Genomic DNA, 71,743 nt, shown 5'->3' on the forward strand with positions numbered 1-71,743 from the left:
ACACGGGGGGACCTGGTGAATGACCTGCAGAGAGCTGGGACCAAAGTAACAAAGGTCACCATCAGTAACACACTACAACGGCAGGGAATCAAATCCCGCAGTGCCAGACGTGTTCCGCTGCTGAAGCCAGTGCATGTCCAGGCCCGTCTGAAGTTTGCCAGAGAGCACATGGATGATACAGCAGAGGATTGGGAGAATGTCATGTGGTCAGATGAAACCAAAGTAGAACTTTTTGGTATAAACTCAACTCGTCGTGTTTGGAGGAAGAAGAATACTGAGTTGCATCCCAAGAACACCATACCTACTGTGAAGCATGGGGGTGGAAACATCATGCTATGGGGCTGTTTTTCTGCCAAGGGGACAGGACGACTGATCTGTGTTAAGGACAGAATGAATGGGGCCATGTATCGTGAGATTTTGAGCCAAAACCTCCTTCCATCAGTGAGAACTTTGAAGATGAAACGAGGCTGGGTCTTCCAACATGACAATGATCCAAAACACACCGCCCGGGCAACAAAGGAGTGGCTCCGTAAGAAGCATTTGAAAGTCCTGGAGTGGCCTAGCCAGTCTCCAGACCTCAACCCCATAGAAAATCTGTGGCGGGAGTTGAAAGTCCGTGTTGCTCGGCGACAGCCCCAAAACATCACTGCTCTCGAGAAGATCTGCATGGAGGAATGGGCCAAAATACCAGCTACTGTGTGTGCAAACCTGGTAAAGACCTATAGTAAACGTTTGACCTCTGTTATTGCCAACAAAGGTTATGTTACAAAGTATTGAGTTGTACTTTTGTTATTGACCAAATACTTATTTTCCACCCTGATTTACGAATAAATTCTTTACAAATCCTACCATGTGGATTCATAGATTTTTTTTTCACATTCTGTCTCTCACAGTTGAAGTGTACCTCTGGTGCAAATTACTGACCTCTGTCATCATTTTAGGTGGGGGAACTTGCACACTCGGTGGCTGACTAAATACTTTTTTGCCCCACTGTAAAGCAAGATATATGCAAAGATATGTGGCAAAGAAAATTGATAAATAACTCTTATATTGTATCTGTTACATCAGCTGTCCCCAACCCCCGGGCCTCGGACCGGTACCGGTCCGTGAGTCGTTTGGTACCGGGCCGCGAGAGTTGAGGCTCAGGTGTGAAATGTATGGTTTTCAGGGTTTTTATCGGTTTTCAGCGTTATTTTGTTACCGTTTTTATCGTTAACTCGGTTTTCCTGGGTCTTTTCACGTGTGTTATGAATAAATCTTCTTTTTTTTCGGTACCGGTACTAGTTTTATTTTGTTGTATTTATCCGCGACACCTTAAAGGCCGGTCCGTGAAAATATTGTCGGGCATAAACCGGTCCGTGGCGCAAAAAAGGTTGGAGACCGCTATGTTACATCACAACAATGTTACAATTTGTAACACTGAGCAGGTCAAAGCTGGACAAGTTTTTTGATCTGAAGAAATGAAGGCATGTTGTGTGTGTTTATTCATAGGTTGTGCCCTGTTTTGATAGCTGTGGTCACACCACAGATAAAGTTTATTTGTTCATTTCTGTCTGCATGATTTTGGCAGCAGCAGACAAAATTGAACTTGTCGTTTTGTCCCAGAAATTTGATTCTGTTCATTAGTGTTTTCAGTGGGACAAACATTTTGTCACTCATCAATGACTGAAACTAGCAGCACTGACGAACAATGGGCTGGGAGGCCAGTTTCTTGACCATTAATGTGCAAACTGTCATGAATTCTGAATCAGGAGCTCGAGCTTGCACTCTGCTGCATGGGCTCCTACACCCTCTCCTCTTGGAGTTCTCAGTTGCCATGGATTGAGTATGCACATAACTGTCTCACCTCCTGAGCTACAGGTCTTTCTCCTTATCAGGTTTCCCTGGGATGCCAACCACTGTTGTTCCCAGAAGTGGCCATTTCTTCAGTTCTATGTGGCTAGAACTGAAGAAAACTTGGAACCTGACCAGAGTCTGTCCTACCGCTGAAAGACCTCAGCTCCTTGCTATGTGCAAGGTGAGAATGTGTGGTTGTCCTCTAGAGCTATTCCTCTGAAATGCCTGTCTAGAAAGTTAGCTTTACTCTACTTTACTCCTTTTGGAACTATATGATTAACTCTGTGCTCCTTTTTTAAAGTGCTCACTCTTCCTGTGACAACTGCTTCCTGCTCTGGCTTTCCCCGTGACCGTGTTGTTACAAATTCTTGTTGTCACTAAAACTTTTGAACTCCTAGTTGCTTTCCTCGAGTCTGCTTTTGAGTCCAGCTTTTTGTTACAGCCATAAGAGGCTCAAGTACTGACAGTGTGCGTTAATAAAAAACAAAACAAAAAAGAAATTGTTAGGCTCTCCACATGAGCTCTTAGACTAATGTCAGTCTGTGGCTGTTCTAGATATTTGTAGAACAATTACCAAAATAAGTAGCCACAACATGCTCCAAATCATAACCTCAGCCCACCCACTACTTCCCTCAAAATTTCCAGGTATATGTTCCTCTTGTTCTTACTCTCATCTTCAAAGCTTACAGAATCAGAGGAAAGGTAAGAAAAACCTTTTGTAATAATGAACATCTTAAGCACAGTCAGTTCTTTGTGAACTTATGATACTGGTTAGTTAGTTTCATCATCAGTAAGCTGCTGTGAGTTAGTTGAAGGAAAACTGTACTTTCCTCAAGACAAACATGATCTAGATGTGTGATAATTATCATTGCTGTCAGCACAGTGAGGATAAAGGAAGCTACAGTTTAGCCTTTTAAACTCATTTTAGCGACTATTCTTTCATACACTAATCTGCATTAGCTTACAGTTCGATAAATGTTAGCTGATGGGTTTTATGTGTAACATGTAATGCACTACAACTGAAAATACCCTTTACATGATAGAATCTTAGACACAGTAGCCAATGAAACTTTGCTTTGTTTGCACTATAAATGAATTCAGATAGCAGCTTGCAACGTGAGAATGAGTCAAGACATAAACTGCGTGCCAAATTTAGGATTTGTTAGAAACACCAAGCCTCTCCTGTCCCTGTTTAGTATGCTTGATTGAACCTGAAGTTAGCTAAACTCTCATAACTGTAAAGGAACTAAAAATGCATTTTACAATTGGACTAGCATTTATGTAGCAATTTTCAAGTCTTGTGCACAGTGCTCACCATGTTTTAAATCACATCTTTATTTAGCTCATATTCACATCTACAGCTACAGCATTTTCAGTATACAGCTAATTTATAATCATCATTTAACCTAATATGCATGTCTTTGGAGAAAAAGGGGTGGTAGTGTAAATAGAGTTTAGGCCCATATGTTGCAGTCAACAAGTCTGGGAAGGTTTATTTGGACAGACAAGACTAAAGTGGAGATGTTTACTCGTTGTGCACAACATCATGTTGGTTGAAAAATTGAACCTAGCGTTTAAGCCCAAACACCTCATACCTGCTGTCAAACACAGGGGTGGAAGTTTAACGATGGGGCTTGCTTTGCAGTCACAGGACAGCTAAATCCTAACTCAAACTTATTGAATTATATTTTTGTCATAACAAATCTGCAAGCAAAAACACAATCCGAGCAAATAATTTTACTTCATGGGCGCAATTAAATTCCTCATGCATAGAACTCGGCAGCTGCACACACAAAGAAGCCAAGATTCGTGCACGAGTGTCTGCTTTGGACGCCCTGCTGAAGTTTGATATGGCAAGGCAATAGTGCCGTAACTTGGCACTTACACTACCTACCTACCTGGTTGAAGAAATTATATAAAAATTGCAGTTTAATGAGTCAGAACAATGTAAAAAATTGCGGGGATCTCAACAGAACGCTGTATTTTACACCAGTGAATGGTGTTTAAAAGCCTGTTTTCAGCAAGATGTTTCAAAACGGTTCGGATGGGGCAACAAAAGGCCGGAAAAACAAGTGGTGCTAAAAAGAAATAGCTCGAGGGACATTTTAAAAGTAATTGGATTACTTGGCAACAGGTCAGTAACATGATTAGGTATTTAAAGAGCAACTTAGAGAAACAGAGTTGCTCTGAAGGAAAGGTGGGCAATTTGTTTGCTCAGCAAAAACGTCCATTAACAAATTGTGTAACAATTTCAGAATAATGTTCTTCACTGTAAAGCTGTGAAGACTTGAAATATTTCATCATCTAGAGTCATCAAAATCTATATCATCAAAACGTTCAGAGACTCTGGAGAAATCTCTCTGTGGAAACAACGAGGCTGAAAGTCATGATGTTGGTGATCTTTAAGCCCTCAGAGGAAACTGCATTAAAAACAGACATGATTCTGTCATGGAAATCAGTGCATTTCCTCTATCAATTGGGGCAAAAGATCTGAATCACTCTTTATAGAAGTACGTGGTGCAGTGGGTTGCCAGAAATATCAGTGATGGATGGCAGTTTGTTCAATCACTTCCTGCTGCCAATCACAGAGCTAGCTTTCCTGAGCAGTTTTTCCAGTGTTTGTGTTGCCAGCTCCAATCTGGCTCCCCAAGAAGACCACAGCAAAGTGCACCGCACTCACCTCAACTGACAGAACATCTCCAATATTCTGGTGAACTCACAAGCTTCCATGCTTGCTCATCCACTTCTTGTATGCAGGTCTGCTAGTTATGTGACGTACAATGCTGTGATGTCACACCCTCTTGTGCTATGTTCCAAATTCATGTAAGACTTCCAGAGTGCTCTGATGACATTGAGAAGGACATCTTCAATTTACAAGGAAAGCAATTATTTTCTGTTCTTGAGATTACTTATTTACATCATAGTTCAGAAAAAGTCACCACATGACCTGTTTAAATTCCACCTCTTTTATTTAGTTGACATGTGGGCGCCCTCCAGAGGCCAATACATATATTATTCATACCGGTCTGATTCAAAAAGGCATTTCTGGTTCAGGTTGTTGCATGTTGAAATATTCTTGAGACGCTGTTAATAATATTGTTAAAATTGAATGCTATTATACAGTAACAGTACTTTAAAAAGAGTAGAACTGTATTTAGATAAAGTTAAGGTCTCCACTTGTGCAGACCGACCACACCAATTCATCCTAGATTCCCTTTGTTGCACAGTGATTATCTATTCTGTAGGAATCTTTAGCACAATCTTTACTTATGTACTAAGGCCACCATGCATTTTAATGAATTTAGAATATTATAAAGCTAACAAAAGACAGAAAGCTTTTTCTGGAAAAAGTAGAGAGCTCAACTTTTATGAATAATAAAGTTGTGCTCTATTTAAAATGATGCCACTTGATAATAGCCTTGAAATTTAATAACAGTGTGTCAAGAATATAATTTTTGCTCCTCCCACAGGCACATGTAAAGCACGCATATGCAGTTTGGAATCAGACCAGCATGAGTCGTGCATTTCTTGGCCTCTGGAGGGCATCGACATGTCAACTAAACAAGAGGGGAATTTAAAAAGTGGTCATGTGCTGGTTTGCACGTTTTCTCTCTCCTGTGGGTTGTGAGTGCAGATAGGAAACCAGTGTTTTTCTACCAGTGTTTTTCTACATGTACAGCACTTCTGTCTCTTTGCAACATATCTGCCTGCCCCCGTGTTCCTGTATTTTAAATGATGTCACACTTCCTTCGGATGTATTTAAGATTTGAACCAAAACACAAAGATGAAAGCAAATTTGAATTTTCTTTTAGAAAACATGGATGCTGTCCTCTCTGCTGAAGACCATCCAGCTTGTTTTAAGCATTAAGTTCAAATCCTGCTTTTCTGATGGTCTGAGGGTGCATTAGTGCCTACGGCACTGGCAACTGGCTCATCTGTAGAGCTGCATCGGTGGTGAAACGTATACACCGATTAACTTTATCTGCTTCAAGTAAAGAGTCGGAGGGAGTGCAGGTCATGTAGACTGTGCGTCAGATATATTCAATTAGCCAAAAAAGCCCAGAGATAAAGTTTTGTGATCTGCAGATCCAGGACTGGAGACCAGAGTGATGGATCTACAGCAGGCATAACTGAAGTTAATCCAGTGGTTAGCTGCACAGAGATAACCGCAAAGCATTAAAAACATAGCAATTACTAGCACACAGCAGCTACAAGTATGTATGTGTGTAACATACTTATAAGAGCCTTTGGTTTACATAGCATGACATCAACAACCACATCAGACACTAGTTCAGACAACTGAGCTCCTTACCAAGGACAGCCTGCCACATCCTTCTCTCCTGTTCACTCCACAGTCTGTCTGTTCAGAGGACCTGAAATATTATATGGATGAAATCTTACAGTCGAAGCTGAACACAGAGTGAGTGGAGCTCTGCAGCCAGATGTGTACAGCTGTTTCCTTTAGTGAAGCACATTCACCAACAACAACATGAACACATTCTATATGAGTTCACATTTTTTAAAATTATGTTTACTCAATAGGCTAATAAACAATTTGATCTTTTTCTTAGGGAAGATGTGGGTTTCTCATTATGTTTTTTGTTTTTTTAAAAATCAGTAAAAAATGTTATACTGTACAGCAGATTAATGTGACGGCAATGCAGAGGCTTCAGAACATGCCTTAGAATCCTCTGATTTAAAATATTTCTTCAACATTAAATGAATCCAGTAACAGTTGTCAGTATTCATTACCAATATTTATTAACATTACTTAATTGCCTGTTGATAATTAATTCATCAAACTTTATTTTTCAAGTTGTAAACAAATACATTTTTAAACAGCGTTTCTGTGGCTACCACAGTGTATCTCAGTTCTATGCAGTAACCTGAAGTGTCCCCGCGAAAGCGTAAAACTGTAGTAACGCGTGCAAAGCAGACACTCGCTCGTGCACAATGGCTTCTTTGTTCTTCTTTGTTGGTGCAATTGGTATGAGAAAAATGTCATTCTATACAAACTATCGTGCAACAGGACAATGACTGTAACAGAAAAGAGCTTGACCTAAATGCTGTGGTGAGACCTCTGTATAAATAGACACCTACAAACCTCAATGAAAAGGTGGGCAAAAATTCATGCACAATAAGATATGAGAGTCAAAGTTGTTCAAAAAACAGTGATGGTATGTGCTTAATTTTTCACACAGTGCTTCTGCATTTTTGACGTAGTTATCACTACACAGGGGCAAATATTAATATGTGAAGTGTTTTTGGCCTTCTGATATTGGATTTGCTTAATGTTAAGACCCGAGGCCTGACCTACGAACCAGAATTTGGGCCAACTGAGGAAACTTGAGGTATTATCTGCAGTCTGAATATTGTAAAAGTTATTCACTTCATACTAGGGGAACCACTGGAGACCTAACTTGCTCTGGAGCAGATTATAGTGTAAAATAGAGATCAACAGGTTTGCTTTGAGGCTTCAAATAAGATAGATTTTATTAACATCTATATAAATTTGGCACAAATGCTAAGGAAATTTGTATTGTGTTGATTCTTTTTTGTAACAATGCTTCTTGGTAATAAATATTAAGCGATTGGTAGGCCTGTTTGTTTCCCCTTAAATGGCGCTGCATTTGTAAGGTTGTGAGTAGAGATTGTTGAGATCCAATTGTAATAATGCATAATGATAATACTACTAATAATAATGATAAGACATTTTTATTCATGCTGTCGCTTTGAAATGCTGTGGCACAAAAACTGTTTTGTATTCTAAAGAACAAAACTTCCTGACACAGTAAGATTCTTTTTCTTTTCTTTGGGGGTCCTGTTCTAATTCGTATCACCGCTGGGATTCCTGCCTGCTATGATGGGTCACCGTAATCTAATTGCCAAATAGCATAACTTTATATCATAAAGTCCTGTTCAGTGGCTTCCAATCATCTGTCGTTAATGAAATGGAAGCAGGTTTCCAACTTGGAGAGGTACTAGGGCTCACTCCACATAATGCTGAAACTTGCATCTAGAAGGTCAACAGCAGAGTCGATAGCAGGATGAGCTATTTGGCAGTGGCAGAGACGATTTGGCAGGGTTTTAATGGACCAACCAACATAGTCAACTCTGCTGCTTAACCCACTCTGCTAGACAGATTAAATAAAAAAATTAAAAAAAAGTAGAAAGTAAATAAAAAAATTAATGCAATAATTTGCAAAAATGGAAGGATCACATTTCAAAAAAGGTGGGACAAGGGCAACAAACTGTTGTTTTTAAAGTTTTGTCTGCGTCTGTAGTTTTGGAAACATGAGTGTGAAGTTGGACCATTGGACCACACGTACAATACACGGACGTGGTGACAGCACTTCTTTATTTTACATTCGGTTTTACTGTTTTACAATGGGACACAGACACTCCCGCTCCGCTGTCACGTCCGCTCTCCTCCCCTCCGACTGTCACTGTGAACATAAAGAGGCACAATCACATTCACATCCCCTGTTCACCCCGCCCCTGCGCCGCCCCGGGAGCTCGCAGCATCACCCTTCCTCTGCAGCCGGCCAGAGACCACACCCAAGGCACACAGATATTTTTTGCTCAACAAATTACAATTGTGATGGACCGAGTTGAAAAACAGGAGGAGCCCCGGAATTATTAGAAAAATATAGTTTCCATTTATTTAACCCCCAAAAATTATATTTACAAGACTAATAACTGTTGAGCTCATAAAAGAGGTCAAAGAAACAAAACTGAACTCAGGCACCGACTGCAACCTTAACAAACCAAATGACTGCCCAAACATACATAATTGACCTAAACATGAAATGACATACAAGGGTATATATAATGGCTGATCAGACCATTGTGACACATGAGGGGTAACAAACAAAACACAATCATAAATCACAAACGATGCAGTACAATCTGGTTTGTTAATAAACTAAACACTAAAGAAGAAAATCAAAAACCCCATTAAACCCTAAACTCAAATATTTAATTAAATACAAATACTTTGTTTTTAAAGTAAAGAAAACACACATTCCCCCCTTCAGCAGGAAGTGGTGGTGTGGTCCAATTATCTTCCTTTGTATTTAATGGTTTCAAACCCTGGTTACCATTTTTTGTCCAGCAACGCCCAGGGATGATGGCAGGTAAGAAATAAAAAGACAAAAGTTAGTCAGAAAGCAAAGAAATTAAGTAGTATGAATACATAAGTAAACTAAATGTGCGCGCTTACAAATAGAACAAATGTATCCAAACCAATCAATGAAGTTATTGGCAACTAAAATGTATTACTATGTTCAAAATGAAGAATGAAAATACAAAAGTTACCGACTTTAGAGTGTGGCCACGGGTTTGGCCATCACAACAATATTCCAGTGATGTTAATAATAACATTTTTGGTTTGGCAACATTTTTTACATCAGACATCTTGTAGCCTGATGTAAAAATCCTAGATCCTTGTTACAGCCCAGAGGACCTGGCAAACATGTTAGCCCCTGTGTTACTGAAATACATCAACCTTTTAGGGATGCTATAGACACATGTAAAGTCTGCTGAAGAAATAAACAACGATGAGACAGCTGGAAGCTAGCTAAAACTTTTCATGTTTCCATATATTTTTTGGATACAAGTTAGTTAAATGCAATTCAATCTAGGTGTCAAGGCTGTCTGCAGGCAGGCAGGATAAAGGACCCAATATGCAGATTCGTGGAGGCGGAATCCAAAGTCCACTGCTTTATTGCAGGCCAAGTCACAAAACGGAACAAAACTTAAACTGAACCATGAACGCTGAGAACAGAAACACACAGGCCAATCTGAGGGTACGACACAACACTGACACAAAGAAACATGGGGCTTAAATACACTGAGGAAGTCATCAAGGAATTAGAGACAGGAGGGGAATACAGCTGGGAGGAATGAGACCTAATGAGAAAGGGGGAGGGACGCTAGGTAACGCTGACATAAGACATAACCCTTCAAAATAAAACAGGAAACAATTCACAAAGACGCAGACTAAGAAACACGGACTTTACACAGAGGGAGCACACGGGCAAAGGCTAAGCACAGAACTAAACCTTAAACCAGAATAAAGTGAAACATAGATTTATAATAATAATCAACAAAGCACAACAAGAGAATCAGAAAACAATCCATAATGCAAAATTAAACGAAAACATAAGAACTCAGAATCCTGGGTCAGAATGACCCAGAACCGTGACACTAGGATTTTCTTGTCGTCCATCCAAGCATCCATCCATCGCCTTCTGTTTGTCTGGGGTCAGGTCATCAGGGCAGCAGCCTAATGGAGGATGCCCAGATCTTTCTCTCCCCACCCACCTTCTTCAGCTGATCCGGGGGAACACCAAGACGTTCCCCTGGATCAAGGTGAATGCAGTTTATAAACTGAGTTCATGAGTTTTAAAAGATATACTCATAATTTTAGTGTCAAAGGTTTTTGCAGTGATTTACACTAATAAGGAAATGTAAAAATATCCACACTATGGACAGTAATATCTCAAACCAGCTGTTATCTTTTTCATATTTGATTTCTCCGTACACAGAAGCAACAACCACTATAACCCTTCAATGCGTCTCCATTTCTACCCTCTTTCCTCCAGAAATGGCCGTCTACCAGCAGCCCACCCAGGTAGTGACGGTCACCACCACTAATCTAAACCATGGGACTTGGAGCACTGGCCTCTGTGATTGCTTCAGTGATATGGGCACTTGTAAGTTAATCTAGCAAACTCTATAAACAGTAGTGGTTTTTGCATTAACACTCTCCACAGACTTTTATTCAGAGAGTCTTGAGTATCTGAGGATCTAAAGTTGGGGCTGAAGTCAGCATATAAAACACAGGATGCACAAGCCAGTAATGAAAGGACAACTTATTCAAAGTGAAGTAAACGTGTTTCTGCATATTCTTCTTCTTCCGTCAAGGTTGCTGTGCCCTTTGGTGTTTTCCCTGCATGCAGTGTGATACAGCCAACAAGCACGGCTGTTGTTGCTGCCTCCCAGTCCTGGATGTATGCTGCGTGGTGTCGTCTTTGCTCCGCAAGTCCATCAGAGAGCGCTATGGGATCTATGTAAGGCTGGGAGTGGGGGAGGGTCAAGGTTATTATTGTTAGCTAAAAACTAAACTGAGGAGAGATAACCTATAACAAAGGCCGTGTGAGGTGTTGAGGAACCAGGACACCCTGATAAGAAGTGGGCTCCTGGAACAAGACAGCATAAATGGGTCCTCGCTTACTCGCTAACGGAGATTTGCCACATTAATGCGGTTTTAACTCGCTAACGCTGACAGGACTAATATATATATTAGTCCTGTCAGCGTTAGCGAGTTAATGCGGATTGCCCCGTGCAAGGCGCATTAGCATTAACGTGTTAGCGCCTTGACCCTCCCTCTTAACTATTCAATTATAATTAAAATTTAAATCATCTGCGTACTTAGTTTTCATGAATAGTTGGATGGGCCATTGCTATGAATTGTGCGATTGTGCTTCATTCTTGTCTCTCACTCTTCTCCTCTTCCTCTTCTCCATCCTGCAGGGCTCGTGCTGTGATGACTGGTGTAAAGCATTTTGCTGTTACATGTGTTTCTGGTGCCAGATGCATCGCGAGGTGAAGATCAGAACGGCCTGTAGCTCACCATCTCAATGATGGTCACCACTCAAGTTGTCAGAGGACAGTATGTAACCATTTTGGCGGTTTGTTGGGTGAATATGACAAAGTTATTTGGTATAATTTTAAGATGACACAATAAATATGAAAAGTTGATTTCTGCTTCTACACTATTAGGCACAAACAAAGAATTTAGCCTGACACACAAGCTGCTTTTTCATCGCCACTTTAAGAATTTCTAAGTTCCTGTGCTCGTGTGGTTCAGTGCAATATGTAGAATCAAGATTTTTTTAGCTTTGGCAGCATGTTGGGTATAAAATATAATTGAGAACGTTTGTTTACTCTGGCCAGAAAAATCTGTGTAATTTCACATGCTCACAGTTATTGTAATCTTTCTGAACTTTTGCTGAAATAAAAAAATATTCATCTTTTTTGCTCAGGTTTCTGTCTTGATGTCAAGTCTGAATATTTGAGTCCTTGCCTCTGTGTTAATTAGCATCCCCTCATGTCTCCTCACTCTCAGCTCTCTAATATTTCTAGTATGTTTTTTTTCTAGTATAGGTTTTGGTTAGTTTTTTCGGATCCCCTTTACATTCTTGCATTTTTCATTTGCTCATCGTCCAAATAAATGGTTCATTTTCAGTTTAACCTCACCTTCCAATGAGTGTGCATTTTGGATCATGAACACTCACCTCTTCAAGTTTTGACAACTCACCCTTGACTTCTAAGTTGGATTCAGCTTATTGTAATTTTATTTATCACATATCATAGTGACAGATCATCATAATTGCTTTATATTGTAAAGAAAAGACCCAAGATTGTGTTCAGCTGTGCGTTTCAGTCAGGTAAAGACAATACTGTTCTCCACCAAGATACCCGATCTAGCACCACTCTGCTTAACAAGCTCATCATTAGATTTTAATCACATGTAAACTTCTCACAAAGCACAAAGAAAAAGCTTCCAACTAAACCCACAAAACCTCTGAAAGTTCAGGGAAACCCACGAACCCATGAAAGCAGTTATAGCTGTGCTCACAACCACACAAAGTTATCAGGTCATGGGGGTGTATTTGTTACACATTTAAATCCCTAAAAACCGACAGTTAGGGGATGCAACATGTTTATAACAGCAGCAACAAAATGGATCTCCTAGGGTAGTGATACAGAAACTGTCATTTTTTTAAAAAAATAATGAAAAAATAAATAAATGCAAATGGCCTCATGTCCCAAACATGTTTTATGAGGAATACCTGGAAGGTGAATATATTACAACTTTTCATTTTAAAGATTTTGAAGAAAAACAACATGTGGGGTCATTTTTGACCCCACTAAGGGTTAAACACATAATGTATGATTGGATAAACCTTTAGTAACCAGAAGAAGCATTCAAATAATATATTTTACAAGTCAAGTGTGGACTTACGGTCCTTTGTTTTCTTAGCAGTTGTAAAGTGATCTAGAAGAAAAGGGGAGGTGTCACACCGGTTCCTGTATTGTGTAGCATGCTGGGATATTACAATAAAAGTGTATCAAATGAGTGTAAAATGTCGCTGTCTTGTCAAACTGGGTTGATTTTCAGCAGATCACACAGGAATAAGAAACAAACAATCAAACAGTTACAGAGCCAAAAATAACCATGATCGTGGTGGGCATGCACCGTCATAAAAGCACCACTGAAACGGCCCATTATCAGGAAGAGGACGGCGACTGGAGAAAGAGGAACTGCAAGACTGCCGGCGTTTGGAACGAAGCAGGAGTCTCTAATTGCCGCGGCAAGTGGTTATCGGTATCGCGCGTAGCTGAGCGGCGGCGGCGGCGGCGGCGACAACAACAACGACGACGGCGGTGGCGACGGCTTGTTAAGGATCTCCGGCGGTAATACACAGGAGCTGTGAGCGCACCATTTCCGCACCCAGCGTCCGTTGGCATCGAGCTACAGAGCTGCGCGAAGCGTTCGTTCGTCACGAGCATTTAACTGATTTCAGTTAAATACAAAGCTCTTGTGTGAGCGGCTTTAGACCGACCCGAGCAGCTGATCGCACCGGGCGTCACATCATAACGTGCTACGAAACTCATCGTCAGTGTGAGCGCGCGGCTCTGACCACAGCTGGGTTGCTGTAAGGCCATCGCTCCGGGAAGCACCAGCGGAGACCTGCGTACCGCGACCAATAACCAAATACCTGATATCATCATCACTTGGCTCGGTGCTCTGAGAGAAACATGCCAAACTCAACTTTACAGCTGCGTCGATTCGGTGAAAGCAGTAGCCGTGCGCTCTTTCCACTTTCACGGGCTTTCACCTCATTCTTCGGCCTGAGCCGCAGAGTTGTCTTTACCTGTGGACACATTCTCGGCTCGGTAATGCGCGGTATTACGCTCCATTCTCTCACTCTGACCATTCAGCACGGTAATCATGTGATAACCGTCGACATCCAAAGAGACGCAAACACGGGAAATCACACCTTTGCTCTCAGGGCCTGACAGGTGAACGCAAATGACCCAAATATGCTTCAGCGGGAAATCTGCATCGTAACCAAACGCTGTATAACCGGACGTGCACCTCGCCAGCAATCAAACTACTTGGGATGATGCAGTCGGCGATTATCGTCATTGACCAGTTCAGCACCATCGATTCCTCCAGTGCTCCAACTCAAATTAAACGGAAGAAGAAAATGACTCTGTACCGCTGTTTTATGTGTGCTTACATAATAAAGAATTTACTTCATTTTCCCAGTTTCAGTCGTTTTGTTTTTTTTGTCGTCTCCACTTTTCACCTGTTGAAACTTTGTCCTGGTTTTTCAATAGCCGTGAAATGACATCCCATAATGCAAGGGCGTAGATTTGGTTTTGGTATTGTTGGGGGCGGATGATTCCACCACCAAACACCTGCCCTGTTTCTTTTTTTCCTTTTCGTTTTTGCTTCTTGATAAAAAAAATTTTAAAAAAAGGAGAAATATACTTGCCTACATGCTATTCTACATGCTTTTAAACCATTTAAAATTACAATTCATAGTTTTATATGTGGATTATATAATGTTAAGTTACTATTAAACAAATGACTAAGTATTTTATACTTTAGTTTACTTCAACCATATTCCATATAAATCAGATATCATACAAAAATAAAAATAGCTTCAAATACAGTCATGACAATAAAAGAATATGACTTTAAGGACTTAACAACATTACTTCATTTATACAATAACATCTCTGATACATTAGCACTAAGGGAACACTGAATGACCTGGTGGTTTTTGTCCATAAAACTACTCATCTAAGATTACAACAAAGTAAAAGATCTCTCAGCAAAATTATGTTAATTAAATTAACATTTTAGGCACTATTGCCCCGATCAAGTCAGTGAGCTGGGATGTTTTACTCTAAACATGAACTACTGTTACAGCAACAGACATGGACTACTGGTGTCCCACACAACAACTCGATGTCCACTATGTGAAGGAGCCAAACACATGCCTTCTCCTCTCATTAACTGAGATGAACTGCTGGCATATTTGTTTTACATGTATACTGTCCAGTCTCTCCTGGTGGACATGGTAACGCGTTATTCATGGTTACATACAATTTTAGACTGATGTGGGCCAAAGCCTAAAACGATGTGCCGGGAGGTTGCTGTTCTTCCCGGCTCAGATATTTGAAGTTTGCACAGCTACATTCTCGCCTGAAAAAATTTTAAAAGTATATTTTGCAACCCAGGAAGAGAGGGACACTGAAATTCGGGATTGTCCAAGAAAAAACGGGAGGGTTGGCATGTATTACCTTGCATAGCCTGTAACGTTATTATGATAGACACATTTTATGAGTGAACTTGACTTTAAGTCACTTACAGGTTTCTTTGAAAAATACTTTATTATATCCAGGTTCTTTTTGCTGCCATCCTCCTCTCCTCCTAGCAGGTCTTCACAATACAGGATTGCCGCTGCTAAAACTAGAGCTCCCCGAAAGGCACAGCCAATCACATTGGCCATATTTGTCACATGATATAGGACTCCAGTACGCAATTTAACTCTTTCTGCACTGCTGGGTGAATGAGACGTTGACAGATCGCTTTTTTAAAAATTATTTCTATCGGTTTGGTTTTTCTTTACTCGAAGAGATCAAATTATTGGTGATGACAATTCAATAATCGCTGGATATTGGTGGGGACATGTCCCTTCCGTCCATGCCAAATCTACTCCCTTGCCATAATGACTGTCTAATGTGCTTCCACACTAAACAGCTAAAGTAAGGGGGGGGTAAGGGCAGCTTGAAAAACCAGGACCTCATTTCTCTAATCAAATAACTACTTTCATTAGCTGTATTCAGTCTCGAAGCCATGGATTAATCCTCATCAGAAGATCTGAGTGTGAGTTGCTGTGTTTTAGCCTTCAGTGTATAAACTCTCTATGCTACTTTATGCATGTACAGTCTGTACTTCAGACTCAGCACAACAGCGACATCTAGTGGTTTGATACACTTACAGCAGCCCGTTAACTCCACTGGATGAATGATCATTGTCCATTCATGCATTAACTGGAGGTAACTGGAGCTTTCTGCACGTCCAGACTTTGTTTTCGACAAACCCTTTATATTTATTTCCCTTCATAATAGACTATGTGCACGTTAGCATATGCTACTTCCGGTGCGGAAACTCCTGTGGGGAGCTTTGTTTCCGGTGTCCTATTCGCGCCCTGTTTACGGTCCAAAACAAGTTAAGCAAATGAATGAATCAAGCGGCGATTTACATTTCTATAGATGTCTTGGGCATTTACCCAATATGTCTGTAAATGATGTTCATCGACTTGTCGATATTTTTTCCCCGTGCCTCAGAGCAAAAGAGAAAAGGGATTCAAATGTTATAGTTCTCAGTATCTGTAAACAGTGGTCCCTCGTTTATCGCGGGTGTTATCTTCTAAAAATAACCAGCGATAGGTGAAATCAAGTAGCCAATTTTATTTTTTGACAGTGCAAAACGTTTCGTGGACATCATGGACATACAGTACTGCACTTCAGAGTCACACTGCTGGCGATCGATGCAGCGATTCTGTACTGTAAAGGAGAGACGTCACGGGGGAGATCGTCTGCAGTGATCAGGACGCAGGACACAGTGTGATGTAAAAAAAAAAAAGCATGCGAACTTGCACTAAAAAATCTGCGAACCAGCGAGGTGACAGGTGAACCATGTTATAGCGAGGGACCACTGTAATTTTGAAGGTAAGTCACAACATATCCTTCTTAAATACTAATGTATAGAAACCGTTACCAGCAATCATTCATTTTTTGTGTGGCTTTTTTTCATGGTTTGTTAACACATATCGACATAACGGGGAAACATCTGGTTTGACTATTCTTCACCTGTAGTTTGAATGCTGAGCATTTGCCTGTTTAGATCATAAGACCAGTCAGTATACAGAGATGTGCTTCTGAATGTGGACGATGTGTCTTCTGCTGCAGTGATGCAGTTCTGCTTGTGTTGAGTGATGTAAACAACTGATCGATCTAAACTCTTTAAACGTCAAAATTGATCATTAGATTTTTTGTGACACAACAGCGGTGAGTGTTCCCACCTTCTGCTCTTTGTAACTTAACGCGATCTTTCCGTTTTCGAGTTTTGGACATGATTTTGGAGTATATCTTCGCAGTAGCGATTGACCGCAAAGTAAAGCTACCAGAAATGTACAACCCCACATCCTGTCTCAAACCAGGAAGTTAACATTTTCTCGTGCACAGGGTCTATTTTACAGTATTCAGAGCTGTGTCAACATCAGGAGACTGCAGAGATGCGTCATATGCAGAGATCGGCAGTAACGCATTAAAAGTAACGTGTAACTGCGATCTGTTTACAGTTTACAGCCAATCGTGGCTCAAGAGTTGACAGTTCGTCTTGTAATCAGAAGGTTGCCGGTTCGAGCCTTGGCTCGGACAGTCTTGGTCGTCGTGTCTTTGGGCAAGACACTTCACCCGTTGCCTACTGGTGGTGGTCAGAGGGCCTGGTGGCGCCAGTGTTCGGCAACCTCGCCTCGGTCAGTGCGCCCCAGGGCAGCTGTGGAAGCTTGCCATCACCAGTGTGTGAATGGGTGAATGAATGTAGTGTAAAACGCTTTGGGGTCCTTAGGGACTATGTAAAGCGCTATACAAATACAGGCCATTTACCATTTTTCAAGTAATGACTAAAGTAGGAAATTACTATTGCAAGAAAGTAATTTGATTACTGTTACCGTCCCATAAGGACGCTGCATTACTGCGTTACTAAACCGTGATTTCGTTTGTGAGAGTGTCTCATGACAATGGCGTACGAGTGCGATGTCAGTGGTAGCAATGTTTAGATCATATGGGCTGTGTCCCAATTAAGAGACCGCACACTTGAAGTACGCATTTTGAGTGCGATTATGTCACTGCCACGCGACGACGGCTGTCCCAATTCGAAGTGTACTTCAAATGCATACTCCAAATGCGCCGTCGGTTTCCCCAAATATCAAGCGTGGTCCAGTGCACGCTTCGTGGTCCCATATATCTCACAATTCATAGCGCGGCGCAGGGTGTGGATAATTTTTCCGCAAAATACAGCAGAAGGGAGCGACTGAAGAGTGAACTGTCGAAAGTAAGTACTGAATATGATGTCACTTATTTATGTGCGAATGTTTAATAATGAGGAACATTAAAACATTACTGTTGGCCACCAGCCGGCAAAGTTATGTGACATTAGTGATGTTTATACTTTCAGCGTTAACTTGGTTTTAAAGCCTTTACTTCAATATGTATATATATATATAGTCGACCTTAATCTTACAGAGAATGTGATGACTTTGTGGATAATTTAAGTCAGTCATATATCCACAAACACAACAGGCTGAAAGTCAGTGATGCTGCTCGGTTTGCAGTCCTGAATATCACGGCACAAGCAGGATCCACTGCACTGTTAATGTTAGCTATGTTATATTGCTGCCTCTGTTCGGTGGTGTCGAGCCAAACAGACTTTAACGTGTGTTTGAACGAGCTGACGGTTCACTCGTTAAGCTGAAAGAAAGATGCTTTAATCACAGGAGTCACACATGTGTCCACTGTACCATCTGGGAACTCTTCTTGTGTAACACTCGTAATAACACAAACACTAAATCCTCCTGTTTGTAGCAGTGTGTACACCTGAGACTGTCATCTGTCTGTCCTGCACTCTCTGTTTCTTTCTCTCTGATTGTGTAATAAAAGTATGAACATGTATTTATAAGTTACACTTGTGTTTGAATCCTGCAGCTTATCACACATTTGATTTCTATGTGTGACAACTGCAAGTGTCCAGAGTGAGGACAGACTGAGGGACCCACTGCTGCACATCATCTGTGAGGCTTTGCAGCCCTGATGATCCACCAGGACACCAGTGTGTGAGGAAGAGGAGGAGGAAGAGCCAGCAGCAGCTGACAGATGGAGAGAATAGACAGACTGTTCCCTGTTTGTGAAGGACTGCTAGAAAAGTTTAAAATAACTAATTGTCTGTCCTGAATCAGTCTTATTAATAATAATAATAGATTGGATTTATATAGCGCTTTACAATGCCACTATTCATTCACTCTCACACACTGGTGGAGGCAGCTACAGTTGTAGCCACAGCTGCCCTGGGGCAGACTGACAGAAGCGAGGCTGCCATATTGCACCATCGGCCCCTCTGGCCAACACCAGTAGGCAATAGGGTAAAGTGTCTTGCCCAAGGACACAACGACCAGGACAGAGGACAGCCCAGGGATCGAACCGGCAACCTTCCGGTTACAGATACGCTTCCCAACCCCCTGAGCCACGGTATCAGGTAATGTTCAAATAATTTTATCATTCCAGTGTTTTCAGTGTGGGAGAAAGTACTCAGGGCCTTCAAGTTACACACTATGAAAGGCAGCAACAAGTTTAATATTCAGAAACCTAAAGTATGTATCAGCAGCAGAATGGACCTAAAAATTAGTAGCACTGCTGTGTTCGTTGCATGATATTGCTGTAATTGTTTATATGCTTTATATATTCTGAGGTAAGTTGATCTATAGTGTTACATCATATTCTATAAGGATGTTATGTGTTTGTATACTTTCTGCCCAGTTTGACCCATTTAGCAGAAGTCAGCCTGTTTAAGGTGCTGATATCTATTCTGTATGACTTAAAGCAGTTATCAATCAACCAATCTTTATTTATAAAGCACTTTTCATACAGAATTGTATCAAGATTGGAACATGTTGTTGGTCTCAAAGGTACGGTTTTATCTTGGTTTAAATCCTATCTCTCAGAGAGGTCGTTCTCTGTTGCTATGGGGCAACACTCCTCGGCTTCTGCCCCTATTTATTGTGGTGTGCCTCAAGGGTCCGTGCTCGGTCCTGCTCTTTTCTCTTTGTACATGTTGCCGTTGGGATTAATTTTTAGAAAACATAACATCTCCTTTCACTGTTATGCCGATTGTTGGGGGAAAACTCTGTAAAAGACCCAGGAGAAATAAAGACACAATGAGACAAAGTTACTTTCTTTATCAAACGTGTACACGGGTGAGCTGCTAAGAACAACTCACACCATGCACAGTGGCTTGGTAATTTTTATAGGAAAGACAGTGAGAACAGGATAAGAAAATACAAAACAAATAAAATAAACAACTCCATATGTGGCGCTAGTCTCGTCAGCAGAGAGCTGGGAGAAGGCTGTGAGAGATAAAACAATCTAAAACAATATGTCCCAGAAACAAGATGTCTTTGCTGGGAAAGTCTAAAAAGATCATTCTAAACTAATCTAACCATAGGCAAAGGGCAGACAAAAGGCATCTTTGTACATTTAAAAGAAGGTAAAGAAACATAGAATCATTTTTCCTGTAACATTCCCTCCTGTTTTAACTTATTTTAAATGTATACAACAATTGTCTATGAAGGTTATTTATTAAGTATCTTAGGCAATTTTTTTAATTTCCAAAATTTTCAAAATGTCAGCATAGCAGAAATGGCAGTCATTTGGTCTAAAGAATAAAACAAAAGAAAATAATAAAAAGAAAAACATAGTAAATGAAAATCATAGTAAATGAAATAACAAGTGGAATAAACAAGAAAAAATAATAAAACTAAAACTACAAAAAATAAAAGGATGAAAACTAAAATGAAAACTTTGTATTTAAAAAAAATGATGAAAACCTAATATGTAAAATGAAAACTTCAAAAAATACAAGGATGAAAACCTTATATTTAAAATGATGCAAACCTTAAATTGAAAACTTTATATGTAAAATAATGAAAACTTCATATTTAAAATGAAAACTTTATGTTTAAAACTGAGAACTTCAAAAAAAAAATAGATAAATAAAAGGATGAAAACCTGCATAACCTACTAATGTTTTAATCAGTGCGTGATCACTTGACAAGTCATTTTTAATCACCACGTCATTTATTAGCAGTTAGTACAAGTTCTCCTCTAACAGAATTGCAACGGGATGTTGTTCTTCTTGAGGCACGGCAACATAAGCAGTCATTGTAGTTGTTATCATCTTTGAAATCATTACTCTTAGGCATGGCAACACACACAACACTAATATGAGCAGTGCTATCATGATGAGACCTAGAAGAAAAAATGGCTTTGCTACAGCAGCCAGCCATGAACCGCTGAACAGCCAGTCAAGCCAGCCTTGTGCTGTAGCTGCTCCAGGTGTGTGGTCAGTGACATATTTTTGCAGAGCGGTCAAATTCTGCAAAGCTTCATAAATGTCTCCTCCAGTTTCGTATCCATCAGGGATAAAAGTGCAACATGTTTCCCCGATCAGCTTGCAAACTCCTCCTTGTGATGCTGTTAGCAGGTCTAGTGTCAGTCTGTTCTGCAGCACCATCGTTCTGATGGCCTGCTGTTCTCCTGCTAAGGCGGTTCCCAGGGTCTTAGTCAAGTTGATGTGTCGTAGCAGAGCATATCGGTTGATTTCCACATGATCCCGCACCTCGGCAACTCCAATGCCGGGGATCAAGCTCTGTAAGAATTTCACTCCTCCTCCCCAGATGCGAAACTCTCCCGGCACTCCAGTGTCCACAGTAATGCCGAAAGAATTGGGGGAGGCAATGTCCACTTCACGTCTCTGCCGGCTGCTTGGATGATGTGCAACACTTTGCATGAAGAAAACGTGATCTGATAATTCCACCAGGGCGCACAGACCTCCCCAACCTTCAGGGAGTGACAGATAAGCCTTGTTGCCACATAGGAAGTACCAGTCAGCCAAAACTCTGGTTCCTCTGCTGCTGGGTGCCGTCCGTGCACATCCTGTCGGGTACTGAGTCTTTGTTTGTAGTGGCATTCGGTAGCTGTAGTCGGAGCGACAGTTTAGGCCCATCAGCGTCGTGTTACTGGCACAGGTGGCGTTGATTGAACAGGCCATACACTTCCTCTCGTTCCTTGGTGGGCAGAAAGTGTATATGGACTTACATAGGTGAGTAGGCAGCTCCCCCACTGCCCGCGAGCCATTGTTCATCACACATACTGGCAGTTGTGATGCGTTCAGTTTGTTCAGTAGAATTACATCAGGCAGCGGGTCTGAGACTTGGGGCCAGGTCAGTAGGTATGTCTGTCCGGAACAGTTCACATTTGTGAGTGATGATGACCTCCAGGTTGCTTTCGCTGGGATGCTGTAGTTGGCTTTGGACCAAAGAGTACCGTAGCCTGGATGTGTTGCCAGGCCCAACAGGCACCAACTGCGATCTTCAGGTATGCTGTACGGCCACAGGCCAGACGTCTGTGAGGATAGGGGCATATGGGTACATGCATAGCAGTCAGTTTTGTTATTCAAGTGAGCTGTAGTGTTCATAAACTGCCACCAGAAGTTAGTGGCGTAGCCATGGGGAAACTTGGTGTACTTTCCTTTGTCATACAGTGTCTGCCTTTTCTCCACATAGCGTGACTTGTTGTCCCTCACGGAAGCAAAGGTGAGGAGCCCGGCCATGGTCAGGGCCGCTGCAGTTGATAAGAGCCACCACCTCATGACGACGGAACACACCCTCCTGTCGCGAGTAGACCCCCCGGCCAGGAAAGCTGACCCCTCCACCGGGCGAGATCACAACAAGCGGGCAAGCCTGCCGTCAGCTGTGTTTAGATGGCTTCACTGACTCGCCTGCAGTGACTCTGATGGATCCAGGATGGTCGTTCCGCAATTTTGCAAGCGGTCGGTGTAGTGAGGAGGACTTGGTATGGCCCCTCCCACCTGGGTGTGCTCCAGTTTTTCCTTTGGAGCACCTTGATCAGAACCCAGTCACCGGGCTTTAGTCTGCAAGACACTGGAGAAACATCATCAGGTTGTTGATTATGTACAATGATCTCTTTGTTTTCTAACAGCTTAGACATCCATTCTGCTAATGTGTTTTCTCTGATTGCTTTGTCTATTGGTTGACTGGTGATCGGCAGTGGGAACGGCCTGCCATGAATGATTTCAAATGGAGTTAGTTTATGGGAGCCTTGTGTTAAGCGCATCCACATCTTCACTAAACCCAAACATTCAGGCCACGGCCTTCCTGTTTCTGCCATGCATTTCCTGAGCCTTTGTTTTATAGTGCCGTTAGTTCTCTCTACAAGGCCTGCGCTCTGAGGGTGATAAGCACAGTGGTGTTTTATGCTGAAACCGAGTGCTTCAGAGACCTTAGTGATGACATCATTTACAAAATGAGTGCCGTTGTCTGACCGTATCAAAGCTGGGATGCCATATGTGGGTATGAAGTGATTGCACAGGCACTTTGCTACTGAAATTGCATCTGCCTTTTTCACTGGATAGATTTCCGGCCACTTTGAGAACACGTCTATAACCACTAGGGCGTATTTTGACCCTTGACATTCGCTTAGTTCAATAAAATCCATATGAATTGTGTGAAAAGGATGAGGCGGAGTTGGAAAACGGCCTCTTTGTGGTCGCAGGTTACCCTGAGCATTATATTTTTGACACGTCATGCACGTTCTGACAAATTGTTTTGCTGAAGTTTCAAAATTTACAGTGTAAAATTTACAGTGTAGAAATGAGAGTATTGTGTAGAATTTACAGTGTAGAAATGAGAGTTGACAATACTGGTCAGTCCCCCCGTTGACAAATGCGTACAGCCATGAGTCACTAATGCCGCCATTTTGTGGAGGAATTTTGGCAACACTGGCTTGCCATAACACATCATTAAGTCGTTTGTCAGAACTGCACCGTGTTTTAGCCATTTTGCCTGCTCTGCTGTGCTTGCTGCTTTTTGTTCATTTTTCAACACATCCAGTGGAATCTGATGTGTGTTTACTGCCATCAATGTGATGTTTGCCTGTTGTGCCGCCTATTTTGCTGCTCTGTCAGCAAAATTGTTGCCTGTAGTAATGAAAGAGTCAGTAGGCGTTGTAAGAGGTTGGCATGCTGGTTTGCCAGTTGGTGTAATCATTCCTCTGGTTTTCCAGATTTTTTGCAAAATGATGCACAGCAGAGAAAACATACTGGCTGTCTATATAAATGGTTATTTGTTTATCTTTGTGTATTTCACATGCGCAACAATCTCGTGGGAAGTGACCTTCCTCTCCACGGTTCTAGCAGGCGTTGTCTCTATGTTATCTGCTGTTTCTGCGTGGCTGTCTGCGGCCTTGGTGTTTGTGACTTTGCTCGCCTCTCTGTTCCTGATAGCCACCTGCGAATTAGTGTTTTAGTCTGTTGTCAACAGTCAGCCTTATTTTTAAGTTACAGAATGCTTCTCCCTTTTTTTGGTTTTTGTTTTTTTTGTTTGGGAGAATAGATGCAACTCTACATTTTCACTTAAGGCAGTTTTAGATAATTTCTAGTTCTTCAAACAATGCATGGATCTCACACATTTCAGACTTTCAAGTTAGGGTTGTTTCCCATTTATACAAATATATATATTTAACTTTGCATTGCTCACAGCTCATAGCTCACAGCTCTAAACCTAGGCATTTTTCAATCATATGCCTAATCACTATGTGTCACTGTGATTCTCAAGTATGGTCACAAGTTCGTTTAAATTCGTTTCCAAAACCAACAAAATAATCAAACAAAAACAAAAAACATAAACGTGTCAGGACACAAAAGAAAAAGAGAAAAAAAATGCTGCCACCCGAACAAGGCAGAAGTCTGCATATGTTGGCTTTTAATAGCATGCAGCTTGTAACATGGTAGACTAATGTGCCTGTGTTAATTCAGCTCCATATTATTGTGTGAAGTTTCACTGGGTTGGGAGTGGTTTTGTGTGTGTCACATTTTTGGTGAGCCAATGGCTGGAATGGGGTTGGACTAATTAGAGGCAGGTGTACTTGATTGCACTGATACACTGGTCTACTTATAGCCCACACTACAAACACTGCTGTTTTGTTTTGTCTCTCTGTGCAGGTATGTAATGTGATGAAATCAGATATGATTGGGATGGATGGGTTTTGCGCTATGAATTTTATATTAAGTGTGTCGTTTTGTCTCTCTGTGCAGTCCAGGGCCTATTATATGCCACAGCCTAAAGGCAGCAGAGTTGCAGAGGCTTGAGTGACCACTGACTATATGCTTGCAGGGTGGTGGGTCTCCAAGGACAACTTCTAACCCTGTTAAAGGCAACATGTGGGGTGCAACTTGGCCGTGTGTCATAGCTGTCTCTGGCCTTGGGACTGTGTGTTTTTATACAATTCTTAAGTGGGACACTGGACTGTTTTATCTTTTATCTCTTGATATATTTTTCGTCAATAAATTATCTTTTAGAATTTTATTGACTGACATCTTTTTGCCCATGACTGAGACGGTTGGTCAGACCTACAGTCTTTCTTTGGGTGTGTTACAGCAGCTTCTGCTCTAAAAGAAACAAATAAATAAAAAGAAAAGAAAATGTGGAACATGTTCATCAGCTTAGCAGTGTCTACATATTTAATTCAGCTTCTCAATCCTGTAGTTTTAGCTGTTGTCTACAGGGTTTTGCTTATTGGTTGTTATTATAGGTGTGCTCTATATCTCAGCAATGTGTCATTCTAGAATGATAAGTTTCAAGCTGGTCAAGTGCCTCTATGCACTTCATTAGTTTAGTTATTCTCCGTATTGTCTTCATCTCACATGTCATTACACTGAGTTTCAGCAAACCTTAAGCTTGATGCAGACTACTGCTTAACAATTATTCACCTCACATCATAACCGATTAAGGTGCCTCTTCATATTAATATTATGTCATTGTTAATATTATACCCTTTGTCTTATATAACAACAATAGCATATTATAATATTTTATCAGTGTGTACCACTATACTACTCCTGAGCCAATTTGTTAGTTAGATCATCTTATTCGGCAAACAGATAATTTAGAATTCATCCAATCTGCGGTCACATTTGTTCTCTCTGTTGCATGGCGGACCAGGCAGTTCTATTATAATATATTATTTATATTTTATTTTGTATCCATCAAGGGCTTCAGATGACCTGCAGAATCATCCTTTTCCCAGGGTGGAGACAGTTACCTTTTCACACACTGTCCTTGGCTGAACAATGACACAGCCTTAATATACCTTATTAAAATATTTTCGTGTGAATTATTTGCTTTATATTCATTTTATACATGCTGGGCATGGTCATCATGTCAACTGTGTTTCATTGTTAATATCACTTTACAGGTTGTTATCCTTGCTATTATTAATTTCAAGTACTCTAAAGATAATTTCTACTGTAACTTTCCCTTTGTTCATCTTTATTTCGTACTTTTTATATTTATATCTACTCAGTGGGGTCTGTTTTCAACCCTTTTAAACTACAAACTACTGTGATCTCTAGTTTTCACTTAATAAGGGATTATTAAGTTCTTCCTGATATGGGTGGTGCTGCAGATGCGGCTGCAGGAGTGAGTGATGGTTTACTAAAAGGATTGTGGGAACTGCACAGTGTCTCGTCTTCTGGTTTTACTAAACTGGCAGTTGAGTTCTGTTCTTCTGACTGTTTATATTTTGTTTTCTTAAATCTCTGTTTACAGACACTGTTTTTGTCCGGCGTCTGGACTTTTCTTTTCTCACCACTGCTCGTCAGCAGGAGTGAGTTTTAATTTCACTTGCTTGATTACCCATCTTATTTATGTATTTACTTATTTTTGTTTAAGTAATATATACACAATACAGCTGCTATCACCTTCGCTGGTATTAGAGACGAGAGTGGTTGCTCACACGCCCTTCTACTTTCGGACTATTTCCAAAAGCGGTGTGAACTTTACGAGACGGAACTCGACCGTTCTCTCAACTCACCAGCACGTCAGTGAATAGCAGTAAAAGAAAAACACAGTAGGAGCAGCTCAGTCTCTTATTGGACCGTGAAAATTCAGCTTGCTCCATTAATTAAAACAATACACACACACACACATTCACATTCACAGCTTCGACGCGTGCGACCGGAACCCTTATAATAAGGGGAGCTCCCAGAGCTACTTACTCCCTAGACCCAGTCTAGACCCAGCTGGGGGAGCTACCCAGAGCTCCAAAGCTACCAGTCGACGAGCTCCCAGAGCTACCAGTCGACGAGCTACGCTACCAGTCGACGAGCTTCCAAAGCTACCAGTCGACGAGCTACTTCCGCTATTTTAAATTCCCTGAATTCAAAATGCGCTTTTACGCAAGATTGTGTCAGTGTGTCTGTATCTACCTGGTCAGTGTCGCCGGGTCTGGTCCACCTCGATCGGGCCCCACCACCGTGGGTCGCTTTCTAAGAACGTTGGCCAAGACTCGAATTTAACGCTCTTGGTCTTTTATCACACACCTAGTATGTGAGCTGTCGACAGGCGAGCAACGTGGACTGGTCACGGAGATGGGACACGATGGAGGCGCTCCGGCTCCGAAGGACCAAGAAATGTTGGGGGAAAACTCTGTAAAAGACCCAGGAGAAATAAAGACACAATGAGACAAAGTTACTTTCTTTATCAAACGTGTACACGGGTGAGCTGCTAAGAACAACTCACACCATGCACAGTGGCTTGGTAATTTTTATAGGAAAGACAGTGAGAACAGAATAAGAAAATACAAAACAAATAAAATAAACAACTCCATATGTGGCGCTAGTCTCGTCAGCAGAGAGCTGGGAGAAGGCTGTGAGAGATAAAACAATCTAAAACAATATGTCCCAGAAACAAGATGTCTTTGCTGGGAAAGTCTAAAAAGATCATTCTAAACTAATCTAACCATAGGCAAAGGGCAGACAAAAGGCATCTTTGTACATTTAAAAGAAGGTAAAGAAACATAGAATCATTTTTCCTGTAACACCGATGATATCCAGATTTATTTACCTTTGAAATCCGATGTGACTGCTTCTTTGCAACCTCTGTTCAACTGTTTGCATGAAGTAAAAATTTGGTTATCACATAATTTTCTTACATTGAACGAGAATAAGACCGAAATCATAGTCTTTGGTAGTCACACTCCGCTAGACCAGTTAGCTGACGCCCTAGGCCCTCTCGCTAGCCATCTTTCGTCCACTGTAAGAAACCTCGGAGTGTTCCTGGATGGCTCTTTTAAACTCGAGAAACAGGTGTCCACTGTGGTAAAAAACAGCTTTTACCAGTTGCGTCAGATTTCTAAAGCAAAGCCGTTCCTTCCTTTAAAAGATCTTGAAAAGCTTATCCACGCATTTATTACATCCAGATTGGACTACTGTAACTCCCTCTACTCGGGCCTCCAACACTCCTCTCTTTGCCGGCTCCAGTTAATTCAAAATGCAGCTGCGCGTCTTTTAACAGGTACGAGAATTCATGAACACATAACTCCAATTTTAGCCAAATTACATTGGCTCCCTGTTAAATATCGTATAGATTTTAAAATTCTTTTGTTCACTTTTAATATTTTGAATAATTTAGCGCCCAGTTATCTTTCTGATTTACTCCATTCATACAATCCCAACAGGGCACTTAGATCATCCAACCATAGGCTCCTAGCACAACCTAGGACTCGAATGAAGTCGAGAGGCGACCGGGCCTTTGCATCCGTGGCACCCAGACTCTGGAATAACCTCCCCGTTCATATTCGCACTGCCGAGTCTATCCAGTCTTTTAAATTACGTCTTAAAACTTATTTTTTTACTTTGGCCTTTGATTCTGTCTAGTTGGCTGTTTTAGCTTGTTGTGTTGTTACCTATTGTTTGTTGTCCTCTTCTATTGTTTGTTTTAACTGTCTCATGTTTTTATTGACTGTGAAGCACTATGGTCAACACTGTTGTTTTAATATGTGCTATATAAATAAATTTTGATTTGATTTGATTTGATTTGAAATGTAGCACAAAGTGCTTTACATGGTTAAAAGCACCTCACCCCGCCCTCCAACTCACTCCCCACACTCTCATTAACATAAACGGGTGAGTGGGCGTTAAGGTGTCTGGGAAGGGATCTCAAAACGCCCACTCACATCCTGAGCCATCTGATCTCAGGAATTCGCATGATAAGGTGGGGCCAGGTTTCACAATGAACTCACCCGAAACTCTGGCTGATTGGGACCCACACCCAGTTTCACACCTTGGCTCAGGCGATTAGAGGATCATCAGGGGTCCTTTTGTCCCTCTGTGGGGGGTCACTCCCACTGGGTTTATATCTGGGACTCTCCACCATTTGACCTTAGAACTGAAGAAGCTTCTCGGATGAGAGGTGAAACGTCTTCAAGCAACTTAAAGAAGTCCAGACGCTTTTCTTTCCAAGCTCCTTTGACTACGATGACCTGGATGACTGAGAACCTTCACAGACAAATATAAAATAAAATCAATAAATATTAGGTAAAACCTAATTTAATAATATAAATAGAATAACAGGATAAATAAGCATAAAATAAATAAACATTAGGTGAAAGCTAAATTAAAAAGGTGGGTCTTGAGCCTGTTCTTAAAAACATGTACGTTCTCTGCGGCCCTGAGCTCCTCCGGCAGGCTGGAGGACCATACCACTGAAAAGCTGCCTCTCCGTGAGTATGTGTCCTGACTTTATGAACAATCAAAAGGCCAGTACCAGAGGACCTCAGGGCCCGTACGGTTCATATGGTAAAAGCAGATCTGAGAGATAAGAAGGCCCAAGACCATTAAGACATTTAAAAACCAATAAAAGAACTTTAAAATCGATCCTGAAACACACGGGGAGCCAGTGCAGCGATTCTAAAACCAGTGTAATGTGGGCCCGCCCTCTGGTCTTCGTCAGCACACGAGCTGCAGAGTTTTGTAAAAGTTGTAAAGGTGAATTATTATTTTTGGGGAGACCAGAGAGCAGGGCATTGCAGTAATCAATGCGACTGGTAATAAAAGCATGCATCAGCATCTCCGTGTTGGCCCGAGAGAGAATAGGGCGGACTCTGGCTATATTTTTTTAGATGATAAAATCCAATTTTGGTTACATGTTTAATATGTGGGATAAAACCAAGCTCAGAGTCAAAAATAACACCCAGATTTTTCACTTGTAGCAAAGGACATAGTGAAAATGCCTCTAATTTAGACAAGAGTTTCTCTCTCTGAGCCTCAGGACCGACGATTAAAACTTCAGTTTTGTCCTGGTTAAGCTGTAAAAAGTTTTCTACCATCCAAGATCTTATATCTAAAATACAGTTAAAAAGGGCATCCATTGGTCTGGTGTCATCAGGAGACACGGAGATGTACAGCTGCGTGTCATCAGCGTAACTGTGGAAGTTCACTCCATGCCTCCTGATGACACCACCAAGAGGGAGCATATACAAATTAAAAAGTACAGGGCCTAGAACCTACCCTTGAGGCACACCACATGTCATTTTATGGATCTTAGAGGAGCATGTGTCCATACTCACCATAAAAGATCTGTCAGAGAGACAGGAAGTGAACCAGTTGTGTACAGCACCAGAGAGGCCCACCATGTGTTTCAGTCGGTTTAAAAGAATAGCGTGGTCTACTGTATCAAAGGCTGCGCTTAGATCCAGTAGCACCAGGACTGAGAGCTTTTGGGCGTCCCAGTTACATCTAAGATCATTTAAAACCTTTAGGAGAGCCGTCTCTGTGCTGTGGTTCACCCTAAATCCAGACTGGAATATCTCCAGGATCTGTCTATCATTGAGAAAATCAGTAATCTGAGTAAAAACAAGTTTTTCTAAGATTTTACTTAAAAATGGTAAGTTGGATACAGGTCTGTAGTTATTAAAATCATTACAATCCAAATTGCTCTTCTTCAGAAGGGGCCTCACCACCGCCGTTTTAAAGGCAGCAGGGAAGACACCCAACTGAAGAGAGCAATTCATCATGTATAAAAGCTCAGCTTCAAAAAATCCATAAACTGTTTTAAAGAGTGAAGAAGGGATTGGATCTAAAAGACATGTGGTGGGTCTCACTGTGGAGAAAACTTTCTGAAGGTTCTCAGCATTAACCAGGACAAAGCTGTCCAGTGTCTCCTCAGGTACAATCGAGCCCTCAGATGTGTTTAAAATCATATCGCGATTAGATAAAATATCAGATCTGATGGTGCTGATCTTTCCCCTGAAGTGGTCTGCAAACTGCTCACAGAGCGAGTCTGTGGGGGTTCTTTTGGAGCTGTTAAAATCAGGGTTAAATAAATGATCTATGGTGGAAAAGAGGACCTTGGGATTATTTTTGTTATTACTGATTATTTTGGCGAAGTATGAATTTCTTGAGTTCCTTAATGTATTATTGTACATTTTAAGTTGCTCGCAAAATATTTGATGGTTGATTGCATTTTTATTTTTCCTCCATCTCCTTTCTGCTGCCCTGCAATTCCTTTTGAGTTTTTTGACTTCTTCGTTTCTCCAGGGTGATGCATGTTTTACGTTAATCTTTTTGGTGGTGAGTGGAGCAACGGAGTCAAGGCTTTTCTTCAGTTTGCTGTTAAAATGATTAAAAATCAAATCGCAGGGTGCAGGTAAAATCACAGGGGGGCATTCGACTAAAACCCTGGTAAAATTTGCAGCCACTTCAGAGGTTAGATAGCGCCTCCTCACAGTTCGCACCGAGGTCTCCTGCTGAATAAAACCGGTGATGTTAAAAAACACACAGTAGTGGTCAGAGACAGCCAAGTCAACAACAGAGGACACGCTGGTGGACAGCCCATGGGTGATGACCAGGTCCAGAGTGTGTCCTCTGTTGTGAGTCGGCTGCGTGACGTGCTGGGTAAAATCCAAACAGTGAAGAATGTTTAAGAATTATTTTGTTGCAGGGTCAGAAGGATTATCTATGTGCAGGTTAAAATCACCGGTTAAAATTATCATGTTATATTTTGAATGTATGTTTGTTAAAAATTCTGAGAATTCCTTGATAAAAGCAGCGCTGTCTTTAGGTGGTCTATAAATTGTGACAGATAAAACTGGAGGGCTGCTGAAAACAATAGTGTGGAATTCGAAAGTGGTAAATTGGTCAAATAAAATGTGTTTGGTGGTGAGTGTGTTGTTGGTTAAAGATGCAGTCCCACCTCTCTTACCACTTCTAATAGAAAAAGAGAAAGTAAAATTTGGTGGGGAGGCCTCAGTGAGAACAACTGGTGCATCCGAGCCCAGCCATGTTTCAGTTAAAAATAAACAGTCAAGTTTATTATCTAAAATTAAATCATTAATAATAAAATACTTGTTCGACAGAGAGCGTACATTTAAAAGTGCCATACTGATCGAGACCGGTGGACAGTAGAGTTCAATGGATGTTGACATTTTTGAAGGGGCCGGAGGTTATTAATGTTTTTGGAGTTACTGGATTTAATAATAATTCTGTCGCTCTCTGTTTGTGATTATGACGGGTTTTGTGTTGACTGTGGGAGAGAGAGGTCCGAGTCCAGAGTTTTGTGTATTACTGTTAAAAGTGGAGCAAATATAGGAGCTGGGACCAGGGGGACATCAGTCAGTGGGACATCAGTCAGTAACTGACATCAGTCAGTTATGACATGGTCTGATTTTCTCACCCAATAAAGGAATATTTAATATATCAGTCTACTCTTCATTCTATCAGAAACAGTTTTCACAGCTCGTACATTTTCTTTTTACACATATATGTAAGCATTGAGCCAAATGTAATGTAATGCCAACATATTAAACGAACAATATTTGTCTCTTATGTATAATACATCTGTATATACACTGTCAAAGGTACTTGTCTTTGAGTGAAGATTTTAGGTGATAGGAAATATAAATAACTGCAACTTGAATCTTTGACCCAGAGTTCAAGCTGCTGTAATATATCCTGTAATATATATACAGGTCCTTCTCAAAAAATTTGCATATTGTGATAAAGTTTATTATTTTCTGTAATGTACTGATAAACAGTAGACTTTCATATATTTTAGATTCATTACACACAACTGAAGTAGCTCAAGCCTTTCATTGTTTTAATATTGATGATTTTGGCATACAGCTCATGAAAACCCAAAATTCCTATCTCAAAAAATTAGCATATCATGAAAAGGTTCTCTAAACGAGCTATTAACCTAATCATCTGAATCAACGAATTAACTCTAAACACCTGCAAAAGATTCCTGAGGCTTTTAAAAACTCCCAGCCTGGTTCATTACTCAAAACCGCAATCATGGGTAAGACTGCCGACCTGACTGCTGTCCAGAAGGCCATCATTGACACCCTCAAGCAAGAGGGAGACACAGAAAGAAATTTCTGAACAAATAGGCTGTTCCCAGAGTGCTGTATCAAGGCACCTCAGTGGGAAGTCTGTGGGAAGGAAAAAGTGTGGCAGAAAACGCTGCACGACGAGAAGAGGTGACCGGACACTGAGGAAGATTGTGGACAAGGACCGATTCCAGACCTTGGGGAACCTGCAGAAGCAGTGGACTGAGTCTTGAGTAGAAACATCCAGAGCCACCGTGTACAGGCGTGTGCAGGAAATGGGCTACAGGTGCCGCATTCCCCAGGTCAAGCCACTTTTGAACCAAAAACAGCGGCAGAAGTGGCTGACCTGGGCTACAGAGAAGCAGCACTGGACTGTTTCTCAGTGGTCCAAAGTACTTTAGCCCGGGTCATTTTTTCAGAACCCTGGGGTCTTTTGGAGTGTAACTTGTTTCATAGTTAGATGCCTGACTGACAACTGTATAAAACAAAAACTGCATATGTGATATATATTTTTTCCTATATGAAGTCATTCTTTTTTTGAACAAAACTCAAAATAGAGCCTATTAATCTTTCAGTCATTTCTACCCTCACTTGATTTCCTTTCGCTGCTCAGCTCTCACACAGTGGCTCAGCTATGCTCCAATCCATCCATATTGTGGCCAATCACATGCGAGGATATGGGATAATATCATTATGTGAAAAACAGAGAACGTGAGAGACGCGAAAGTCAAGTGGAGCGTGCGGCTGTCCTCTCAGTGAGTGAGACAGTAGACAGCGGTGAGGAGGGCTGTGCGAAAGCAAAAACACATAAATATGCCTGACACCCGTAAACGAAGCAGCATCTGGCTGCAGTTTAAAGACTTTTTTGTCTCGGCCTAGGTCTCATCTCGACTTGGTCTTGGTCTTGTCTTGGTCACGGTTGACTACAAGTCATAGGAAAATAATAATAGAAAATAGAATAAAATAGAAAAATAAATAAACAACGTTCCCATACTTGTGCTTGGAGTAAATGGGTTGCGCTAAGTATATCAAACCACTAGATGTCGCTGTGGAGCCGAGTCTGAAGCACAAAGCCAACAGAAATTTACTGCACAGTGCAGTCTATTATCTGAAGACTGAAACATTCACGTCCTGCTTCTGCTGAACTAGAAACTAACTTTTAGATTTTGCCAGGATTCCTCATTAGACAAAGAGTTAAAACGTAGACATTTACTTATTTATTAATCTGTCAGCACCCTGTTCAGATCATGTATTGCCTGCCTCTTCATGCAGGCATTAAACCCCTGAAAATGACAGGCTTTACTTGATCTATGTAGGGACACATTCAACACACTCATTGCGTTACTTTACGCCTGGCACTCCACCTTCTTCCTCATACGCTCTGAGTGGAAACTTTAACATCATTGAGAATAAACAAGACAGTATAGAGACCGTGTGAGACAAGCGTCAAAGTAAAGACTGAAATAGGAATATCAACAAAGTGCTTTATTAAAACTGTAAAACAAAAAAGGTTTCTCCTCCCACTCAATCAATGTTATGGTGCTGTGGTTCTTTGCATTCACCAAGCTCAAAAGTGATTGTTCCTGCTTCTCTGTTTGGAGGCTGACGCAGAACAAGCTCAACCAAATCCTCAGAGTCGCAGAATGACAGGTTATAATGCACGTGACCTAACAGAGAATTGTTCCACAGGTACAGAAAATGTGGGAGAAGAAATCTGTGGAAATTGCACTTTTTTTTGCTCCTTAAGACATCTCAGACTGCTCATCGTCTGCTGTCTGAATGGATCGCTCATTAAATGATGAAAACAATTTAACAAGAAAAATACTTCCCTGCTGTTTGCTTCAATTTTAGGGGCAAGACTTGCGCCTGAAGACCGGCTGTGGCCCAGGTGAGCACTTTTGATGTGGTTGTGATGTCGTGCTTGTGCGTCTTTACACTTGCACTTTAATGTTTGTCTGAAAGTAATGCACTCTTGGCAATTTATTCTCTCTGTCAACAGCTGACTATTATTTTTTATATCAGCTGTGTCCTAACAAAGACCTCACAGTTTTCAGTCTTGCTGTTGTAATGTGCATAGACTTTAGTGTGTGCTTCCGATTTTATGTTTGGGAAATTAGATAAATGGTTACCTAACAAACATAAACATCAATCTTCCCAAACACATGTTTTCTATTCAAAAAAGAAGGAAAATGTAGTATTGTGTATAGTATACTTGTAGCTAAGATGGGGAAAGAACATGGAGTTATTCTTTCATCATGTGATCTAACATCTATTTACTTCTACTTATCAAGTTCCGTGGGGTAGGACGGCTCTCCAGGGTGGGATTGATCCTGGACAGGATGCCTGTCCACTGCAGGGCAAACACAAAGAGACAGACCTAGTTAAAACTGCCAAGCAACTTAACCTTCACACCTCTTTGTGCTGTGGGAGGAAGCTATGGCGAACATTCAAACTCCACATAGGAGGCCCCCGGGAGTTTGAACGCGGACTTTCTTTTTGTGAGGCAGCAGTGCTAACCACTGCACCACCATGCTGCCCTGACGCATTAAATCTAATATCCTTTGTGAATTGCTATAACACCTCTAAAACTTCAAGGTTTAATAATACCACCAACTGAACTAACCCACAGTTGTTTGGCCCACAGCCACCATTTCCAAAAAAGTGCTTAGTCTAAACCAGAGAAAGACTTTTGCCACTGCAGATACGCGTTTTTATGAGCTGACACTTTATCAGCATATGTGATACACGTTTATAACACTTCTAAATGCGTTACTAAAACAAACTGACCCCAAAGAAATTTTGAAAAAATATTGTGAAAAACGTGTTCTACTTTATCCAAAAGGTCCTTCCTTTCAACGCTGAAAACAGAAATTAGGTCAAAATACATATATGTATTTAAAAAAGGTGTTTCGTTGGTCTGATATAGAGAGTAGATCAAGCTAAACTCTGGCTCAACTTACTTCAAACTAGTGTGGCAACTTTCCTTCAACTACTTTCATCTGATATTCAGGTGTTTTTTTTTAAAAAGTACAACATATAAACACTACGCTGATAGGAAGTAACATGCAACTGTAAGAATGTATAAAATGTCAGTTGCGTGCTCTCATGAGCTTATTTCACGCACACAGGAAGTTATGCTCGGGTCTCTACAGTCTCCTTTTGTGCACAGTTAAAAGAAAGAGGAAGTTTTGTGTCACCAGCTGAGTGCGTTCACATGCTGCACACCGCGACACTCAGCCGGCGCGCAGAGAGGACTTGTTTTTTGGCTATGGATGTCTACCAGGAGGCTGTGCAATATCTGGAGTCACAGAACATACCAGGTGAGAGTAGATTTAACCTGAATGTTGCAGCCGTTTTCTTGTTTTGTTTGCTGGGAGGGGGAAGAAAAAACAATTAAAAAAAAGCTCTGCTATTAATACTTTTTCAAAGACAGAAAGACAAAAACAGAAGTAGATGTGAGAGATTGTGAGCTTTTCTCCCTCTGACTGAACAGTGTCTGCTGCAGTGGCAGAAGAAGCTGATGTCTTGGAAGAGGACGTTTTCCCAGAGGAGGCAGTGTCCTGTTTTCTCTCCCCGCTGAACACTGAGAGCGTGGACTTCCCTGACACCCCTGTGAGTTCACGACTCCAGTGTTTTGTATCACTGCACACTCTTTGTACCTTCTTGAGTTTGTCTTCTAGACTGCATTTAGTTTTGCAATACTTGTATTTTCATGATGAAAATGGAGAAGGATCAATGGCCTAGTGGGAAGTACGTATAAAAACCTTTCAGCACTATAATTCTCACATTTTATACGTGAGTAAATTTGAAAGCAACCAACACAGAACAGAAAGTAGACGGAGTGAAGCAGAGCCAAGTTTTCAAGTTTTGCTACATAGAGCTTTCTGGCTATTATGTTGGTTAAAAACACACAACTGCAGGTAGCACCCAGAAAGACAAACAAGGAGAAATCTAACTTTGTGTTTCAAAATCTAGAACAAAGGTACCTTAAAGAGTTTTAGTGTGGTTCCCATGTTTATCTGACTTATGTTTGAGGGGCAGTTACATCTCAGGAAGCTCTCGCATCATATACACAAAAACATAAAACAAATTAAAAACATTGTACAAACCTGTGAAACTCCAACAACCCGTCTGAGATTCATGAGAAAAGGGCTGCAGCTCAATTTGCTCTTCATTGCTTGCTTTAGCGACGGGACTCCTTTAACAGGAACGTCCAACGTTCCGATTCACCCTGTAAGTCCTGCGGTGATGATAACTGTGGCCTCTTTTTCAGAGGTTGGCATCACAAATTTTGTAAAAACTCTTTGACAATAACCTTGAGTCTGAGGGGGCGCTGTGATGTATTCTCATGCTCTGCACACCTGTGATCCAGACAACATGCAGCAAGGAGGAAATGCTGGAGAGGAGGCTCACGGTGCTGAAAGGCATCCTGGAGAGCGAGGAGGTTTACCTCAGAGAGCTGGACACCCTGTTGATGGTAAGATCAACACACACAGACACAAGCGCAAATTTACATTTCTCAGTTCTTATATTTAGCTCTCTGTTCTTGTTATTCATAGACAGATTGTCATCACTTGTTCGCTGGACTGAATATTATTTTACAGCAATAAAAACTATTAGACTATTAGTGTTTCACTTCTGCTTTGTTGTTCAACTGTTACCACACTTACTATAGTGATTTAAGCCTGTTCTTTGTTAGTTAACATTACCTTTTTTTAGCATGTTACACAGGATCATGTCCGGCAATCACATGCAACAAAGTCTTGATTATTCAGCTTCCTTCTTTAGTGGTAGATAGATTGTTCTCCTTTGTGGATTAGGCTTCCCTTTTTCTTTTCATAAAACTATTGAAACCACTCCCATGTATAAAGTAAACATGTAGCACAAGGTGCGAGAAGTTACCTTAGCCTTACGTGGCTCTGAACAAGGGGATCGTTTTGCTGAAAGAATGCAGACAGTTTTTAACGCTCATCGGTGTCTCGTTGCTTGTTTTCTTTTGTAAACTAAAGGACAGGTGTGCTCAGAAGTTTACATACACTCATCATAAATGTGAATGTCATGGTAATCTTGGGCTGGTATTCCAGTAGCACTGATAGCAAAACAGCCTCAGGGCATGATACTACCACCACCATGCTTGACAGTTAGTGCAGTGTTTTAAGGTTTCAATTCATCTTTATTCCTCCAAAAACTCTTCTTGTTATTGTGGCCAAATGGTCTGACCACAAAACTTTTCACCAGAAGGCATTTGGCTTGCGCATCTGGACTACTGCAAATTTTAATTGAGCTTAAAGGATTCAGTTTTGGAGCAAGGTCTTCTTTCTTGGTCGACACCTTCTCAGTCCACGTTGATGTAAAACTCACTTCACTGTGGACAGTAACATGTTCTCACTCCCAACGTGTAGCATATTATGCTATGTGACAAATCGTCGGTATGTTACGCTTTTGGCCACCCAACACGATCCTATGTTATGCGTTTGGAAAAAGGAGGAAACATGAGAACTGTTTGGACTCAGTCTGCATATGTTGCTTTGGAAGACACTACCTAACACCATTAAGATTGTGGTCAAGGTTAGGGATAAGGTTAGGATTAAGATTAAGGTTTGGGTTAGGGCTGGAATACACGGCTGGAATGTCTGTTACCGCCGGGAGCGTCATTCTATTGGATTTCATCCACAACTCGCCGCGTCCTATGGGAACGCTGAAGGTTACCTTTCGCGTTCCCATTGGACGCCTTGGGACGTGACAAATCATTGGTATGTTACGCGTCGGTAATGACACTGGGCTGGTTCCAGTAGTCTCCAGTTTATTGTAGGCTTGAGCTTTGGTGGGTTGTTGCTGAGCATCCTAACCAATTTCCTCTTGTCTGACTGTTTGGATCTTCTTCCATTTCTTGAGAAAGAGGAGACGCATCCAAGTAACTTGCACTTACGATCTTAGAATCTGCAGTCGTGCAGAAATGTCTCAGAGAGACCTTCCCAGCTTGTGCAAATCTGCAGTTCTCCTTCTCAGAGTTTCACTGAGTTCCTTGGACTTTCCCATTGCTCTGAGTGTGTTGGTCAACCAAGTGCCAATAAGTGCTATCAAACAAAATTAAGTCAGGAAATGATGGCGCAATAATGAGTGCCTGAATCTATTTTTCCTTCTCTTTTTAGTGCTATTAATAACAACAGCTACACGCATTTCCCCATTCTTACAGTTTCCGACTCATTTAACAAAAGACAAGAAAAAAGATGTGAGAAAGTAAATGAAATTGTGTGGTTGATCCTTTAGCATGACTGCTGTGTTTTGTGGCGTTGTGAGCTCACCACTGTACTCTTATCACTGAGTGACTAAATGTAACATTTTTGCTCTTCCGGTTATAGTGGTGGTTTGCATGCATGTGCCAAAGGCAATGCTTTGCGAGATGTATCACATGTGAACTGCACATTTCACACATTCATGTCCTTCTCACTTCACCACAGCCTATTTCTCTTTTCAGCACACCACATTGTTCTTCTTTCTCACCCACACTGGCTGCCATTTAACACAACTTTTATTTTTTTTTAATTTTGCTGTCTAGCCCATGAAGGCTCTGCGGGCTTCAGCTGGGACCTCTCAACCAGTTCTGTCCAGCCAGCAGGTCCAGACCGTTTTCTACCAGGTGCCTGAGCTCAGAGACGTGCACCAAACTTTTTACTCAGGTCTGAAGGCCCGTTTGAGTGCTTATGACCAGATTGAGATCAGCCCTGGTAATGAGACAGAAATGAGATGCAGAGGCTTTGAGCTGGTGGTCGGGGACCTGTTCCAGAAAATGGTGAGTTTTTTGTTTGCATCGTATGTTATGTTTCAGTTGTGGAAATCCACAGAGAGATAAACGACAGTTCCCTAATGGCTCAGTAGTTACTCTCCATTCTCCTTTTTCAGAACCATCAGTTAGCGTAACATGCATGCCGTTAGATTGTTGGAGGAAGTTGTGGGATAATCCGCACATGGACAGGGAGAATTAGGCCTCAGCTAACCAGATGTTTGAAGGAGGAACTTTCTTCCTGTGAGGCGGCAGTTCTAACCACAGTGTGACTGACACTTTTTTTCTGAGCCCACGATGGCTCTCCTTAAATATGTTTTAAGTGACAGCAGGAACTGAGCAATTATTTGCTAAGGCATAGACTCTGTGTTTATGGACTTTACTATGATCACAGGGGAGCTTTTAACCACATATTTTATGAGTTGAGTCAATGAAGATAAGCAACTGAGAACTGGAAGGAGCGTGTTTGGAGACGTGGTCCTGCTCCTGAAATTCCGATACATAATCTCCAATAAAATATGCCTGTTGGCATTTGCTGTGCATTATAAAAATAGCAGTGGTTCAGTGGTTAGGATTGTTGCCTCAGAATTTAAAAACATTCTTGATTGTGTTTGATTATTCTAAACTGGACGCAGGTGTCAACACGTGGCAGCGAGATGATACCAATGCAGGACACAGAGCCATCTGTAGTGTAATAAAAAGTGAGTTATTGGCTGACTCAGCAAAAAACCAAAAGGGAAAGAACAAAATATCACAAAAAAGATTAGAGTCAAGAGGCAGACACAAACTGACTATATACTATACTATACAGATGTACATTGGTGGGTGATTGGAGGAAACAGTCAAACACAGGTGACTACAATGAAAGGTAAAGGTGGTAGTAATGAAAAGAAGAACAGCAGAAAGGAACCTTCAAAATAAAACAGGAAGTAACAATGAGTCAAAGACAACCATTATGACTAACGCGAAACATGGTGACAGAGGCAAGAGAACACAAAAGCAGGGAGAACCAAAAAATGCAACAAAACCAACACATACAGCAGTGACCAAAGGACAACAAGTGCTTTACCAAAACTCGAGAGCATGACATAGGTGCGAATGAAAGGAGGATAAATAACATAATGAATCGAATAGAGTGCTGTAAGGATCTTTGTGGCTTCTACTGTAAAATGCTTTGAGTGCTCATTAAGATACACATTGTGGTGAAGCTACAATACATTTCCAGACACTTTTATCATTTTCTGAAGGCAATATGACTTTTGAAGTCTCATATTGTGATGAGTCAGAGAGACGCGGTGTGACAGATGGCTGAATTCCATTTGGCTGTTTCAGTTTTAGGTTTTCTGTCATTATTTTACTGGAATGGAAATGAGCTTTTGTTTGTTGTATGTAAGACCCAGGTTTTTTCCAGTGACTCTGTTTGTGGGGAAGATATGGCTGATAAAAAGGAAGGATGACATCATTAACAGAAATCTCATTTTCTCAAGTTTAGACATTGGGTTAAAGTTTTTACTCACCAGGCAATTTTAGATGGTGATAAACAGCCTGAACTGCTGCTGATTTATTCAGGCTACTTATCAAGCGTCACACAGCTGTGTGTGCACTGAGGTTAGACTTTGGACCTTTTTCATCCAGTGTATTTTACCTTTGCAGGTGAGCCAGATTGGTCTGTACGGTGGCTTCATTGAAAACTATGTGAAAGCTGTTGAAGTGGTTAGGAAGTGCACCCACTCAGACCCTCGCTTCCGAACTCTAGCAGAGGTACTAAAGATCCTGCACCATCACAGTAACATTTAGCTGAGTCACACTGCATCATTGCTACTGCATCTTCTGCTGCTTTTTCAGAGCATGATGTCTAACAACGGCACAGACAAAGCTCGGACTACGTACACATTTGAAGGTACTTACAATAAAATGTGATTTTTTTTTACAAAATACATACATGTCTGCCAGGGTCTGATAGCTCTGTTTGTGTTTTTAGCTCTTCTTTACAAGCCCTTGGACAGAGTTACAAAGACCACATTAGTGCTGCAGGTAAGACCTGGACGATTTTATTAACATCCTCCTCTTAGTGTTTTTTAAATCGCTCTGGTGTTTGATTGCATTATTTTTAATGACGAGTCCATACATTTTTTTTCCTGGAGCAGGAGCTCTTTCTTGTTTTGTTTTTTCTGATTTGGCAACCTCTGTCATCTTGTAGGATCTCCTGAAGACGACGCCAACAGAGCATAGAGATTACACAGCCTTACAGGAAGCTCTGAGATTGTCTCGCAGCTTCCTGTCTGGTGTCAACGAGAGTTCACAAAGTAAACGGGAGGTCACGTTAAGTCGTGGGATGGTGAGTTTAGTCTCCAACCCGATCCCTTCAAATGAATATGGAGAAAAGTTATATAGGACGTATGCCCTGCTGAATGTATACAGGCACCCATTTTACAACATGTCTGTGTGTGTGTGTACTCTCCCAGAGACGCCAGCTAATGCGTGATGGCTTTGTGGTGGATGTGAGTGAGAGTGAACGCAGCCTGCGTCACCTCTTCCTTTACACCGACCTCCTGCTGTGCACAAGATTTAAACATGCAAATAGAGGGTGAGCTTAGCACGAGAGCGCATTAAGGCTTGTGGGGAATGTGGTCAACCTGCAGCATGCAGTGTGCATCTGCCTTTTCACAGTTAAAAAGGAACCCTCTTAAAACTGTTTAAAGGTGTGGAAAGACTCACAAAATCTCATGACGCCTGTTCATGCTGTGTTTCTCCTAGGAAGCAGGACCAGTACAGATTCTGCTGGTATCTGCCTCTCGCCGGTCTAAGACTTCGTTGGGTTGCAGACAAGGAACGGCCGCCAGAAACCAACGTGCGCTTACACAACATACGAACAAAGATGTACGTCCTGCGTCAGCAGCTACTACAGCAGCTCCGGCAAAATCCGGTGTGTGTTTATGACACAGAGAGTGAGAGAGTAACCAGATGACTTAAATGTAAACATTTCTGGTAGCACTTCATAATACAGCCTGCAACCTACATTTAACAACGGGGTTGTTTTTTCTAGTACCTAAACATACTCATCAGTCTGCACAGTAGAACAAGGGACTAACAACTTTTAGTTTTACAGTAAAGAGGAAACAAACAATTTTAATAACTTTTTAAAGTGACCAGACAATGAGATAATGGTGATACTTAAGTATTTTTAGGTGCTGAAAATGACAGCCTAAATTCAGAAAACATACATTACAAATGTCACTGCATTTCTCTGTATGAAGAAAACATCCAGGAGCCTGGCAGCTCGTAGCCAGAAGAAACTGGAACAAATGGAGCTGATGTTGCTCACACACTTGATTGCTTACAGACTGGAGCTGCACAGCCCCAGTGGCAAGGTATACGAGCACACACACATTCTAATGTAGTTCACTTAAGTCCTAAACAACAGACTAAGATTACACAATGGCCTGTTTTTGTCTTATCACAGAGTCACGCTCTCCTCTTCTCCTCTCTCTATGAACTAGAAGAATGGAGGCAGGCCATACTCAAACTCACCACAGCTAGTGAGTACACAGCTTTTGACCACTCTGGAGTGTAATTACGGCTACTCTGCAAATCTATTTGTAGCTTTTCAAGCACTGTTAAGTATTTGTGGCCAGCTGTATGTCATGAAAGTGATTGAAGTCAATCTCGCCCCGGAGCATATTTTAATTTAGTTTAGTAGCTAAATAATGAACTAAACGTAAGTAATTATTTAGTTTAATTTATTAACATTTGTAATTACTTATTAAAATACCATCTTCTGTTGTGCTGCTAGCAGGCTGTGTGTAAGAGTTGAGTCGACTTAGGAGAGAAGCGAACGTGAGATGTCTCGTGGACAGCATGCGGTTTTTCATAAAATGCCTACTTGTTATGTTTAAGGAAGTTGAGGGTCTTAGAAAATGTTCTGTAGGTCATGTGAGGCAGTGTTGCATCATTTATATGAGCAAAAAAAACTTGTTACTTGTTTCTGGCCACTATAAGCTGGTTATAATACTAGCTAGCTTGGTTGCTATGTATGGGTACGTCGCAGAGCCAGATAACAGCTAATTACCGTTACTACACACTCACTGATGACTTTATTAAGTACAGCTGTTAAAATCTGTGTTTACTCGTATCTCATATCGGATATCTCATCAGAACACCACATGACATTACCTTGCATTTAAGTTTGTAGCCATTGGTCAAGGTCGCCTGCTGAATTTCAAAGTGATCATCAGAATGAGGAAGAAATGTGACATCGAATGTGGTGCGGTTGTTTGTATCAGACGGGCTGCTCTGAGTATTTCAAAAACTGCTGATCTGCTTGGATTTTCCCACAAAACCATCTATAGGGTTTATAGAGAATGGCATGAAAAAGAGAAAATATCCAGTAAGTGGAAGTCCCCTAGTTGATTTCAGAAGTCAGAGGAGAATGGCTGAAGTGCTTTGATCCAACAAGAATGCAACAGTAACTCAAATAACCACTTGTCAAAACCAGAGTGTGCAGAAGAGCATCTCTAAATGCACAACATGGACGTTATAGCAGCAGAAGACCACACCAGGTGCCGCTCCTTTCAGCTAAAGGAAACTGAATCTCATATGCTCACCAAGATTGGATAATAAAATGCTGCCTGGTTTGATGAACATCTGATTCATCAAACCAGGCAGCATTTTATTATCCATTTATTATCACATCAGAATTGGGCAAGAACAACATGAATGCATGGCTAAATTAACAATTCAAGCTGGTAGTGGTAGCATTTTCTTGGTACACTATGGGTCCCTTAGTACGAATTAACATCACTTAAATCCCATAGCTATATTCTTTTAAAATGGGAGTAGTTAGGAGCTGACTCACTTTTGGAGTCAGCCTCAAGTAGTCATTATGAGGAATGGCAGTTTAGGGTTTTGTTTTTGTTTTTTTTTTGGGGGGGGGGGGGGGGGGGGGTGCAGCCTGCCTTTCATATGCTTTATTTTTTTAGCTTTAATTGAGCCGAGCTTCAAGTTTCTCTCACTGGGGTCCAGACTAATGTGTCACTCTTCTGTCAACTGATTGTTATTTGCTTTGTGTCATGTTTGCCAGACATAGAAACTGTCCCTCCAGACTTGCTCACGTTGACCAGTTCGTGTGTGAAATTGAGAATGACCCAGCAGCCACCTCTACATAGCACTAACGCCGGTACACATCTAAGACTCACTTTTTTCTCACCACACAATCACATCTGTGTCTGAAATGCAATACACTGTGTGAGGTTCTCTCTTTGATCTTTACATGAGACCCACAATACCTTTTACCACAGCTTTCCTCGTGTGTGTCCTGTATTACCATTATGCTTTTATTCAGCGTGAATAAATCCAGTGAGATTTGTCTCTGTCTCTTTCCTCAGGACTGAACGAGGAGGCGCTATGTGGGACTTTGAGTGTGGCCATTGATTCTGCCGCTGGCCTACAGCAGCCAGCTTGTATGCTTCTTAGCAATTTTGAAGCATCATGAGAGATTGGGCTATCTTCTGTCTAAGCTAAATAGTTTTGTGGTCATTAATGATGCTCTCTTTCTCACTCAGGTGTGTATGTGTGTGTGGAAGTGGATGGCTTCAAGTTTTACGATCAGCAGACCCAGACACACTCTTCAGTCCTCAGCCTAAACCCTCACTGGGACCAGGTTAGACTCAAGCCTTTTGAAATATGAAATATTACATTTGGCTTTAATATTGAGTTAATTTGTTAAAGTAAAGAAAATAAGAGACATCAGAGCATTTGAGGAAAAGTCCTACTATCTTGTAGATGGGATTTGTCAACCAGTTCAAGGTAGCAATTCTTCATTTCTTCTTCATGTCTAGCCAGTATCCGACATGATGTCAGGTTTGAGCTTAGGGGATTACAAAAGTCTGCACTTCTGGTGTGACAATACCATGCTTTAAACATTATCAGAGGCAGTAAAATCAACACTAAATCCGACTAGTAGGCCGAAGTGAAGGATTTAGAATAAGACATAGATTCTCCACATGCAGCTTAAGGAAGTTAAAGTCTTTTTTCATTGTTAACATCTTTTTTTTACATTTTAAACAGGAGCTGTCTTTCCAGGTGGACGGTGCACAGAACTTGAGGGTGTTATGTGTGAGTCAGTCAAATGGACAGGATGATACTGTTCTGGGAAAAAATACAGTAAAGGTACGGAGAGGCCTAAGAACTTCAGCTTTATCTTTATTAATACCAGTAAGCTGGTTTTCAATATAATATTAAACATATAATCCAAGATCTTTCCCAGCAACACTGAAGAAAAAAATATGTTAAAAATGGGTTTTAACAGTTGCAGTTCCTCTTTAATTTGCAGAGATGATTAATGTCTATTCTGGGTTTGAGCCCACAGAAACTGTGGTTCACGTTGTAACAGGACTTGTCCAGGATATTTAATACCAATTAGTGAAAATGGAGTTTGAGTCAGTGTTGATGGCTAACTTAGCTCGTACTTTTCTAAATGCATGCATTTGCATGTAATCATTGGTTATTATTAATCTCTGGCTTGAAATGAATTGAACTGAATGATTAGCTGAAGTACTTTTACTATTTGGCATCGTGGCCATTTGTCACAAACTGGCTCAAAGTAGAGGACGAGATAACAGTTCCTACAAGAGGTTTATTCAAATAAAACATCTTAAACATAAAATTATTTTAAACATAAAATACCTAAGACACAAACATCAAAGTGGGTGATGACAGGTGGAGTGAAAGCAGAAGGGAAATGCAGGCAAGTGGCTGGGCATCAGCTACAAATTTTAAACTACAGCAACAGTAGTGCACCATTGTTTCCAATGACAGTAGGAGAGACCTGCCCTCCCTAAATGGGCCCCACTCACTCCCATTGTAAGCAATGAAAGCCACTCAGCAGGAAATGAGAAGGAGTTATCCCTCTGTGAGTGAGAAAAAGAAGAAGAGAAAAGAGGAAGAGAAAAAAGAAAAATGAGGAAGCTTTTTTTGTTTTTGGAGCAATCAAATGAATCATAGATAACTAAATGCTTAAATAACATTAAATAACTGTGAGAGAGACACATGAATAATAGAGCATCACGTAATTTGTTTTTTGTGACATCTTCTTACCCTAACCCCACATGGTCACTGCGGATGGCTGGCCCTCCCTGAGCCTGCCACAGCTTTCTTCCTGTTAAAAGGGTTAATGGTTTTTTTTAATAGAACGGTTGTTTTAGGTGTCAGATAATTTATAACATAGTAATGAATGTTCTGTGAATTTTTGCTTGGGTCTCCCACAAAATCTGAAATTGCCACTGAATTTAAGAGACAGAGAGTAAAGTTTTATAGCCTGGAAAGCCTGGTGAGCTACATTACCTGATGGCGCTTCTATGTCAGGCAGTTATCAGTAAGAGTAGGCCAGGATGTCCTTGAGACAACAGTAGGAGGGTAACATAATCTAGGTTAACCAATAGGGCATAGGACATTGTCTAAACTTGACTTTTGGCACACATAGCACGCAGGGACCTATCCCAGCTACCACAGGGCAAGAGGCAGGCTACATAGAGACAGACATATTGTTTTATTTTCTGTCTTATCTTGTGCAACTATTTTTGAAAGGTATTGCATAAATGAAGCTTATTATTATCATTAATTTGGCACGTGCCTTTTTTTTTGCCAATCCAGATATATAGGTTAGGGGTAAAAATGCCCAATGTAATTATTTCACCAGACAGATTTTTTTCTAACTAATGATCCTACCATTTCCTTTATTTTAAAACCCCATGTCAAGTTGAATTTTACTTTTTTCTGTGTTCATCAGTTGGACTCTAAAACTCTGAATAAGCGATGGAAAAAACAGACCCTACAGCTGGGCCAGGTGGAGCTCACCCTCTCTCTCAAGTACTGTCCCCACCCACTGGGACCACCCAGCTCCACAGTTCAACAGCCGCCAATCTTTGGCGTCCCCATTGAAACCGTGGCAAAGTAAGTTCCTGCCTATCACGTCAGTGTGTCAGCTGGCTCCCTCTTGGCCTACCCGAACAGTCTAGACACCTTGAAACTGAAAGCTGTAGCTTGGTTCAGAGTTTTATTTCCCCTGTGTGCCCTTTCGTGGAGCTAGTTTTCAGTTTAATTTGTGGGAAAGTAGATTAAAGGGAAGCAGAAGTGTGGCGGGAGTGGAGATTGAAATGAAATGAAACAGCCTATCAATCAAATGCAACATAACTTACACAATGCTTAAAGTCTCAATCCTCTGTCAGACAGGAGGGAGTGCTGGTTCCTCATGTGGTGCGATGCTGCGTGGAGGAAGTGGAGAGGAGAGGCATGGACGAGGTGGGAATCTACAGGATTTCAGGAACAACCAGTGAAATCAGCACGCTCAAGGCTGCGTTCAACAACAGTAAGAAAAACATAACACAGAAAAATGATCTTTTTGTTGGAAAGTGCAGTGATAAAGAATTGTTGCAATGCAAGGAGCAGATTGGAGTGAGCTGCAGTCATCAGGCTCTTCACTCAGGTCTTCTTTAACATGACCAGAGATGGGCAGTAATGTGTTACTTGTAACGCATTACTATAATCTGATTACTTTTTTCAAGTAACGAGTAAAGTAAGGGATTACTATTGCAAAAACGGTAATTAGATTACCGTTACTTTCCCGTAGGAACGCTGCGTTACTGCGTTACTAAAACTGTGATTTTTTTGCGAGAATGTCTCATGACAGTGACGTAAGCGAGTGCGACATTCGTGACAACAGCTGTGTGCAGATCAACAATGGATCACATATCGATTGTGGGAGAGAGTATGAGCGTGCAGCGTTTAAAGCGTGGAAGCACTGACCTTACTTTGAGTTTGATTCCATAAAAAGTGACAAAAACATTAGTGTCCATCGTGCGTGGGAAGAAAACTTCTTTTACACCGAACCCCCCCCCAAACAAGCTCCGAGTGCGCAACGACGTAATGGGAAATTCACAGAGAAACTCGCGGATTTTTCAACTGACCGCTGCACACCTGCACCAGAGCACACCTCCGCCTGCCCCACTCCTGCTTTACAGGTGAAAATAGAGCAACAGGACCGCTGAGTCTTTGACTTTATTTATTTTCTGCTGTGTTTTACTGGCATCTATTTGAAAGACTGAGTGTAAACAGAAAAAATATTTTATTTCATATGCTGGAATGTGCAGAAAATAGGTTTAAATGTTAAACTAATTTCTTTAAGTCAGAGAATGTTGCATATAATTAAATTTTTGCTTGATGCATAAAGTTAAAAGCTTAAAACTAATAAAACAAGTTTTAAAAAGAGACTTTTCCATTTGATTACATTTTGTATGATGGATTATGCAGAAAAAGTAGAATTGGGCTGAAAGATCTATCGCTTTATCACCTATTCAGGTTGTAAATCATGTTTTTAAAAAGTAACTAAGTAACTAAGTAACTAAATAATTAATTACTTTTGAAAATAAGTAATCAGTAAAGTAACGGGATTACTTTTTTGGGGAAGTAATCAGTAAGTAGTTACTGATTACTTTTTTCAAGTAACTTGACCAACACTGAACATGACCCAGACATTTTCAGCTTCCTCATCCTCTTTCCTAAACATTATTCAGGACAGTCCTTTTGTTAATAGTAAAAGTCAGTGAGAATCAGGAACTGCAGTCAAGGGAAATAACATGCATGTTTGTCTTTGAACTTCCTTGATCCTGGGTTTTATCTTCCCGCCAAATAGTGCCTCATATCAGCATGGTAACAAGTTTTTACAAGTTTTGTTAGGAAAACTGCAGCACGTTATTGAAACATGTGTAAACATACATGGGAGTACAGTATATAAGGGAAAAACAGCATTTATGCAGTTCTAATAAGGTTAAGTCAAAATTTCAACTTTATACTTCAACACAGTCTGAGCTCTCTTGGGCAGTTTGCTTGTCATTTCTGTAAGAAGTCTTCAGGAAAAGTTCTCCAGGTTTCTTTAAGGACATTCAAAGCTCTTCCATGAATGTTGGCTGGATTTAGATGATACTTCAATATTGAGGTCTGGGCTCTGGGGAGGCCAGACCATGACTGATGGTGTTTCATTGTGTGTTTCTATCCAGGAACACTTTAACTGAACTATATTTGGGATGCTTAAAAATGAAATTGAAATACCTCATTCTTTTCTCCTTATTTCTCTTCCTTAAGAATTCCCTTCCTTTTTTAAAGCCACACTGTTCGGATGAGGTTTCAGTGAACAGCAGATTGATAAACTTAAGGGTTCTCAGGTCCTGGGTCTTAGATACACCTTTTTCCTATTTATTAAGGACAGTTGTTGTTGTTGCTGTGAATAGTTTTTTAGGCCTACTTAACAAAATGAAAAGTGATTCCAGACTTTTGCACAGTGCTGTATGTTTGTATTTAGCAATAATGTTTGAGCACTAAACATGCAGTATAACTTAAAAAGATATAATTAAAATGCTAAACTGAAGGCTCAAAGAGGCATCAGTTCATTGGTTGCAGACCAAGAATTTTTAAAAACTCAACTATCACCAAAATAATTCAAATTAATTTCCTTGAAATCGTAACTTTCTTCCAAGAGAAACACTAGTGGTGACATTTGACCTTGACTCTTGAGTTTAGGTGCAACATCTCAGAAACATTTATCTCTTGCTAGTGCTGCACTGTGCCAAAGATAGCTGACTTTAAACCCACATGTTTCTTTTGTCTAGGAAAGAACTGACTGAAAAGTGAACACTGTCATTGTTGCTAGCGACTAAAATGTCTGTTTAGCTAAAAACACCTGATTGCTTTAAAAACGTATGCACACATTCAATATCAGACAGATTAATCAATGAACGGCAGTCTTGGAGGATGAACACTTAATATGCAGGCAAACGTATATTATGGTCTGTTTGTCTTGTTTATCGTAAGAAAAACAAAAACTGACTCAAAATCTTTTACCTGATGATCTACATCTGCAATGCAGCGCATACCCATACATGTTCTTGTGCCTGTGAGGAAGGAAGTGAAGGTTAAAAGAAGATACCTGTAATAAAGATAATTATCATTATCTGTCCCTTTTCTGATCAGATCTCCGTGAAGCGGTGACGAAGCTGAGAAGCGCAGAAGTGAACGCTGTGTCTGGTGTTCTCAAACTTTACTTCAGAGAGCTGCCTGAACCCCTGATACCCACTGAGCTTTTTCAGAGTCTGACAAGAAGTCTAGGTAAGACAACACATCCCCAGTACAGTGGGGCAAAAAAGTATTTAGTCAGCCACCGATTGTCATCATTTTAGGTGGGGGAACTTGCACAGAGGTCAGTAATTTGCACCAGAGGTACACTTCAACTGTGAAAGACAGAATGTGAAAAAAAATCCATGAATCCACATGGTAGGATTTGTAAAGAATTTATTCGTAAATCAGGGTGGAAAATAAGTATTTGGTCAATAACAAAAATACAACTCAATACTTTGTAACATAACCTTTGTTTGCAATAACAGAGGTCAAACGTTTACTATAGGTCTTTACCAGGTTTGCACACACAGTAGCTGGTATTTTGGCCCATTCCTCCATGCAGATCTTCTCGAGAGCAGTGATGTTTTGGGGCTGTCGCCGAGCAACACGGACTTTCAACTCCCGCCACAGATTTTCTATGGGGTTGAGGTCTGGAGACTGGCTAGGCCACTCCAGGACTTTCAAATGCTTCTTACGGAGCCACTCCTTTGTTGCCCGGGCGGTGTGTTTTGGATCATTGTCATGTTGGAAGACCCAGCCTCGTTTCATCTTCAAAGTTCTCACTGATGGAAGGAGGTTTTGGCTCAAAATCTCACGATACATGGCCCCATTCATTCTGTCCTTAACACGGATCAGTCGTCCTGTCCCCTTGGCAGAAAAACAGCCCCATAGCATGATGTTTCCACCCCCATGCTTCACAGTAGGTATGGTGTTCTTGGGATGCAACTCAGTATTCTTCTTCCTCCAAACACGACGAGTTGAGTTTATACCAAAAAGTTCTACTTTGGTTTCATCTGACCACATGACATTCTCCCAATCCTCTGCTGTATCATCCATGTGCTCTCTGGCAAACTTCAGACGGGCCTGGACATGCACTGGCTTCAGCAGCGGAACACGTCTGGCACTGCGGGATTTGATTCCCTGCCGTTGTAGTGTGTTACTGATGGTGACCTTTGTTACTTTGGTCCCAGCTCTCTGCAGGTCATTCACCAGGTCCCCCCGTGTGGTTCTGGGATCTTTGCTCACCGTTCTCATGATCATTTTGACCCCACGGGATGAGATCTTGCGTGGAGCCCCAGATCGAGGGAGATTATCAGTGGTCTTGTATGTCTTCCATTTTCTGATGATTGCTCCCACAGTTGATTTTTTCACACCAAGCTGCTTGCCTATTGTAGATTCACTCTTCCCAGTCTGGTGCAGGTCTACAATACTTTTCCTGGTGTCCTTCGAAAGCTCTTTGGTCTTGGCCATGGCGGAGTTTGGAGTCTGACTGTTTGAGGCTGTGGACAGGTGTCTTTTATACAGATGATGAGTTCAAACAGGTGCCATTCATACAGGTAACGAGTGGGGGACAGAAAAGCTTCTTACAGAAGACGTTACAGGTCTGTGAGAGCCAGAGATTTTCCTTGTTTGAGGTGACCAAATACTTATTTTCCACCCTGATTTACGAATAAATTCTTTACAAATCCTACCATGTGAATTCATGGATTTTTTTTTTCACATTCTGTCTCTCACAGTTGAAGTGTACCTCTGGTGCAAATTACTGACCTCTGTCATCATTTTAAGTGGGGGAACTTGCACAATCGGTGGCTGACTAAATACTTTTTTGCCCCACTGTACATGACAAAGCACATGCATACTGTATGCATACTTCACTCTAAACCTTTAAACTACTTGCATAGTTTGTTGTTAGAACTGGTATCTCTTCAGTGCAAATTCATCATCTAGAAGCTTTTTACTGCTTGTAAAGGAATGAAAAAAAGAGGCTAAAACAATTATAGATGAATCATCTATCAAAATAGATATTCTGCTTCCTGTGAGTTTTCACAGCCTGAAAACTGAAGCCAGTTCAGAAATACCTTAGATGTGCTTTCTTTTTAATGACAAGCAAGAGAGATCGGGCTGCATAAAGGCCGATGGCAAAACAACTGTTGATCTATGACCACAGTGAACTGATATGTTTTTCAGCACTAGTTTCAAGTGTTACTGAATGATGAACATTTGCATGTGATGGTTGTCAATAGAGCGAGAAAAGAGGAGAAAGCAGGGTACACTTCAGGGTGGGCCTGTTTTACATTGTGGTTGTGGTTGATTACTCATTTGAGAGGGTTCCTGTGTGAACACAGAGGAAAGGTGCTTCAGTGCGTCCTTATTACCCACCATAAGTGTCTTTTGACCTATCTCTCTCCCCTCACCCCCCAACTGGTCACAGTAGATGGCTACCCCACCCTGAGCCTGGCACTGCTACATGTTTCTTCCTGTTAAAAGGGAGTTTTCCCTTCCCACTGTTCAAGTGCTTGCTCATAGTGTTGTCTGACTGTTGGGGTTTTTTGTCTATTATTTCAGAGTCTTTACCTTACAATATAAAGTGCTACCTTGAGCTTGTTTTGATTTAATGGTAAATATATATAATGTAATTGAATTTGAGTAAAACAAGAGGATAACACACAAGGTGAAGTATCTATGGTGTGCATTTTGGTGCATCTTCAAGACATTGTTAAGGTAAAGAAAAGAGCATTGAGATCAGTAGCTTCTGCTGCCACATTATTTAGCATTGTTATTAATATTTCACATTATTCTTTTGTCTTCTGCATGTTTTAAATTGAAATCAGAAAAAAATGATTAGGAAATGACATCTGCGGTGAATTTTTTCGCAAGCTTTGCTTGTGCTGTGTAACGTGCTTTAATTGTCAGAACCACCCCTCGCTCACCACATCTGCTTTCAAAGCACAATATGGCAACAGTCAAAATGCTTTGGAGATTTCACTGTGGCACCATACAAACTAATGGGGAGCGTCCATCTTTTATATAAACTCTATTTTACATACAGGGGAAAAGGGGTTTGTATATAAACCCTGAAATTCCTTCTGCAGAAGTGAACAATAACCCTATTTCCCTAAGCTTTATTGACATGAACAGCACCTTTAAATGATGCCCTGTGAGTCTCACAGACACTACTCAGTTAACTGCATCCTGGCTGATTTTCATGTAGACATCCAAGAACAAAACCCACGGCTGGTCTCCATGTTGTCCCTGCTGCAGTCTTGTCCTGATGCCAACCGCCACACCTTCCTCTACCTGCTGTATCACCTCCAACGGTATGAATCCACAGCTTCACCCATGACATGGTTATATTGGTTTAACCTTCAGGATAATTATTTGAGTGAATTTTGCTCTCTCTGCTAGTTAAAACTGAAAAATGCTTACTTTTAAAAATATGTAGGAATATGAAAAAAAATACACTTAGCTCATTAAACAAACTGCACAAAATGCCGTAATGGTCAGTTAACTAGAACACCTTACACCGGGAAGTAAGAAATATAAACTTTATTTTTTATCTTTACAAATCAGCTGATATTTTCAGTCTGTGCCTAAAACTTTTTTAATGTTTTCAATCTTTTTTTTTCCCTTCCAGAATCTCAGAGAGGCAACACATTAACAAGATGTCTCTACTAAACCTTGCCACTGTGTTTGGGCCGAGTCTCCTACGCCCCCCAGTGGCTGGGCAGGGACACCATGGGCCCACTGTGGATATCTCTCAGGAGGTGGTGGTACAGGTGAGTGGATACCTGAGAAAAAGACTGATGTCTGGAATTAGCCGTGTTTAACACAATGTCTGCAAATTTGCTGTATTTATTTATTTTATTTTTTCTAATGATTAATTAATGCCAAAGTGAAATAATTAGTAAAAACAAATGAAAGGTGAAAGTAAATGTCAGAGTAAAGAGCGAGCATTACTTACCAAAAAGGCATGGTTTGAAAAGAAATCAGGAAATCACAACTGTGAGCTGGGAGTGTATAAACTACAGGTCAGCTGAGTGGGAAACTTGATAAGAGAAAATGTAATGACAAGTTGAGATTTGCATGAAAACAGGCATAAGATCATATCGTCCAAAATCGACTCCCTACCTCCTTTTCCTTGGTGTCAATGGAAAAAGTTGTTAGGTCAATGAAATGTGTGATGAAGAACAGTATGATGCCAGCTGTTTTACCGTGTTGAAACTACAATGTCCAGAAAGCAGTCTGCAAAATTTCCCCCTTACTTCAACCAAACTTGTTGGCACGCTGATCTCATAGGAAGAAGATCCTAGGTTTGAATCCACCAACCAGCTGGGGTCCTTCTGTGTGGAGTGTGTATGTTGGCCCTCTATGGGTACTCCGACGTCCTCCCACACACCAAACACATGCATGTTGGGTTACCCAATGATCTGAAACTAGACATAGATGAGAATGATTGTCTGTCTCTATTTGTCTGTTTCAGAGACAGAGGTTGGGGGCTCAAGCCTACACCAGCTAACCTGATGTAAAGATGAATTAACAAATATTCTTAATGCTGGCAATAGAGCAGTAGACTTAATTAATACAAATTCAATTACAGCAAACCTTAAAGAAATTTTGATATAAGCTAGAACAGGGGTAGGCAACTCCAGGCCTCGAGGGCCGGTGTCCTGCAGGCTTTAGAGCTCACCGTGGGTCAACACACCTGAATCAAATGATTAGTTCATTACCAGGCCTCTGGAGAACTTCAAGAAATGCTGAGGAGGTCATTTAGCCATTTAAATCAGCTGTGATGGATCAAGGACAGATCTAAAACCTGCAGGACACCGCCACTCGAGGCCTGGAGTTGCCTGCCCATGAGCTAGAAGCTTGATCTGAAGAGGCAGCATCTTCATTATTGTTCATATTTCACCTCTGGGTTTAAAAAACTGTTGTTAAAAAATAAAAACATACTAAAAAGCTATAGTGTGAACATGGAAACATACTTCTGTTTAACATTTATAAGATCTGACCCACTTCGTTAATTTTTCTGATAATTTTTGGGACATTTTGGGTTTTTTGACTGATTTGCTATGAAGGCTGGCTGGACCATACTTTATGGTCCAGCCAATGCATCCTGTGCTAAAGGAGGTAGTAAAGGAAACTTTACCTTTCCTTGGTATGTAGAGAATTCAAGCAGCTCTTTTTTTATGGCTGCTCAGACTATTCAGTTACACCTCGTGACTCGATCAATGACTGAAACTCCAAAAAAGTATGACATAATGACATCATCAGTTTTCAGTTTCCAGAAATTGTGCAAAATTTTGAACTGAAATACATTTCAAAGCTCTGAGGTGTGTGATAACTTAGAAACGTGTGTTTCTTTCACCATGGACCTGATGTGTGTGTGTGTGTGCATGTGTGTGTGTGTGTGTTCAGGTCCAAGTCGTTTTCAGCTACCTGCAGTGCAACAACCTCCCTGAAGCCCAGCTCTCCCTGCCACATGACTCAGACACTGAGGATGAGGCCACCCACATATGAGACCACCAGCTGTGTCATGGCCAGCAAGACATATAAATGGTTAGAAACCACACTGTGAGAGACTGCTGTAAGATTACCAATAAGAATAAACCTATTTATTGAATTTTAAAAAATGAACTCTTGTGTGTTTTTTGCTACATTTAAAATTTGCAAAATTTGTTGTTAGATATGTCCCGAACAGCAGGTCGTAAAAGACACGTCAAGCATTTAACTGGCCAAAGCTAAAATAGTTCTATACCTACATCACACATTATATTAAACTTACATAATATAAAGTAGGAAGCAAAGCAAACCAGTACTTTCAACAGTAGATTCAGATAATGATGACTTTTCGTGTCAGTTCAGTACATTCATGACCTGTTAGGTATACAGCATACCAACAAAGTCTATTTAGTTTTCAGTAAAAAGTCATCTTAAGGAATCAAAACTGAAATCTATTCAATGTTATTTAATTCCCTTATTTTTTTAATTCTAAGGATGACTGCCCAGGCAAAATTAAAACCCAATTTTTAAATTTCTGTCTTTTTCCTCATTTTTACTCAAAGCTGCTCACAGGAACTTTAGCAAAAAGGGTGATTTTAAGTAGGTTTTTTCAGAGTAAGTGAAGTAGATTGCAGTGGCACACCAAGTGCTGTGAAGGTGAGATGTGGCTGCGGAAAAATCAACCACATTTCATTTGTAAGAAGGTCAGCGGTCACCACTCTGAGCCTGAAATCTAATCAGTTATGGTTCAGATCCAACTAGACGGAGTTCAGTATGCTCCATAAAAGTCATGCACACACAGGCTCCACATACAGCATGCTGGAAGCCTCCACCCACACACACAGCCCACGTTTGACCCATCTACACCACATATGGGAGTCTCTTTCCAGCCACGCCACCTGGGCAGGCCGGGCTAATGTTACCTCCAACCTTTTACCCCAGTGCCCCCGCCATCAGTCTTTTGATCGCTAATCCTGGACTCCGAGTCCTGCGCACAGGGTACTAATAGACTGTAGAGTGTGTTTAGACGCCATAAAAACATCCAGAATGAGCCCCCATCCCTCCCAAAAAAGAAACGAATGGCAGGGATCACCCTGTTGCTCCCTCCGCTATAAATCACCTGTCCCCTCTAACACGGTGGCTGCCAAAATAAGGTTCTGCTTAATGACTACAAAGACAAAACGAGCCTCCCATTGCAGACTACAAAGGGAGCAGAGCTGAGGACGGCCTGACACATCCCAGACATTTGTGGCCAAACAGGGACCAGACGACCGGTCCACACCTGCGACTGGTGGGAAAACTTTAATGGGAAAAGTCAAGCTGTAGCCACGTGACGGCAGGTCCTCACGGTCTCATGCAAAAACATTATACAGACGAGCATGTATGCTCTGCATATTAAACCTATGAGTTCACTTCTCTTAAATACATTTAAAGGTTTAAAATGTCATTTTGGGATCTACCAGAATAGCTTTATGCGCTTTCATAGTGCAAGAAATACATAATTTTTTTTACACTATAAGTTGTTGCAGCACTCGAAAATCTTCTGGTTTGCTTTAATGCAGCCATTCTCCAAAGACCAGCCTGCTCTGATTGATGAGGCATTAATTAAGTACCTGACCTGTAAGAGCACAGTCAAGGCTGTTTAAGACATAAAGGATAACAACCTCAGAGTTCAGCTGGATAGAGTTAAAGCAGGATCTAACCCAGAGCAGGAACAAAGAGAAAATCCTGCAGAAGTTACTATGTAACACAACGCTTGTTGGAAAACCAATCTGAATTTCATTAAAATAAGTGGAGACGTGGTTGACAGGCAAAAGAAGAACCTGTAAAATCTTGGTGTACATCCAGGTTGCTTTAAATAGACTATTAGTCTTGTAAGCCCCTCTCCTTTAGAGAGAAAATCCTTTCAAAAATGCCAGTTGCAAAAAAGAAAAAAAAAAGAAAAACACAACATGAAGACAGTCATATTTTTTTTTATTTGGTTTCAAACTCGTATCAAAGACTCTGATTGTGCACACTACAGTTTACACAAATATTGTGTGGGAAAAAAAGTGCACATTACACCAACAGGACCTGCTCAGCCATGGAAACCATGACTCCCGGTGCACACTTTTTGTGCTGATGTTAAGGACAGATGAGGTTTGGAGCTCCAGCCACCCAGTCACCCGGTGACCCTGCTCTACAACTTCATGGTTGAGTTGCTGTGGTTCCTAAACACTTTCACTTTGCAATCAAACCACTCATGGCTGATCATGAAATGTGTACTAAGGAAGAATTTCACAAACTGACTTGTTGCTCATATTCAAATGGCTCATTCTTTCTCGAATGTTTGTAAAGGCAGACAGCATAGATAGGTGCTTGACTGTTGCAATGGGACTCGATTTTCGAGACTTTTCTCCATGCAGTGTTGCTCCGGCCTGCTACTGGTAGCATCAGCTGCCCGTCATGCAATCACTAAGAATTTTCTGCTGTTGTTAGGATGTCAAAAATAAAAGTAATCCACTGGATCTTCAGTTCCTCAGATGTCAGAAATGAACAAGAGTCATATCAACAACAACTTGTTGAGTTACAGAAGTGAATCTGGAGAGTATATAAAAGCGTCAGAGTACGAAGCAGCTGCTCATTCTTTGTTTGCGGGTGTTTCCTATTCACTTCTGGAAGAGTGTCATGCACATTTGTTACATGGTGCCAAAAATAAGTGAAGGAAGACAAACCTGGACATTAAATTAGACCTTTCAATTCAGCAGCCGTGTTTTCTGAGGGATAGACTCTCACTGGTGTGGAATTTGTGTATTTTCAGACATTTTATGTTCTGTAGGAAAGCATTAACCCTATAAAACCTGAACTATCAAAAACTGCCAGGAAATTTAACAGACTGAAACCGAAACAAGGAGCAAAATCCACATTATAAAATGTTGCATGCACTGTTAATAATGATACTTGATGCAAGAAATAATTTTTCTCTCTGTGGTCATATTTTTGGCAAATACTTGATCAGAAATTTTAAAGAGGAAGGGTTGGCACATGTTTGTAGTACAGTATATCCATGTGTTTGTCTACATGTGTGTGTCATGCCGTTGCTGCCCTGAGCTGTGCCATGCTTGATTAGTCCTAATCTGGCCGGGAGTCGGGTTGCGGTGTCGGCGGCATGTCTGTATGGAAGGCATGTAGGCTGCAGGATCACAGGGATTGACCCTCTGCCTCTCAGGTTAACAGAAGCCTCCGTGTCTTTGTGTGTGTGCATCCTGAAAACAGTGTGACTTTCTGAACTTGGACTTAAGCTCTTGGGTGCGAGGCAACAATTTGGAGTGTGTGTGTAGACGGGATGAGAATAGTGTTAAATGTGTGTGTATGTGTTTGAGGACAAAGCAAATTGGTGTGTTTGCAAGAAGTCTAGTTGAACTTTGGCTCTGGCTGCAACACAGGAGGAATCACCTCTCGTAAAACGTGCCCTCGGCAGGCTGTAAACATAATACCACACGCTCACAAACACACACACTGCTGCTTCCCGTTCTGCAGAAGAAGAATCTGATCTCCTTTTTTCCCACATGCCACCAAAACAGGGAGCCTACCCCCATCCACAGCGCTTCAGAAAAGAACATGTTGTCAGTTTAACTGGAGCAAAGCCGCAGACTATGCGAAGCCCCTGCTGCAGAGCGAGCCACTGGCTTAAGCTGTCTGTTAGTGTCGGTGTAAGTGTGTGTGTTTGGGGAGTTTTGGGATCAAACCCTCATGTCGACAGGGGCTGCACCGCGGAGACGACTGCTGACAGGTGCTTCCTGCAGCAACGCAGCAGGTGCTTCACACACACACGCACACACACCGAGACATGATTGTGCATGTGTTGACTTGCACTTTTTTCCTCTGACACACACACATAATTTGTGTGTTACGCACTGTTAACTTTTACAGCCGTGCCCTTCTCGTTTTGGGTTGTTTGGTGTTTCAGGGTGCAGAAACTCCTTTTCTTGTTTTTAGCTGCCAAAATGAAAACGTGACATTGGATGGTTTTTGCTACAATTTGTTGTTGTTTGCAAGCTGGAAACACAAACCTGACATGAGTTATTTATCACTTTCACTGGATTTTGAAAAACACAGAATACCAAGAAATTACTTGCAGTATGTTTGCATCCACCTGATAATCACTCTACTTGTAGCTATATTTTGGTCTCCACCAACTCCTGAGGACAATATCTGTTTTTAGCTACTAAATGATCCACTGTGTTTGCCAGTTAATTGCCAAAGTTTTTCTGTCTGCTGTTTTCCTGGTAGTGTACAGCTGTGTTTTGAATTTTTTTAAACTGAAAACAGCTGCCTGCTGTTGAAAGCGTGCTAATTAGAGCAGTGAAAGTGAACCAAAACAGTATATTGAACGCCTTAAAAACAAAACAGTGAGCTGAAAGATGCTAAAAAGATGGTCCATACATTACATCTCTTTACGGTTTATATCTGAAACACTTTACATAGTACACACAGTACACATATCCACACATATTGTGTAATTAACATTTATATGTATTGTTTGAGAGCTTTTTTATCACCAGCTAGCATCAAAGTATTAGTCAAAGACACTTAGATGAATGGTCTGAATCAACACACATTATGAAATGACTACAGTTGTTTTTTTGAAAAAACTATAGGCCAGTAAAAATGCCAAAGATGATTACATTAAACTTTATTAAAATTTTCTCTTTTTGTATTTCTGACATTTTTGGCTGTTTTCATGTAATATTTATAGTATTGTTGTCATTCCATTTACTGCGTTTAAGGTGTTGAAGAATATGTGTGATGAATATAGATCCGTCAAAATGAGATATTTAAGGTCTTCACAAGTACAGAATTGTGAATGTGCACTTAAATCTGACTGATTTCTTACAAAGGTCACCCTAAGTGGTTAAAAAAGAGTTTGTATTTGAATAAGTATAAAACTAAGTCTATGTTTTTTTTCTGGTAAATGATTAAAGACAGTGTACAGAAAACATGCTGCATGTTGGGTTACTGTATAAAGACATCTGAGCAGCTTGTTTGGAAGCATAATTAGCATGGTAAGCTGCCAGCTGGTTGCACGGATGTTTGGACCTCATAAGAAAAGGAAAAGAGGCCCCAAAACAGTCTCGGTGTACTGTATGTTCAGTCCCGCTGCAAGGTCATCAGTCAGCGAGTCTATTTTTCTCTCTTTATTTTCAATCATAGCCTTCACCACAGCTGCACAGCCAATCGCTGACACAGGTCCCACCAAAACAAGGTGGCTGCTCAACAAATAGGAACTCTTCCATCTGTCTTCATAACCTCCAACCACCCCCCATTTCCCCTGGGCTATGACGCGATATCTCCCAAATGGAAACAGAAGTCATGACGACAGGTTGGACCGATGTTTTTTAGATCCGTATCTGGGCTCCTTATGGTGTATCTGAGGATTCCTAGAAAATGAGGTTAAGTTAGTTTGGTCTTTGTGTCAGCTGTCCAGTGAGGGAACAGATTGTAGATAAAGTCTCTTTTCATCAAACATTGTACAGTTTGAATTAAAGGTGTGAGTGCAGTGAGGTTTTTCGTCTCCCACTACTGAAATGCATGCGAAAAGAAAGAAAGAAACTCAAAAAGAAAATTAAAGCAATTTTTTTTTTACATTTTTAGAATTGAAATGTACTATATGTACATACATAATAAAGTGTTCTTATTTAAATGTTTTAATTTAAAAATCAATGAGTTTTCTTTGTCTAAATTGAATTAGCCTAAATGAAAAATTTCAGTTTTCAGTTTTTTAATTTCATTATTTTAGACAAGCAAGAGTAAAGATATTTGTCAAATTTAAAAATGGAATTTAATAATATAATAATATCTTGTCTGTGCTAACCCGGCTGCCCAATGCACTCGTGGTGTCACAGCTTTGTTTTTCTTACATGAAGGTAAAAAAAAACACAATCTGAGCAACACGTTATGAAGGCTATTTTAACTGATGTCCATATCAGACAGAAATAACAAAAATAAATACACTGAAATTATACTTTTACGTGGGATATACATATTCTGCAAATATTTCAAGTTGATTAAAGGGGAACAAATGTAAGTAGTTCAGCAAAATAAATAAATAATGTATTAATTAATCTGTTTAGTTTTGAAAGTTTTGGATTTAAACTGTAAAACTACAGCATCGATGTAATAGTAAATATTAGTTATTTATAATAAATGCAAATTTGCAGTCTCCAGCATGGTTTTACATAACAGACACATTCTGTTGTAATTATCCATGTGAGCTACATGACTTTCAACTTTGTTCGGTTATTTTAATTTAGTGAAATTGCTTCAGAGATTACTTTTCAGTATTTGCTTTTCCCAAATTTGCATGTGAATTAAAAATAAAGTCTAAAATGGTATAATGGGCAATTTACAATAAAATATTTACTAGTAAAAAAAAAAATCAATCACATTTTTGCACATTAACTAAACCATTTGTCATTATGTTAATTACTATTGTAAATACTTTTATGATGTCATTTATTGTAATATTTTCACTTTAGCTAAACAATTCAATAAATAAATATGATCTAAATATAGATTTTCAAGACAAAATGCTAATTGACATTTTTCAAAGTTCAGTCAGACTTTAATTTTCAGAATTTTCCTTAGTAGAAATATTAAAATAATGATACTTTCATTTTACATTTCACCATTTTAGTCTCACAGATTCATCATCACTGAGTGATACCACTTTATGTTGCTGCAAAACTCATTATGCAATAATTAACCTCTTAAGAATGTACATAAACCTAAAGGTGGGTATGTGTTTCGGTGTTGAAGGGTTTCTTTGAGCTTTCTTCTCACCTGATTGTCAAGTCCACTGACAAAAAAATGGAATAATGTACATTTTACTCCTTGTAGTTCTGTTTTTTGAGAATTTCAATATAATAGAATTTGAGTCTTTAAATCTTCTCACTGTTAAAGTTTTCATGAAGGGTTTTGAGTAGAACACACTGGATTGGGTGAAGAAGAAGAGGGTAGTGTCGCCTCAGTGGATTTAACTTTGAACATGTGCGGCACTTCTGTGCTTTCAGTCTTGTGTGTGTTTGCAGCGTGAGGCTCGACATCTTTCTCAGTCAGCAAGTGAGGGGGGACATAACCAGACTGAGGTTTTGGGTTTTCCCTGTAGTGCTGGTGGTTGTTTGCCTGTTTTGGTGGACAGCGGCCCCTCTTGTCCTGCCCCCGGAAAGCCCTGAGTTTGGGGCTCCAGTGTTCCTGCCACTGGAGGGCTAGAGTAGAGCGATCTGCCACCAGGCGCTTCTCCTCTGGCACCCAGGGCTGCTCTCCTTCATCTGCTCCGATCAGGAGGACTGTCCGACCCACCTGGAGGGCGGGGCAGCCGCAGCCAAGGTCGCGGTCAGGGACCCAAAGGGACTGAGAGCCCCTGCGAATGCGGGCGTGGGACCCAGTGCGGAAGACGACTTGCACCAAGATGGAAAACTGCCACCAGGGACCTGAGCGCTCCATACCTTTCACCTGCACCTTCAGCACTAACAAACACAGGCACAACATAGTAAAAAAAAATAAATAGTATTTTTGATAGATTCTTTTGGTCCACAATTTAAATATTTGTTACAATTTAGATTTGATTCATTTGAATAAATAATTTAAAGACTGGTTATACTTTTCTATTTTCTGTCATACATACACTGTGGATGCTCATATCAAATATGGATAGCAGGAAACACTATAATTGTTAAATTATATTTAATAATATAATAAAAATATATAGTGGTTAAAACAGAAAAATGGCCACTAACCATAGTTCTTTCGACAATAGGTCTCCAAGTTCATCTTGACTTTAACCTGAGAAGGCTGGCAGTATGAAACGCACTCCTCCGCTACATGAGAGACAAGCAGAGGGGGGAGAGGGAGAGAGAATCGTCAAATGAGGGTGGATATCATTTCATAGCAAGCATATCAGCACATGTCTTTTCCCCTAATTACAATATGGCTGCTTCTATTTGTCATCACAGTATCCTTTGACTAACAGATGATCCCAACTGCAGCAGGTGGGACATTCTTCGAGCCGCCGCTAGGAGGGAGTGGTTAGCCACTCCGTGGAGAGAGTGAGCAGCAGCTCCCAGAGCAGTTTCAATTCAAGGACTGATCTGTTAAAAAATATGTGGCACGCCTTCAGAGGAGATCTGATATATGATCGCACAAAAAAGCCATAAATCTAAATGCTGCGGTGACATCAGCGGGGGAGAGGATAGAAAAGGGAAAAACTTTATTGTTATTACTCAATCAAATCTTGTTGTCAGTTACACAATTTCCTGCATGAGGCATTCGGATATCATAAGTTATTATGGCAGGTTACAGCAGGCAGAAAATTTTACAGTAGAAAAATTAGATATTGGTTTAATATATTTAAGTACCAGAAGTTTAGTTAATAGATTAGTTTAAAGGTTTAAAGTTATAAAAAGTTATAAAGTTACTTTCTGTATAAAACTGTCTTTCAGGATACAATTTTCCAGACTTGCCTTCTTCTCCATTTTTGTCTATGAATGATTGTCTGCTTAAAAAAATAATTCAAGGAGCTTCATCACATTGATGCAAAGCATTTCTCCAGGACTGCCATACATCAGACCTACCTATGCTGTACTGAGGTTGGTACACTGGAGTTGGAGCAACTTCTGGAATTCCTGCAAGCATAAACACAGTTTCAGACAAAACAGACACACAAAGAGAAACTTCAGGATACTTTCCAGAGCTGTCAGTCTGTTTCACTTCTGTGCATTATATGTGTGCGTTGTGTTTGAATGACCCTGGCTGCGTGAGGCATGCCCATGCAGAAGATAAGCAAATGTCAAAATGAACGTGTGTGTGGTCCTTTTATGGTCCACAAACCCATCCTGTGGTGCTCTCTCTAACACACAGACAGATGCAAACTTTACTTTTTGGAATTTAATAGGGTCAGACCTTCACTTCTTGTATGGTTTTGTCTCAAACATTAAACAGAGTAGTGCGTGTCGGTGGTGTGGATTAACATCCTGGTTGGTGACGCGTGCATAACCCAGGCTCTTGTAAAAGTTTGTGTGTGACAGTGCCGCCATATAAGCTCACGCATCGTCCTCTGTCCAGGTCTGGTCTTCTATAACACAACTGGGCCACTGACACCCAACACCCCCTTCCAGCTGACGGTCCCTCGTGTTTAAAAGTCAAGAAGGTGCTGTGGGTTTCTGTAAGTGTACTTATAGTACATGTCAAGGGTTCCAATGAGGCAAATGGGGCTACCTGCATGAGCAGGGCTAGTGACAATATGATATCCATATATGCGACTGACAGACAGGGATATCTTTTGTATGTAAAAACTAGAGATGGCACGATACCACTTTTTTATGTCCGATACCGATATCATAAATTTGGATATCTGCCGATACCGATATGAATCCGATATAGTGTTTTTTAATCAACAAAACTGTTTTTTTTTTAATATATTGCTGCATTTTGTATAAGTTCATACTCAAGTTTAAAACAACAACTACACTAAAGCTATTCTGTTATACCTGTATGCAAAAAAAAATATTTCATAGTACAGCAATACTGATCAATCTAATAAACTTAAACCTACACCATTCTCCCTATTCTGGTATTTTAAAGAGTACTTAGCGTAAATATTAAGCAACCTAACTAATAGGGTTCCAACTCCCAGCAACAACAAAAATAAATAAATAAAAAATAGGGAACCACCCCTCACGCTCCACCTCATGATGCTTAATCGACGTAATCAACCTTAATTTGATGCAGTGTGAAAAAAAAATGCACAGAAATCAATTATTTTTCAAGAAATATTAAATAAATTCAACATCTTTCTTCAACAAAATTGCAGACTGCACAGATGGTACCTTCCCAAAGGAAAAAGTACTATAGCTTACTAGAGTATATATATTAGACTTAATAGTTACTATATACAGTAATGGACTTCTATTCATTTTGCATCAGATTAAAACTTTGGGTGTCAGATAATTATTTATTAAAAGCTAGACATTTTAAATGAGAATAAGAAAGAAAAGTATGTCTTTGTGCCCCCTTTTCCCTGTTCATGCCCTATCGGCCCCCCTGGCTAAACTTTGCTAGATCCGCCCCTGCACAGTTACCAGCCGTCAGCTACGTAGGAAAAGATCCTGGTGTAGAAATTAATATTAAATACATTCTAACAACAGCTGATCAAGCTTAAACGTGCTGCTGTTGTTCAGCTGCTGGTTTCCTCTTTCTGGTGCAAAGTGGGCCAAAAGCAAACTAGAGACACGGACTCACGACGGTCTCGCACACAAGAATTTCACTCGCATGTGCTGTGCCAGTGTGCCTGCACATGTGATGTGACAATAAAAGTGATTTGATTTGATTTTGATTTGAAAAGCCGATCAGCTGATCGTTAAGCAGTTTCATGATTGAAGTAGCAGCAAGAAGAGGCAGTCGCTCCATATATCGTTTGTTAAGCTTAACGCAGGAATGCTTTACAAACATTCAGAGATGGACTTACACACTTGCTTTACTTCTCTCGGGATAACTTTGTCGGAGATGAAATGCCGGGTTGCTAGCGAAGCTCCACATGCTATCCAGACCACCGACAGGTCCCGCATGCCACAGCCGCTCTATCACGTGATGCATACTGCTCCGACGTGCTAACGTTCTGAGGTGAGTTACGGCGTGTTGCAAGTTTTGTGAGGTGCTTTCGTGATATTTAATGGATCGGATTACATTTTTTATTTTTCTCCGATATCCGATCCAGTAATTTAGGTCAGTATCGGACCGATACCGATACGTAATATCGGATCGGTCCATCTCTAGTAAAAACTACCAAGCCTGATCTCCTAAAATTTCATGAAAATTTCAGAAAATTTTCTGAACTGAGCAATTTCTGTCATGTCAGGCCTGCTTCCAGAACAAAATGACTGGGTCTCTATCAGAATTTAGTGACTAGCTGACTAGTGACATGCTATTCTATGTACACTACCAGTTAAAAGGTTAGACACGCCTTTTTATTTAATGTTTTTTCTTTATTTTCATGACTATTTACGGTGTAGATGCTCACTCCCGGCATCAAAACTATGAATGAACACATATGGATTTATTACAAAACAAAAAAAAGTGTGAAGTAACTCAAAGCATCTTTTATATTTTTGATTCTTCAAAATAGCCACCCTTTGCTTTGATTGCTGCTTTGTACGCTCTTGGCATTCTTTTAATGAGCTTCATGAGGTAGTCGCCTGAAATGGTTTTCCAACAGTCTTTAAGGAGTCCCCAACACTTGTTGGCCCTTTTGCCTTCACTCTGAGGTCCATCTCATCCCAAACCATCTCGACTGGGTTTAGGTCAGATGACTGTGGAGGCCAGGCCATCTGTTGCAGCACTCCATCACTCTCCTTTTTGGTCAAATAGCCCTTGGGGTCGTGGTCCTGTTGAAAAATAAGTGGTGGTCCAACTAAACGTAAACCGGATAGGATGGCATGTCACTGCAGGATGCTATGGTAGACATGTCAAATTCAATTTTGAATAAATCCCCAATAGTGTCACCAGCAAAGCACCCCCAAACCATCATACCTGCTCCTTCAAGCTTCAGGGTGGGAACCATGCATGTAGAGACCATCCGTTCACCTTTTCTGCATCACACAAAGACAAGGCACGTGGAACCATAGATCTCAAATTTGGACTCATCGGACCAAAGCACAGATTTCCACTTGTCTAATGTCCATTCCTTGAGTTTCTTGTCCCAAACAAATCTTTACTACTTCTTGCTTTTCCTTAGTGGTTTCTTAGCAGCTGTTTGACCATAAGGGCTTGATTCGCGCCGTCTCCTCTGAACAGTTGATGTAGAGATTGTGTCTCCTACTGGAACTGGTCCTCTTTTCCTGGGGCAGTCCTCATGTGAGCCAGTTTCATCGTAGCACTTGATGATTTTGGTGACTGCACATTTAAAGTTTTAGCAATTTTCCAGACTGACTGACCTTCAGTTCTTTACTTAGTTGATTGGTTCTTGCCATAATATTGCTATAATCTGACGGTTGTCAAATAAGGCTGTAAACTGTGTAATAAGGCAAGAAATTCCACCAATGAACCCTGACAAGGCACACCTGTGAAGTGAAAACCATTTCAGGTGACTACATCATGAAGCTCATTTAGAGAAGGGTTTGCAGCGCTGTCAACAAAGCAAAGGGTGGCAACTCTGGCAGATCTAAAATATAAAACATATTTGCAGTTATTTACTTTTCTTTGCTACATAATCCCATATATCTTGATCTATATATTTGATGTCTTCAGTATGTATCTACAATGCAGAAAGTAGTAAAAATAAAGAAAAACAATTAAATGAGAAGGTGACCCATATACATACATAAATATATATATATATATATATATATATATATATACATATATATATATATATTATTCTAATCATCATCAAAATCACATCTTTATTGATTAACACCGAGTCATTAAGGGTACAGGGATTTCCAAGATTCAAGATCTTCAAGATTTCTTTTAATTCTAAATAATAAAAAAAACATAAAACAATTCTTAATGCTAATCGTTCTCTTGCTAAAAAGTCTAGCACAATTGTCTAGGCGACATTCAAGAAGTACCTCAAACCAGCAGTTAGGCAACATCTGTGATTGATTAAAACTGAAATGCAAGGTTATTGGTCTCGGTGGAGAATGTGTCGCTGAGTGGGCTTCTAGTTTTTAATATGTTTCTAAATTTACAAGGCAAGTCAAATGTCTGAATCGTCACATATCGCAAAATTCCAAATAGTGCAGAAACAAAAGATGCTGTTCATGCATTCCTAAATCAATATAGGAACTATACAGAATAAAATTAGCAATAAATAAATTAATAAAAATATGATCTAACCCAAGAAATATCAGGTCAAAGTAAAAACACAACAAAACATGACACTAGGAGAAAAGTCAGCACTAACTAACTAAATCAGATAACTCATCTTAGTGTGAGAAGACTTTTCATTGACCAATATTTCATGTTAATGGGATTTCAACTATTTTCTTTTCTTTGGCATTCATCGAAACTCTATTAACAAAAACAGAAGCCACCATCAGAGCGACATGCTGCTAAGAGGATTCTGAAGTGAAATCAGCAAAGATGTTGGTAGAAATATAACTTTCAGAGGAAAAAACTTCAGTTATTTTAGATAATGCTTCAAAATAACAGTTCCAGTAATCGTTCACGATGGCCCTCGCAGGATTAAACCCGAGGTCATAGATGACTTTGGCTGAGGTGACAGCACATCAACTTGCTTTAAATATGTGAAATAACTGTTTTCTATTTTGTAACAAATCATAAAACTTGATCATTTTTCATTTCATAAATTTGCAGTTAAAGCTTTAGCAAAGGTTAGCTGGGGCTATCTCATCAGCTAGCTTGGATTCCGTTTTGCTTTAGCTTTAGTTTGACCAAAATATGCAGCCCTGTCAGACAATTCTGCTGACATCCTGGTCTATTCAGAGCATAGATAAAATGGTTTAAAGGTAGCTAACATTGAATTTAGCCTGACTGCTGCACACATTTAGGGCTGTCTGATGAGGTGTAGGCGAGATGTACGAGGTGGTGGGAGCAGAGAGGTGCTATACATAGACTGAGATGGTCTGGGAGTAAAAACAAACAAGGTTCTCTTTCACTCACTCCTTTCACTAGGAGAGTTATGAGTCTGGGCCCTTCGATGGGGGCAGTTTGAGGCGTGCAACAGGTGCGAAGCTCCCTGCTGCTGGCTCCCTATGTCACCTGATTGGGACTAACACAGCGTCAGAGCCTGTGTAGTTGTCGGCACTCGTGCGATTAGCCCGGGATGTGCGCGTGGATTAGCGCTCATGGCTGATGTTTGTTGCTGGCCAGGCGCAGAGATGTGAGTGGCAACAATCCTCTTGATCTGACGCTGATACCAGATCAGCGGGAGATGAGGTTTCCCTGTAGCGCTCAGCTCATGTTATCGCTGCTGTGGAAACCATCCAGGGATGATGAAAAGGAGACACGCCGAGGAGATCGGGCCAAATTAAACTGAAGCGCAGCGGCCCTATTTATACTGAGCTACAATTTGATAAAGGCTTACACAGCTTGATAGAGTCGCTTAATCCATTTAGGCCACGAACAAATGAGGCTGAAGGAGAAATTAAAGAAGTCACTTTGTCATGACTGACAACAAACTATTAAAAGCCAAAGGGTGTCGAGTGCAGAGAGAACATTTTTAATTACGGTAAGACTAAGTGCTGTTATGAAATCAATCCTTATAAAAACAAACAAAAGAGGTTGTCATAACTTTCAGATTTGAGGCCTCTATTCATAGTTTTCATAGAGTCCTGGAAGGCTCCCACATGTGTGCAAAACTCAATAGGCAAAATAAGTGCAGTATTGAACCATTTGACCAGGTTCAATAAATGTAACATTTTACATTCTACTTATGTAACAAAATTACATGGGAACTTGGACTTGACTTGGACACATGCAGGCTGAAATGAGACACTGCAAAATGTGATCTGTGTCTGATGGGTGTTATGGCAGTTGCACCAATTTCCACAAACACACGAAAATCCTTGAAACAGAGCGAGGAGGAGAGAAATCCGTCAGACAGACCCAGAACCCCTGGGACAAAAGACAGAGCCCACTGGCAGAGTCCTCCCAGAGAGGAAAAGAATATCCAGACGTGATGGAAGCGATGTTTCAGTCATTAGTTAATGGTAAAAGTGTTATTGGTCATCACAGTTGTGTCTTTAACAGGCTGATTACCTATTGACTACATTCAGACATTCAAATAATAAATTCAGCCCTGTATTAAATGTTAAATGAATGTTAAATGTTTGCTTTATTAAATCTGTGTCCTTCAAGTATGAACTATGAAAACGTCTAATTATAATAATCCTTTTGTGTAAACTCTCAAGTCCAGATGAGAACAATCAATAACTATTTAAGAGGAATTAGTAAACTAAGTCACCAAAACAAATCAAAAACAGAAAAACATTGTTGCTGTACAAACACATTTTGTGGTCTTGAAAATGTATTCAGACTACTGATGATGCATTCGCCTCATAAATTATGCCTCAGAGTCTACATAAGCTGCCTTTATAAAGTAAAGGTTTTGGCATATGCAATGCTGTGTTGGATAAATATCAAATTTTGCATACAACCACACTGAGCTACTGGCTAACATCAACTTAACTTAATATCAATCTACATGTTGCTAGTTTTAAGGGAGAGCTATTCTGGTTAGGTTAGCATAAATCCATGCCAAAAACCCATTTCCAATTTCATTTTTAATATTGCAATATTAACAATCTGAGTTGCTGTAGATGAGGACAAACTGGTGTGATCTGCACTTGTGTTAGCATTTCCTTGGGTGAGGAAAATGTTAGCATGCACTGACAGCCTTTATGCTTTGCTAGCAGTTGTAAACACACTGTGTGGCTCATTTGTGCACTCTTTAGTAGCACTAAACCTTGTGGAATCAATAACTGACAGAAAGAGGAAGAAGTTCTTGTTTTGCCTTCAAAGTGAAAACTCTTTCTGACAACACTGCTAAAGTTAGCAGGTTTAAAATGG

At 40.6% G+C, this 71,743-nt stretch overlaps 4 protein-coding genes across 5 annotated transcripts in view; 2 read left to right on the top strand and 2 right to left on the bottom strand.

Annotated features, from left to right (window-relative positions):
* Positions 1-10,068: 10,068 nt before the first annotated feature.
* Positions 10,069-11,876, top strand: LOC147335769 (placenta-specific gene 8 protein-like). The gene is made up of 4 exons (XM_086287548.1): positions 10,069-10,209; positions 10,443-10,553; positions 10,765-10,910; positions 11,374-11,876. Exons 1-4 carry the CDS (start codon positions 10,134-10,136, stop codon positions 11,482-11,484), a joined length of 444 nt encoding a protein of 147 aa, XP_086143674.1. The 5' UTR covers positions 10,069-10,133; the 3' UTR covers positions 11,485-11,876.
* Positions 11,877-19,870: 7,994 nt separating this feature from the next.
* Positions 19,871-27,399, bottom strand: LOC147335770 (syncytin-A-like). Of its 2 annotated transcripts, none has more exons than XM_086281886.1 (2): positions 27,047-27,399; positions 19,871-22,703 (listed from the first exon to the last, which is right to left on the bottom strand). In XM_086281886.1, the coding sequence occupies exon 2, from the start codon at positions 22,409-22,411 to the stop codon at positions 20,849-20,851; it is 1,563 nt and encodes a 520-aa protein (XP_086138012.1). In that variant the 5' UTR covers positions 22,412-22,703; positions 27,047-27,399; the 3' UTR covers positions 19,871-20,848. The 2 variants fall into 2 exon arrangements, with proteins under 2 accessions (XP_086138012.1, XP_086138019.1); XM_086281893.1 differs by lacking the exon at positions 27,047-27,399 and having other exon boundaries at positions 19,871-22,165; positions 22,302-22,502.
* Positions 27,400-36,056: 8,657 nt separating this feature from the next.
* LOC147335771 (active breakpoint cluster region-related protein) lies at positions 36,057-56,307 on the top strand. The gene is made up of 22 exons (XM_086287549.1): positions 36,057-36,266; positions 36,440-36,558; positions 37,319-37,423; positions 39,506-39,739; positions 41,384-41,491; positions 41,576-41,630; positions 41,712-41,764; positions 41,931-42,068; positions 42,196-42,317; positions 42,488-42,656; positions 42,988-43,101; positions 43,194-43,269; positions 44,811-44,906; positions 45,115-45,189; positions 45,292-45,389; positions 45,797-45,898; positions 47,517-47,680; positions 47,956-48,095; positions 50,753-50,887; positions 53,889-53,994; positions 54,312-54,453; positions 56,093-56,307. Exons 1-22 carry the CDS (start codon positions 36,161-36,163, stop codon positions 56,192-56,194), a joined length of 2,559 nt encoding a protein of 852 aa, XP_086143675.1. The 5' UTR covers positions 36,057-36,160; the 3' UTR covers positions 56,195-56,307.
* Positions 56,308-62,688: 6,381 nt separating this feature from the next.
* Positions 62,689-71,743, bottom strand: part of ntn5 (netrin 5) — an 18,721-nt gene continuing 9,666 nt past the window's right edge. Inside the window, exons 5-7 of the mRNA XM_086281903.1 lie at positions 64,789-64,839; positions 63,955-64,035; positions 62,689-63,684 (exon numbers count right to left, since the gene is read on the bottom strand). Coding sequence (XP_086138029.1) covers positions 63,122-63,684; positions 63,955-64,035; positions 64,789-64,839 — 695 coding nt within the window. The 3' untranslated portion in view covers positions 62,689-63,121. The remainder of the gene's footprint in view (positions 63,685-63,954; positions 64,036-64,788; positions 64,840-71,743) is intronic.

Source organism: Aulonocara sp. 'chitande type north' Nkhata Bay, linkage group LG3 (assembly GCF_057382095.1).
Source record: "Aulonocara sp. 'chitande type north' Nkhata Bay isolate Kocher_YH1m ecotype deep benthic linkage group LG3, A_spYH_male_GT1.1, whole genome shotgun sequence".
Taxonomy (NCBI): domain Eukaryota; kingdom Metazoa; phylum Chordata; class Actinopteri; order Cichliformes; family Cichlidae; genus Aulonocara; species Aulonocara sp. 'chitande type north' Nkhata Bay.

Bases quoted from the DNA above. Each gene is read 5' to 3' on its own strand.
- LOC147335771 (XM_086287549.1), top strand. From the start codon at position 36,161: ATGCTGCACACCGCGACACTCAGCCGGCGCGCAGAGAGGACTTGTTTT. The intron at 39,740-41,383 runs GTGAGTTTTTTG...TTACCTTTGCAG, and splicing joins GGGACCTGTTCCAGAAAATG to GTGAGCCAGATTGGTCTGTA. The intron at 41,765-41,930 runs GTAAGACCTGGA...GTCATCTTGTAG, and splicing joins AGACCACATTAGTGCTGCAG to GATCTCCTGAAGACGACGCC.
- LOC147335769 (XM_086287548.1), top strand. From the start codon at position 10,134: ATGCCCAGATCTTTCTCTCCCCACCCACCTTCTTCAGCTGATCCGGGG. The intron at 10,210-10,442 runs GTGAATGCAGTT...TCTTTCCTCCAG, and splicing joins AGACGTTCCCCTGGATCAAG to AAATGGCCGTCTACCAGCAG. The intron at 10,554-10,764 runs GTAAGTTAATCT...TCTTCCGTCAAG, and splicing joins CTTCAGTGATATGGGCACTT to GTTGCTGTGCCCTTTGGTGT.
- LOC147335770 (XM_086281886.1), bottom strand. From the start codon at position 22,411: ATGAGGTGGTGGCTCTTATCAACTGCAGCGGCCCTGACCATGGCCGGG.